The following is a 72,089-nucleotide window of genomic DNA, read 5'->3' as shown; positions in this document are numbered from 1 at the left end:
TTGGCAGTTTATTTCTTTGCTCTTTTTCACCCACAAAACTTCAAACATTTCTCATCTATAGAACTATTTTTATTCCCACTAGACTGAATTTCTCAGAAACAGGGACAAATGACTTACTCATCTTTGTGCCTCTGCCACCTGGCCCGGGGCTTGGCCTGTGGAGGAAATTCAACAAATGTTTTATAAGCAAATATTGAATAAATGTTTAAATGAACAACCTGAACTGAAAAATAGTCCTGACACTTTGTGTTATTTAACTATAATTTTTATTTCTTTTGAGAGAGAGAGTGTGTGTGAGGGAGTGGCAGAGGGTGAGAGAGAATCTTAAGCAGGCTTCACACCCAGAAAGAGCCCCATGGGTGGGCTCAGTCTCCCAACCATGAGATCATGACCTGAGCCAAAATCAAGAGTCAGATGCTTACCTGCTTAACCCACTGAGCCACCCAAGAGCCCCTACTTAATATGTAAACTAATATGTAAACTGAGATATAAAAAGATATTAACTTACCTGAGATCACATCATTACTTGCTACTGACACAATTTTGTCAGCAGTATAATATTTTCCTCCCCCTACTTTAACTCTGTCTAAAATTATACTTAGTTAAAAGCCATAGAAAAGAACCTCAGCCAATTTTAGCTTTAAAATCTCTACAAACAATGTATTGACATAAATAAATTTTCCAAATTCTGCATTAGCTCTCTGTAACACAAAGAATATACAAATTTATATTTAGAGACTGTTGTAGTCAGGTTGAGCTGCTGCAGCGGATATTCCATAGAGTGGGTTCTTTATAAACAAGAGAAATTTATATCTCATAGTTCTGGAGGCTGCAAGTTCAAGATCAGCATGCTAGCATAGTGGGGTTCTGGTGAGAGTCCTCTTTTGGATTGCAAACTGCCAACTTCTCCTCATAGCCTGACATAGCAGACAGGAAGCAAGCTACTCCTCTGGCCTGCTCTTTAAGGGCACCGATCCCATTCATGGGATCCACCCTCATGACCTAATTAGCTCCCAAAGGCCCCACCTCCAAATGCCATCACTTGGAGATTAAATTTCAACATATGCATTTTGAGGAGACACCAATATTCAGTTCATAATAGAGACCATTGTTGTTAACTTTGTTTAAATGATTCTTAACAACAGCAATGGCTTGGGGAGTGTTGCCCATCAGTGTCTCTTCCAGACAGAAATGTAAAGCCTAGAAGTACCTAGACAAATTACCTCCAGCCCCTAATGTGAGGTTCCCTAATTCTAATTCCAATGGTTTCTAATCCTTGTCTTGGAACTTCAAAAGCTGTCACATAAACACTGCTAATTTCCCTGAAAGCTCTCAGGGCTTTTTATTTTCCCAGAAATTGGGGTATTTGGGGATGGTCACATCATACCCACTCTTCCCCCATTGGTTACATGAAAGTTACAGTGTACTCCCCCTAGTTTCAGTTCTGAAAAGCCTAAAACGGTTTCAAACATTTATCTAGAGTATGTAGCGAACACTTACTCTGGTAATGGCTTAATTTGAGAATTGAGTATTTAACACAGAATAATAAGTAGAGACCATATAATGGAACAGTTAAGGCTATTGACTGTGGAGTCAATATGTAAAGCCAATAGTCTTAATTGCGATACTACACTGACACTAAACCAACGTCATGCTATATGATCAGTTTTACTGTGAGCCTGGCATGTGCATAAGAAGCATAGAAATAATGAACACAGAGGTGATAATGATGTTGAAAACAACAATGCCAAAGACAATCTTCTGCACAGAGAACTAAAATTCTATCACTAAAATTGCATATGCAGTGCTTTCTCCATGGTGGATATTTAATAAATTGTTGCTTTATTTGGACTTTCTTAGACACAGATTTAGGAAAAAAATAAAAACATTTGTGGAACCTCCTAGAAGATATTTTATTTTAATGTTTACTCATTTATTTTGAGAGAGAGAGAGAGAAAGAGCTTGAGCACAGGAAGGGCAGAGAGAGAGGAGGAGAGAGAGAATCCTAAGTAGGCTCCACACTGTCAGCACAGAGCCAGATGCAGGGCTGGAACTCATGAACTGTGAGATTATGATCTGAGCTGAAACTAAGAGTCAGACGCTTAACTGACTGAGCCACCCAGGTGCACCCAGAAGATATTTTATAGTAAAGACTTTGAAGGACAAAATAAACTTTTCTATTTTATTTCAAACTCCAAAAGGTCAATGACAATTCTGGACATACAGTCAATGCTCAAGGGTTAAGTGTATGAAATTTTGAGTAGTAAATACATGTCAAAATACTTTGCCCTAGACAGAGTGAGGGGAGTAGTACATCCTGTCTCACATTTTCTTATATATTAGTCTTTTATATTTGTGAAATTAATATTTTTTGGTTTTTTACAATTTGCTAACAACCATATCATAATTTGATTTTGGTTTTGGCACAAATTACAACTGAATATACCATGGGGGTTGGTTCACTAGAGGTAGCCTAACCTGCTAGCAAGCATCCACTTTTCAATGCATTTAATTATTTTTTCACTTTGTACATGGGGAAACTTCTGAAATCATGAAATTCATTTCTTGGAAAAATACCCTTGCAAGTAAAGTCAACCTTTTCTTGTTGTGATGGGAAGGAAGTCATTGCCCAAGGATGATATTGAGTAAAGCAACTGGATGTGAGAAAACATATCCCGGTAAGACAGGAAGGAGTTCAGGATAGTGCTAGCACGTTTTCTTCTGCACATGCACACTTCACTAGCTCCTTTTTGCTGCAGTATACTGTTAATGATTACATATGAAATATATGTTTTAGATAAATTATTAGGATAAATAGCAAATTTGCTGATGCCTCTATGATGAGAATGACTCTACCATGTTTTCTATTAGAAAAAAGAACAAATAATTTGTAAAATTATGTCAATAGGTGCTTAGCTTGTGTAAAATTATGAGTGAAAAAATAGTAAATATTGTAAAGATGTTAGATTATAAGAACATATCCCACAACTGTGTGGGACTCAACATCAATTTTATTTAGGAAAAGTCAAGAGGCTGTAGAAACATTATCTCTAAAGCTATAGTTGGTATATTACTAGTTCAGGTACAGAAATAATTTTTATCATGTGGCAATATTTTTTTTTAATTTGAAGGACCATATAACTTTATATAATGTGAAGTAAACTGGAAAGGCAGCATCTTTAGACCATAACCTCATACATATGTTATCCTCCCAAGCTAAAGAAACACATAAAGAAGGTTAAAATAACATTCAGCCCCAAATGAAACTAGTTTGAAGAAATTGCCTTAGTGAGAATACCTAGGGGAGAGAGAGCATAAGTTTTCAGGTGGCCCAAACCAAACTGACCTCAACTTTAGGGCCGTGCAGTTGACAGGGTATTTAAACCAGGCTTATTTACCATTCCACAAAATGCAGGGTACCAAGAGGCCATATTTCTTTGGCAGACATATATGAAAGCGTAGGTCATGGTAGATCTCTTTTGAGACTGCTTTAATAAATGTTTTAGCCAAAAGTATAAAAATATATTGCTTCCCATAACTGTGAATTTAAGGTTCTGCCAACAATACACCAAATATGTACAAGCTCTTCCATTTTTATGATAGAGTGTCAGTTAATATGGTTTTGCCTTCCCCTAGTATGACTCTCTCCTAGCCTTCCAAACCAAGGTACAATGACATAAACACTATGGAAAAAATCTAAGCACTGATGCCAATGTTTGGAAGAATGAAAACATTTTTCTATTACCACATTGCTAAATGATTGATGAGCATTAAGCCACTAGTGGGTGAGGTGAAATCTAAAAAGAGAATTTTTTAGAAAGCTATGTGGTTGGAGGTGGAGTTCCAGCCACAGATGATAGTGACACGCCCATTATGAGAGTTGCATGGAAAGAGAATCATGAAGATTCTGTGGACTCCAATGTAGGTCATGAAGAGCTAGTTAAAAGTGCAGAAAACCAAGGAACTGGTTTCAAAGTGGCAACAATTACAATAATAAAGGATTAGAACAAGCTGTTTTAGATCTTTGAAAATATACTGAGGTTTTTTGCTAACCCATAAATTTATTAGTCATTATTAATAGATATTCCAAGAAATGCAAAAATAATTGCAAAGGGCAAAATGATAACTGTCATTCATAACATTCCTCAATAACCAATTATTTCACAAGCCATCTCCTTCCTTCCATAAAGCTCTTTGCCATTTCATCCCTCCTATTCTCTACCTCCTTAGGTAGAAGGTCCACTTATGTTTTTGTTTGCTTTTTGTTTGTTTTTTGAGATCCCTCCTGACTATGGGTCACTGCACAGAAAGTGAAATTTTGGGCAAGAGTGTGTCTTTGCTCGACCTACCTGTCTCAGTGTGGTCCTTTGATCCTTCGTTGATCAAGTGTTCAGCCAGTTCTCAGGTTCCTTTCAGAGGGACTTGTTCCAGATGTAGCTGTATATTTGTTGGGTCCGTGGAAGGAGGTAAGGTAAAGATCTCCCTACACCGTCATCTTGAACCACCTCTCCTAGGAAGTATTTTAACAGCATGTGTCAATATGACTACATCACCCTTAACTAAAAGTTGCATTTATTTATAGCATATTTATTCCACATTCTGATTAATCAGCATTGAAATTAAGACATTCAAAAATGTAATTCTCATTTTGGAGCCATGATCTGCTCCCGTTTACATCCACAGTGGCTGTCAATCAGAATTGTATATATGAACTAAAGAACAGGTCATGGCCTCATGAGTTTCTACATACTTGGAAAATAAATTGTGTTGATGAAAAATCATTTAAAAAGTTTAAACTCCCAGTTTGATAAATATAAAATGTTAATTAAAAAAAATAGTAGCTATTTTTGAGAACTTATCTTGTGCCAGCCACAGATCTAAGTGATATATATATACTTTATCTTCATTTAACCCTCTCAACAACCCATTTTGATCCTATTTTACAGATGAGGAAATGGGTACATAGATGTGAAAAACCTCACCCAAAGTCACAGTAGGTAGGAACAGAGTCAGGAACTAAGGCAGCTTAACTGACTATTGAACCAGTACTGTCTTACATGAATGTTGATTTCTAAGAATTGTTTAGAATAAAATCTTCTGTATATGGATCTATGGTAACATGTTATTGTGTCCATGTCAAAAAGAATATTCGATATGGCTATGGGCAATATTAAAATATAATGTAATCATTTTTAAAAATTGAATACTGTGCCAGTTATTAATACCTCTCTACTCCAAATTCACTTTTTTCGCTTGCTCTGTGAAAGTGGATCTGAAACCTCTATTTTTTTTCCTTGCCAGCTGACACTGCAGGTCTCTCAGTAGAGGACACTGGAAAGACATAGCGGAAGGAAAAAAATCTGCTTCCGGGTTTACACTTTCTCACCAGGCAGGCTCCCACCCCACAGGCTTCTTCTCCAGCGCCAGGCTCCTACAGTGCGGAATGGCCAGCAGCTGCCAGCAGCCAATAGCTTTCCCGGGCACACCCCTCATGTGATACTTCAGAGTATTTCTGATGAGAAACCTCCCCGTGAACAGCTTCCCTCAGCACACCACAGGGTCGGTTTCTAGCACATTGCACAGTGTAGCAATCATGGTGACTTTTTTACCGTCCAGTGCCTATGCTCTCTCCAAGACCTGGATTGCAGTCTCAGGAGAATGGGGATTCCTCACTGAGTGTCTATCCCACGCTTAGGAACAGTGACTACTTACATCTTCTATTCATATATTCATTAGAGTTCTCTCCACTACTTACTAGCCAATCCCACACTTTACCAATCCCTGATATAGTTAATAATATGTTATTTTAATCTTCTCAAATGACTGTGTGGGGTTTTTTCTCTCCTAATTGAGTTCTGATAGCAAGAGATGCTTACCTCAACTGAGAAATTTTATTGACTGTACTCTTGTCAGAAGTAATTACCTACATGTATTTTATTAAACTAAAAAAAGTGAACTTACTAAGAAATACAATAAAACATTGTTTCCAAAGGTGCATTTTATTTATAATTATTAATTTACTTGAAAAGTTAAATGCAATAATCATCAATTCAAGTTAAAATCTGTAATATCTTTATTTTATGAAAAGGAAGTATTTTTGTTTACTGTTTTCTTATTATAATATTTAATGCGGAGTAAATAAGCAAAGCTAGGTAGCCTGTTGATCATGACTAAATATTATAAGGCATTTAAGTTAATAATTACTAATTATTTAAATTTATTCAAATAAAACCTAAATATACCAACTTTAGTAGGTATATGCTATAATCATTATCAGGCTCTCCAACTTAATATATATTTAAATGCTTTTTTAAAACCATTAACCATTAGACCATTAAACATAGCCTGAGCCCATATTTCACAAAGCCTTGGGAATGTTTCAAGCCAGAAAGAAAAAATATATATATTATTTGAGTTTAATTCTTTTCAGCCAGTTATGCCTAGGGAAATACATATTGGAATGTAGAAAGTCAGTTCTCATGTGTTTGAAGTGAAAAATTAATCAGCAAGTTTGTGGAACTTGTTAATACAGCTATTGGTAACTTCTTATATCCATAAAAGTCAAATCTAAGAGAAAGTTGGCAGAGAGCAACTGATTTTCAAACACAGTGAGTTTCATCACTGGTCTGACTTCTCAGTGACCATGACTGAAAGGCAAATGACCAGAAGTGCTTACTGAGGAGTTCACTGCCCATTGAAAACATATGACTCTTAAAACTTTTGTTTATGCATAGAAGTGTGACTTTAAGGATTGGAAAAATCTATTTTAACAAAAACTAAACTTTTCTGAAACTTAAGACCACCTTATGCTGTGACTTTCTCAGTTCTCATAAAACAAACTAGGCTTTACTTTGTCATTACTTAAAAGGAAGACCACCAAAGAAAATCCAAGGTGCGACTACATGCAGTGATTCAATAAATAGCCCTTTTTGTGGAATCAACATTTAATATTGCCTTCAAAATAGTGTTCAAAGCTGTCCAACCACACACATAGTCTACGTGGACTGCTCTGGTTCCCTGATTTCCAGTTCAGACATTGACTTCTTGGAAATTGTGAAGTCAAGGAGCAGAAGTGGAAATGTTCTAAGATTGATTCAACTGAAGGTGCTGGAAAAGTAGCAGGCTTTGGTATACAATAGCATATGTATTCAGATGAGAAATGTATTCAGATCATTTCTGGATGGAATCTAAGCTTCCTCCCTTAGCACTGTTACCCTCGGACAATTCACTTAACATTTATGATCCTTGGTTTCTTCATCTATAAAAGAGACATAATAATTCCAACCTCAGAGTTCCTGTATGGAATAAATGAAATAATCTATGTAAAGTTTCCTACACACAGTAACTGTTAGCTTCCTTTTATCCTCATTCCTGGTAACCTGCTTTTGTCAAACACCAGTTCAAGTGTTCTGACAAGACTTAGATAACGACGAAAAGGAGGTGGAAAGGAAGATTTTGGAAGTCACGAAAATTAGGACTAAAATATGGGGAGACAGGCTGAGGAAAGTAGAGGGCAATTTAGACAGTAAAATGAATTTGTTGCTGTTCTGCTCAGATTATTATTTTTCCTTTTTATACTCGAAACTTTCTGCCATTGCATTATTTGATATCCAATAACTTTCAAGGAAAAACAAATAGAATATACCTCACCACACAATCAAAGCACAGTTTACCCAAGAAACCACAGGCTCCAGGTGTGATTATTTATATAATATGGGCATCTTCTAGGTTAATAGGCAAAGAAATTCCTGTGTGACGTGAGAGATTCTAATTATTAGAATGCTTTTATTCTGTTTTAAATTATATGACAAAGACCAGTCACGCTGTTTGTCAACATACACACAAGCATAGTTTTCAACCTTAATATTATCATTTGTATTGTTTTGCTCATTCCTTTTTCATAAAGCATTTAACACCGAAAAGAATTCACTAGTCCACCATCAACAGATAATTTTAAGACAATACAAAAAAAGAACTTTTATTTTAAAGTGAAGTCTAATAATTAAGTAGACTCAGAGAACAACATGTAGTATATAGAAAATTTTAAAAAGAAAGAAGCCACTTGAACATGGAATTCTGAAAAGGGGTCATTTAGACACCAGAATTTTGTCTATAAAGCATGCTTCACCTAGTCCAAATATCGGTGTATAATATTTACATGGGCTTTTAAGTAGAAACTTTATGAGAATGACTTAAGGATTTATTCGTGATTAAACCCATCTTCTATAAGAGCTATGTTTCTATTTTGCACTTCCATCTAAACCAACTATATAGTAGTCAACATTCTGATATTTATCTTTAGCTTTTCCTCATGAGTCTAGAGATAGACCTTGTCGGGTCCAGATCATCTTTTGTAGGCCTTGTGCTCTTGTCCAACACAGTCTGGCCTTTTCTGATACTTTTCCTTTTTAGTTCTGAACTCTTAGCAGTGTTCACAAACAGACTTATTAACCTAGTCTGGTTTTTCTTTACCTCTCAAACAACTACCTGTTCTGAGATTGCATTCTCTCTGAGAGAGCAGCACTCTACGGCTCTGCTCCTTATGACTTCTTGGAGATCTTTTCTTCTTTTTTTAAGTTGTAAGACTTTGGCTGGAGAATTTTAAGCCCCTCTTGATAGGTAAAATAAAATTATGACCTTCCTAGAGTCATAATTGAAAATAGGTCCTTCCATTACTCAACCCCTTGACACTTCATGTGCAATCCATTCTACACAACATTCTTTGACAACAGTGTCAGTCCCTAAAGGTCTAATGTTGTAATGGATGATATATGTAAGATCTTAAGCCCAATATTTTGGTAAATGCCTATAAATTTTATTTTAGGCAAATTTTGATATAACACATTTTAACCATATTTATCAAAAATACATTTTTTTGTCTGTGATTCCTTCTGATATATATTTTTAATGGCCATTAACATTCTATAAGATGTTTTAATTTTTTTAATGTTTATTTTTGAGAGACAGAGCACAAGAAGGTAGGAGCAGAGAGAGAGGGAGGCACAGAATTGGAAGCAGGCTCCAGGCTCTGAGTTGTCAGCACAGAGCCTGACACAGGGCTGAAACTCACAAATGGTGAGATCATGACCTGAGCCAAAGTTGGATGCTTAACTAACTGAGCCACTCAGGCGCCCCTCTATTAGAAGTTTTAAACATAGGTTATCTATAAGTAAGCCATTTGAGAAATAAGGAAACCAAATGATGGTAAGTGGAAATTATTAAAATAATACATAGATCAGCTTTGCCCCGAAATTTTACTAAAATGGCTGAAATCAGTGTCTTAAACTAAATCTATATGATTTACTTTCTATCAACAGGAACTAACACTATCTCTTTAAATATATGTGTGATGAAAGCACGTTTGGAGCCAATTAAGAGACTACTTCAAAAACACTTGCTTTATGTGTACACAGAATTAAATCAATAAATATTTGAAAAAGGCAACCATGGGGCGCCTGGGTGGCGCAGTCGGTTAAGCGTCCGACTTCAGCCAGGTCACGATCTCGCGGTCCGGGAGTTCGAGCCCCGCGTTGGGCTCTGGGCTGATGGCTCGGAGCCTGGAGCCTGTTTCCGATTCTGTGTCTCCCTCTCTCTCTGCCCCTCCCCCGTTCATGCTCTGTCTCTCTCTGTCCCAAAAATAAATAAACGTTGAAAAAAAATTTTTTTAAAAAAGAAAAAGGCAACCATAAGAGTTAAAAGATGACAAGCACCAAAAAAGTAAGAACACATGAATATTTTTCAACTATTCACAAAATTATAGAGAAGATAAAGTTTAAGAAACATGGGAGAATAACATAGTGACATATAACACACAGATGCATTGTATTTTTATTAGCAAACAAGAAATCAAGGAATAAATTCAGAATGTTACACATGACTTGTTCTTTGGCTCATTGTTTTGAAATAATTTCAACCCTACAAAAATGTTTAAAGTTAATTAAAGAATATATCCTTTACCAGAGCATGAGTGGCTCAGTTGGTTCAGCGTCCGACTCTTGATTTGGGCTCAGGTCATGATCCCAGGGTCATGACAAGCCCCATGTCGGGGTCCATGCTGAGCGTGGAGCCTGCTTAAGATTCTCTCTCTCTCCCTCAGTCCCTCTCCCCTGCTCGTGTTCCCTCTCTCCCTCTCTCTCTCTCTCTCAAACAGGCAAAAACAACAAAAAAAACTATTTAGAAAAATATATCCTTTACCAAATTTTTAGTGTTTTACGAAATTTGTTTTATCATTCTCTGAGAAGGTATGTCCTAAGAACAAGAATATTTGCTTATATAACCATAGTACAATGATCAAATTCAGTTAAGTGTAACATTGATAAAATACTTTTATCTAATTTGACTTAATCTATAGTCTATATGCCAATTATTCCAACATACTTTGTAATATTTTTTCCCCCTCCAGTCCATGATCCTGTCTAGGATCAAGTATTACATTTAGAAGTCATGTTCCTTTAGACTCTTTTAATCTGGAAAAGTAGCTCTACTTTTTGTCGTCATTCATGACATTGACATTTTTGGAAAAGTTATATATTTTTTTCAAATATATGAGGTCATTCTGATACCACCAATTACAGTCCAGCCTCACAAGGGTCTTCCTTGACATCCCTGTTCTATATTTGTGCCTCCACAGTGAAAACCGTGGCTCCCACCATAAGCACACTTACCTATTTTCCTGATTCCATAATAAACAACAATTTTAGAATTCCTACATTTATACAACTAGAAAAAAGAAAACTAAAAGTTTAATCTTAGAGTCAAGTTACTGTATTCAAATTATTTGGATTAGTTCTTTTTATCCTTTCAATGTAGTTATGTCATTTATTTGAAATACAATTACAGTTGACCCTTGAAACAACACAAGGGTTAGGGGTATGAACCCCCCATACAATTGAAAATCTGCATATTATTTTTTAGTCCCCCCAAACTTAACTACTAGCTGCTTACTGTTGACCAGAAGCCCTACTGATACATAGTCCATTAACACATATTTCATGTGTTATATATGTTATATATTGTAATTTTACAATAAAACTAGAGAAACTGTTATTAAGAGAATCATAGAAAAATACATTTGTGACAGTGTGCTCTATTTATCCAAAAAAAACCTCATGTATAAATGAAGCTGTGCAGTTCAAACCCGTGCTGTTCAAGGGTCAACTATGCTTGACATACTGTTTGCAGTCAGTTTGGTTTGTTTGTTTTTTTTTACTCCGTTCTTGTTGATATAATTTTATTTTAAAATATGTAAAATATTAATATGCTTCAAAATGCCAACACTGTACATAAAGGTCTACTCAGAGACCTATCTTCCCTCCCACATCCTTTTCACCCCATTCCTTCCTTACAGGTAACCACTTTCAAAGTTTCCTGATTTATCCTTTTATGTTTCTTTTTGAAAAAGTAAATAGATACATATTTGTTTCCTTATTCCCCATATTTCTTATATAATAGGTAACTTAATATACAGATTCTTTTATATTTTGCTTTTTTCATGTAATAATGCATCCTAGAAATCACTTCCTATCAGTTCATAGAGCTTCTCCTCTTTTTTTTTTTAACAGCTGGGTAGTATTCCATTGTGCATCTACACATTTTTTAAATTAATCTCCTATACTTAAGCATATAATAATTTGAAATTACAAGTAATGCTATAATGAATAACTATATGCTACAGTTGGGTATAGTTGGAAGTGTACCTTCAGAGTAAATTCCTAGAAGATTAAGATTTTCTCGGGGCTCCTGGGTGGCTTGGTTGGTTAAGCATCCGACTTCGGCTCAGGTCATGGTCTCACGGTCGTGAGTTCGAGCCCCGCGTCGGGCTCTGTGTTGACAGCTCAGAGCCTGGAACCTGTTTCAGATTCTGTGTCTCCCTCTCTCTCTGCCCCTCCCCTGTTCATGCTCTGTCTCTCTCTGTCTCAAAAATAAATAAACGTTAAAAAAAATTAAAAAAAAAAAAGATTAAGATTTTCTCTCTCCTTCTGCCCCAGTGCCTCCTAGAAGTGGGATTTTTGGGCCAAAAGGTAAGAGTGTACAGTATATAGTTTTGATCAATTCTACTTTATCTAACATCAAGATCTAACCTTCTGATTTAAGTTCTCTTTATGTACCTGCTATATCTTCTCCTATACTTTTACTTCTAGCCTTTTTATATCTCTTGTATATTTGGCATTTCTCCTATAAATGTATCGAGTTGTATTGTATCAACCAATTTGAAAATCCTTCTCTTTTCATAGATGATTTAGAGCCAGTCACAATTCACAATAACTAATGTTTTGTGCCAGTTCTATCATATTATTTTATGTTATAATTACTTGGTCACTATGGTTTATTTGCCATTTTTCTTTCTCCTTATGATTCTTCGCTATCTTTAAAATTTTGTTTGGTCTGGGAAAATTTGTATCTTTGTCCTATACACCCAATTTTGGGTTTCAACACCCAATTTTCACAAAAAGTTAATGGATATAAATAAAAAGAATGTAATCTAAATAAAAATGTTTCCGAACACTAACAAGCACTTTTATCACACATTACAAACTTAGTTTTATTTATTTATTTTTGTAATGTTTATTTATTTTTGAGAGCCAGAGAGACAGAACATGAGTGGGGGAGGGGCAGAGAGAGAGGGAGACACAGAATCCCAAGCAGGTTCCAGGCTTCGAGCTGTCAGCACAGAGCCCTACATGAGGCTCGAACTCACAAACTGTGAGATCATGACCTGAGCTGAAGTTGGACGCTTAACAGACTGAGCCACCCAGGCACCCCATAAACTTAGTTTTCATAGGGCTTGGGAGTGTAGACCACTGTGGTAGAATATCTCAGCTGAGAAAGAATGAGGCTCAAGTCTGGCCCAGAAGATTTAAACCATGACACACATGGACCAAATTCTTCTTGAATCTTCTTGAGCTCAGTTTGCAAATAAATGACCTTGAAGGATAAGGGTTCAGGACACTTCGCATAACCTGTTTGTATAGGTAGGGTTATGATGGCTACACCTCCTTATTCCAACCTCTACTTTGCTCCCACACTGTTATTTTGATACAACTGAAAGTTCAACTCCCCAGCTAAGCCCCAGTTCCTCCTAATGAGGGAAGCGTAACACTATCCAGGCGTCTCCCAGCACAGTGATCCAAATGTCATTGCTCCACACAGTCTGATTTATATCAGCTTGGTTAAAAATCACCCACATGTTGGAAACCCCTGTGGAGAGGTGTGCACTGGCCCCAGGCCATAGCTCGCTTCTTATTTTCTTCTCTCTGCCCAAAATATGTGGTTGGAGGGACCTGCTGTGTATTTGTGAAATTATCCTCATAGGGGCTCAGAGAAGAACTTTGGCCTCCTTGAAATAATTTACACCTAATTTAGTTAAAGAAGCATAAATGATGGGCCTGCTTTCTACCATCAATAAGAAGCATCACTTGCAAGATTTTTCATGCAAGGTCTGAGCACATGCAGCAAACACTTTCTATCTTCTGGGGCTAGAAAAATCTCTCAGAGTAAGAGATTATTTTTGACAATATGGTTCTAAATCCTTGGGAGAAAAAAAAAAAAGTCGGGGCAGATGGCCGGGGGCCAGTCAGGAAACCCTTAATCACCCAGAAAAACAAGAAACGGGAGAGGTCATTACTCTTAGTGGGCCAGACTGTAAAACAATGTTTTTAAGTCTTCAGATTTATAGCAAAGCACCTTGAAATATCTCAGGCAATTATGAAGAACAAGACTGCTCCAAAAGGCATTGTGAAAAATTTTCCTGCTTATTTTCCTTAAACAAACAAAACTGCCTAACCATCTTCTAACCTCCCTCCAGAGCTTTCCCTATTGTATCTATCACTGAATTTTTTCACCATGGTAGATTTAGCACAGTGACTAAATTAACCCCAAACATCATAATTTAGCGGAAGGAGAAATTAACTGGGGACAAGATGCACACACTTATTCCTTTTCGAGCATATAATGTGCATGTAATATCTTCCACCTGCAAGTATAAAAAAAGACTATAAGAGATTGACAAGAAGGCCTTCTGGTGGGTGGGCTATACTGGACCAGTAGTCATAAATCCTGAAATTAAAGGCAGGAATAGAGATTAAGAAGAAAATGAAATTAATACCTGTTGAACCCTACCATGTGCCAAGCTTCCTCCTAAACTCTTTCATTATAATCATTATATCATATATGCAGTAAATAATTTAATACAACAAACTGCGGGGGGAAGGGAAGCTTATCATCAATCAGTGTTTTTATAAATAAAGAAATTGTGACACCAATTGGGTTAAGAGACACACCCAACCTCATACAGCTGGCACGTGGCAAAGTTAACACTCATTCCCAAAGTCTATGCTCATTCTAGAGTTCTAAACTAGCAGTGGCAGGACCTAAAACATGATATAACAAAATATGCAATAATAGTTTACCACAACAAAAATTAATAATAATAATAATGGCCTGTCCCCATGTCATTCTTGCTTCCAGTACATTTTCACCAACATACTCATAATGCTGTTTTATCTGTACATGTAAAGGAGGGAGGGTGAAAAGAAGAATATCTATAAACTTGAACTGTTAAGCCAGGGCTATTATGAATCTAACTCAGACTCTAAAGAAACTATGATCAGGAATGAAAGGAAGTCATTGTACAAGAACAGTCCATTATATAAATAGGAAGAGGCCAGGAAAAATTGTTAAAATCTCTAGAAACAGTTGACTACTATCGTAATGAAAATAAAATTTGATTCTGTTTGAGGTGATATTAACATTCAGTTTAGAATAATAACAGAGCACGAGAGGAAGAAACTCTGCACCTTATTTTTATTATCACGTACAAGATAAAAAAGAAAGATGGACGGGTTTTATAAAAGCAAACCACACACAGAGAACAGTCCTGCAGTAAAAAATTAATGCCTGAAACAAGAACTGAATATAGGAATTTTGCATCTAGCACAAAAATAGAGAATCCAAGTTCATAATATCTTAAAAATCTTAAAACCACATGAAAAAAAGCTGCCACTAGCTGTTAAACTAGCTATTAAATTAGCTGTTAAACACAAAAGCCTTACAGTGAGGACACCCAAGCTGTTAGAAAGCTTTGACGCTGAATAGGAATGTGGTAAGAAAAGACTCAGGTCATAGATCAATAGTTTATTATTCACATCTAAGTGGTCCAAGTAGTATTTCTGATTTTGAAATTTCTTTAGGGCTCTTTTCATATGAAAGGCATCACATTTTCTTGAAGAAATAACATGCACTTAGAAGTCAGGCAAACTGTTTTAGCCCAACCAAGTCACCTAGGTAGGACACTTAACCTACCTGGGCCACAGTTTCTTCATCTATAAAATAATAAAGAAATACTGGGGTGCCTGGGTGGCACAGTTGGTTGTGTCCAACTCTTGATTTCTGCTCAGGTCATGATCTCACAGCATGAGATCAAGCCCCATGTCAGGTTCCATGCTGAGCATGAAGCCTGCTTGGGATTCTCACTCCCTCTCCCTCTGCCTCTCCCCGCTCACATTCTTTCTCTCTCTCTCAGAGATAAAATTTTTAAAAATTAAAAAAAAAAAAGAAATACTAACAATATTGTTATCTATATTAGATTATTATTATTAAGTAAAAATTAGATTCAGGATCATCTAAGATCATTTTCAAGGGTAAAATTCTGATTTTGAGCTTCATTTTGTCAATAAAGAATTTTGTTTAAAAGACTGGCTCATAATCCTGAGTTTCTTAGACTCTTCTCCCTGAAATGAAATCAGGCTAAGGGTTTATGGGGACGTGGATAGGAGATCACACTCCAACAAATTATAGACATATATTCCTTTTGACCTTAATACTTACTAAGTTATATCCTGCTGCTATGACTTAAAAAAGAATGATATATACTGTTTCTAGTACATAATTCTTTTTTCACAACTAGCATACAAAGGTGAATATTATTGATGCTAAGATCAAGTTTCCTGGCTCTCAGCAAGAATCATTCCATTTGTGTTAATTAACCATTGGAAACCTGGTAAATGTTTGTCCAAATGAGTAAGTAGCTGCTATTAAGAAGAAATAGAAAATTAAATGTGTTAAGTAAAGTTATACATAAGAGCTAAAAACTATAATTTTTAAAACTATAAAGTGATATGGTAATTAAGATTACACGAGGAATTTAAATATGAAGCTGATAAATTATTAGAAGAAACATGCCAGTCAATATGAAATATTGATAAAATAGTGAAGATTTTTTATGGAAACAATAAAGATAGAAAGTAGAACCTAAATTATGCTGAAAGAATTAAGACCACATGTCTATAAAACAATAAATCAATACTTTGGGGTAAATTCATAGTTTAGAGGTAAGCCTCTCATTTTGGATCACAAAGTAAATTCCTACTACATGCTATTTATAATAAATATATATTTTAAAACTTGATTCAGAAAGTTTAATAAAAATAGTCATATATACAACATTAAAATGCCCATAAATGGAGTAGCATGGTAACCAGATTTCCAACGTAGTTCCCAAGATTTCCTGTGCCCTGATGTGCATGCTCTTAAGGTGGGAATATGATGAACTTCACTCCCATAATTAAATTATGTTATATGACAAAGTTGACCCTAAATAGGGAAATTATCTAGTCAGGCCTAAAATAATCACATGAGTCCTTTCAAAGCAGAGAGTTTTCTCCAGCTAGTAGAAGAGAAAGCCAGTGATATGAAGGACTGGAAAGATTTAATGTACCATTTCTGGCTTGAAAATGAAGGGGCCACTTGGCAGCCACTAGAAGCTGTGAGCAGTCCTGAGCTGATAGCTCAAAAGGAAACAAGGACCTCAGTCTTAGAAACACAAGGAACTGAATCATGCCAACACAAGTAAACTTGGAAGCAGCTTTTTCTCCAGAGCCTTCAGACAACAACTAAGTCTTAAACCTTGATTTCAGCCTTGAGAACCCAGCAACACTGTTCACATTATTGACATACAGACTGGTGAGTTAATCAATGGGTGGTAGTTTAAGCTGCTAAGCTTATGATATTTGTTATGCAGCAACAGAAAACTGATACACAGAGGAATGCATTTTAAGCTCTATTAAAGATTGAATTGAAGCCATTAGATATTAAACAAGACAAAAAAGGCATCTTGTTACAAAAACAATGCAATTCACAATAAATATATATAGCAAGTATGAACAGATAACCATAAAATAACTTGGCTCAACACACTGAGAAAACTACAGTAAACACAAAGATAAATATATATAAACACGTTAGTGGAAGCAAACTTTAATTCATTTATTTCAGTCTGTATTGGATCAAGTGAATAAAAATTACATAAGGATAATAGAAGATCTAATAATATAATTAGTGGAATAGTGCTAATAGAAATACTTGACCTTGGTTTCCTTAAAAAAGTTAATACTATTTGCTTTTAAGCCATTGAATGTGGTTTTCACTTTAATTTCTAGTTTTAATGATTTGTTACCAGAAAATGTGAACTGAGGTGAAATAACATATGGCCAACTTTTTGTCACAGTTCAGCAATATTACTCCTATTGTAGGTGTACAAATGTTAATTAAAGTCAATGGTAGAGATAGTCTACAGAGAATAGAAAATGAGAAAAGGAGCTAGAGAGGCCCATGGGGAGTCCCAGTATTTGAACAAAGGAAGAAATGAGTGGCTGAGAAGGAATTTCCAGAGAGAGAAGGAAAATTAAGAACTTAAATTTCTTACACATAGGAAAGTTTTCAGGAAGGAGACTGTATGGACAATGTTCAGTGCTGCTGAAAGTTCAAAAAGGATATGGAATAAAACAAGTTCTACTGGATTTGTTGACAGGGTTATTGATTACCTTAGAAGAGGACATTTCAGTGGAGAATGTGAGGAAATGGATAAAGCAACTTTTCCCCCCAGAAATGTGATAACTAAGATTGAGAGTTGCTAGAGGGAAAAGTGGTATTGAAGAATTCTTTTTAAATAGATGGAGAAGATTTGGGCATATTAAATGCCTATGAGAAGGATCTTGCAACCAGAGAGAGAGATGGACAGGGAGAGGGAGATTCATGAAAGGGAAGGGCTAATGGAAGGATTTCTGGAGGTGGAACATCATTTTCACTCAAAGGTCCCTCAGTATCTAGATGTGAAAGAAGTAAACAAGGTTGAAGACTAGAACTAGTACTTATGACCAATTTTTTTAAAGTCTTTGAAAGTGATAGAGTCAGTTTATTCCAGGGGCCATTTTGGAATGTATAAGCAGAGGGGTTTTTGTGGCATATTCTCCGGTGGCATACCTATCCTTACCATGGTATAGTTAGAAAACTGAATTTTAGAATTAGTTTGTATTCTCCTATACCATGTGCTAGATATTTAAGTTGGACAAATCTTTCTGAACCTCAAGTCTCTCATCTTTAAAATGGGAATGGTAGGGGTGCCTGACTGGTCTAGTCAGTGGAGCATGTGAACTCAATCTCGGGGTTGTAAGTTTGAGCCTCATGTTGGGTGTAGAGATTATTTAAACATAACATATTTAAACATTAATAAATAAAAATAAAATGTGGATGGTAATTTCTATCCACAATACTGCAATTAGGTAATTAAGGTGATGAACATGAGGTGTATAAGACAGTGGTTATCATATGAAAGATGTAGAACACTAGACACCACTAATCCCCTCCACTGCGCACACACACAAACTCATTAGCTATGTTCATACACACTAGTTTTGACCACTATGACTCACCCAAATTGTATTTCCAAGTATATACCCACATGGAACTGATACAACAATGAGGACCATGACACACACACACACACACACACACACACACACACACAACTGGCAAACAAACAGCTACACACCTAGCTAGCAAGATAGATACATTAATAGCTATAGGTAATATTACTACAAATTCTCCTTATCTAGGCAATTTTTATAAAGCCTTTAAAAGTAGTATGTCTGGGGCGCCTGGGTGGCGCAGTCGGTTAAGCGTCCGACTTCAGCCAGGTCACGATCTCGTGGTCCGTGAGTTCAAGCCCCGCGTCAGGCTCTGGGCTGATGGCTCAGAGCCTGGAGCCTGTTTCCGATTCTGTGTCTCCCTCTCTCTCTGCCCCTCCCCCGTTCATGCTCTGTCTCTCTCTGTCCCAAAAATAAATAAACGTTGAAAAAAAAATTTTTTTAATAAAAAAAAAATTAAAAAAAGTAGTATGTCAGAGTTTTCTATAATATTTTGCTATTGTTTTATGTCATAATTTTTTTAGCTGTTTCAGTTTCATAGACATAAGAGTAAATGAGGACTGATGAGTCAGATGGAATTATGATTATTATAACAGTGAAAATTAGAAAAATATCTTCCATGAAGCCAAAGTTATGGGGAAATCTAGGAAAATGTTTTCAATTGTAAGGATTTAAGGCATAAACCCTAGATTTTAGTGATAAAGTTAGCCAATCATAATATCACAGGGGGAAAATATTGCTATTATGCAATAATTAGTATGGTGAAGTGACTCTATCTTTACAAGATTAATAATAAGCTGAGGACAAGATTCATCATTCTCTTTTTGTTTTGTTTGTTTTGTCTTGTTTTGTTTTTCATCATTCTTTTTAAGGATTTCCATAGCAAAAGCCAAAACTTTGCAACTCATATAAACAAGGCCACATAGCAGACATTCAGTAACTAAATGTTGACACATATACAGGTGTATATGTGTGTGTATGAATATAAATGTGAACATATAGTAAAACATTGAATTATAAACTCAGTAAGCAGGAAAAGAAGTGCTTATATAAAATAAAATGAGATTTGTTGTAATGCTCTGAAAGTCAACAAACCTAAGTCTGAACCTTGGCTTCCACACTTAATCACTTTATTAGTTTGGGTTTTCTAGAAAAACAAAACCAATGGGATATGTGTATATACATAGAAAGAGACTTAAGGAGTTGTTTCAAATGACTGTGGAGGGTTGGTGAGTCCAAAATCCTATGGGGGAGACCCACAAGCTAGAGACTCAGGAAAGAGTTACAATTAGAGTACAAAGGCAATCTGCTCTTGAACCATGAAGAGCCAATGGTGCAGATGGAATCCAAAAGCAGTTCATCAGGAAAACTCCCTCTTGCTTGGAGAGGATCCGTATTTTGTTCTATTCAGGTCTTCAGCTGATTGGATGAGGCACCCACACTGTGGAGGACAATCTGCTTTACTATAATTCCCCCAATTTAAATGTAAATTCCTTCCAGGGGCACCTGGGTGGCTCAGTTGGTTAAACATCCAACTTCAGCTCAGATCATGATCTCGCGGTTCATGAGTTCAAATGCTGCATTGGGTTGTATGCTGACAGCTCAGAGCCTGGAGCCTGCTTCCGATTCTGTGTCTCCCTCTCTCTCTGCCCATCCCTCACTTGCACTCTGTCTCTCTCTCTCTCTTTCAAAAATAAACATTTAAAAAATGTAAATGTAAATCCTATCCAAAATCACCTTCACAGAAATAGACTAGTATTTGACCAAATTTCTGGATACCTTGGCCCAGCCAAGTTGATGCATAAAATTAACCATCACACTAGCTATTCAAGCTTAAGCAAATAAATAGCTGTATCTGAATCTCCGTCTGGGTAAAATTAGGTTAATAATATTTACCTCTTATGGCTGAAAGATTATGTACATATAGCTAGCAAATAGGAGGCAATTAATAAATATTAGTGTTCATCTACATATTTACATGTTCAACAACACTCAACTGTAATTGATATGTGATGATGAAACAAAACTAGAAATGGAAGGAAAAAACAAAAAAAAAAGTGTTTTGAATACATGTACTTCTCACAGAGTAATAAAGCATAATGCAAAGGAGAATAGTTTATTCATGTTTACTCTCTGTGCTTAGAGTGAAATATATTTTATGGTGTTTCTACAACTTGATTTAAGGCTCCATTTGGTGCAATGCCCCAAACCAAACCTAGGTATGTGTCTAATGATCACTGATATGCTCTTTGCCATTCTGGAGCAATCATCTACTGTCAAATTCTTGAAATATAAAACCAACAGAGCTTCACTATTTTAAAAAATGTTTCACTGTATTGCCCAACTAAAAACAAAGAAATATTAATGAACTTTTATTGGGAAGTTTGAAATAGAAATTTTTAAGGATGGCTGAATGCAGCCAGTTAAAATAGAAGCTGTTCATAATCCCTGACTTTTGCTCCAAATTTTACTAAAGCCTCTTTTTGAGGTTTGAGGAAGTTCAGCATTTTCCTCCAATTATTCTTCATTTTTGCCTCTCTCTGCAGTTTTGGGTTCCAGCTGGAATCAGACATACCCAAATGCCCCAGATGAGGCTGTTCTCATAAGATGTCCAACCCAGTTTTCAAGATTTGAGAGGTTCAGATAGTTCAGATAAGGTTTGGGATCAGTAGCCAAGCACTTGGATACTTCTCTAAACTGAATCTTCCAAGTTTTGCCCAATATTAGCTCCTATAACTTGAGATAAATATTACCTCTAATAATCTCTCCATATCTTAGACACATCTGGATCTTACAGAACGTTAAGATATTACACACTTAACGTTTTGCATGTTTTTTTGTGGAGATTTTTGTTTTGTAATATTTTAACAAATTAAATTACAGTCAACTGAGGAAAAAAGTGTTTGCTGAGTCACTTATATTTTTGCCAATTAAAAATAGTATTTTATACTTAAAGATGTACAAGTGTTAGGCTTAGAAATGGGGATCACCTAATTCTATGGCAGACGGGGCATATGGTACGCAACTACGACTCACTATTTTCCCCCCACATAACCAGCATAAATAATAGGTAAATATTTTGGAATCCAGATAAAAAGTCAAGCACAACCAATTCACTTTTATTTAAAAGAAAACAGAGCTCAAAATGGCAACAAAGCTGAACACAACTCTTCCCTCATGCTGGAGATCCCAATAAAATGATAATAGAGAATAAACCTTTGACAGTGAAGACAACAGGAAAGGGATAATAGCAAGTAGGAGATTGTAAGAAATTTATGCAAATCAGAAATAGGGGTGTTGATGTGGTTAAAACAGAGCAAGAAAGGGGCAGTCCAGAATGTACAGGAGGGAATTACAGTAGGAAGAAAGCCAACCTCCCACCCAAATGCAAAATGATTGGAAGCACAGGATCAGCTAAGGCAGTGGTAAGATTGAGAAGGGAGGCCAAAAATGTGGGCAATGTGAGTGTTGTGATCTGCAGCAATCATTGCTAACATTAACAGTGACCTCATTTCCTTTCAATGCAAGATAGACCCTGCATGATTGTAAGACTCTTTGAGGAATCTTGCTCAAAAGAAAAGTCCAGCAAAACTAAATGAGGGCTTAGAGAAAAAAAAATTCTACACAGGCATAAGTAACCAAAAAGTTTAAATATAATAATATTTATTAAGTACCCAGCATGTGCATGTATTTTGTTAATGCTGGGAATATAGTAAAAACAAGGTATATTCCCTACATTCCTGGGGCCTACTGATAAATGTTAAAGAAAGAAAAGAAAAGATGCACATGATATGTTATCTGGGCTATGATGGGTTAGTGTGGGGTGCTATGGAAGCATACAGGGAGAGTATCTAATCCAGGCTTAAAGTGTCAGGAGAGGCTTCCGAGAGAAAATTTTATAGAAGGTGAGACAGTAGGGCCTACCTCAGCAAATAGTAGAAAAGAATATTGGAAAAAAAGTTAAGAATGATTAAGTAATTTCTTGCATGCTATATCTCTGTATGACTGTCATCAAATGAACAGGTAGACATTTTAATGGACCATTACATGGATTTAACTCAAGACAAACTTACTGAAAAGTGACCCACGTTTACTTCACCTTTACTGCAGAGAAGTGTCATCCTGTAGCAATTCAAACTGCCTTACTGTGTACTAGAGACTGAATGTTTCCCCACAAAATTCATTTGTTGAAACTTAATCCACAACGTGAAGGTATTTGGAGGTGGGTCTTTCAGAGGCAATTAGGTCATGAGGGTACAGACCTCACAAATTAATGCCCTTATAAAAGGGTTCTCTTTCTCCTACCATGTGAAGATACAGTGAGTGAGGATACAGTGAGAAGAGGGCTATCTATTGAATCAGGAAGTGAGGCCTTGCCAGACATGGGATCTGCTAGCCTTGATCTTCCAGCCTCCAGAACTGTAAGAAATAAATTTCTCTTGCTTATAAGCCACTCAGCCTATAATACTTTGATATAGAAGCTCACATTGCCTAAGACACACTGTAATATTCTGGAGAATAAATTTTTCAAGGGAGGAAGATAATAATAGAGTGAAGAGGTAAAGGGTAGAGAGAGATTTGCCAGAAATTAAATTCTTCTGCTCTGTTAAAAATCAGATGAGAGAGTTTTCCAATGAGATAAAATATTTCATTACAAGAAATAGCAATACCCAAGAAGATCTGTTGAAGAAACGACAAACTAAATAAAAAAGGGCAAAATCTGAAAGCCAGAATTGCATTCTGTCAAGATATATATACAAGAAAACCCTGCTATTTATAAAGTAAAAATTGGTGGAATTAAAAGAAGAACAATATAAAAATACTTAAACCCTTGCAAAAAATTAAAAGGCCAGAGACCACACCTGATCTCTGCCACAGCCAGAAGCTTTGAAGGTTGAAGTTCCAAACACTAGACAGGAAAAAGCACAAAGGCTTCAAACAGACTTGCATGGGGGTTTATTAAACAGAGGAGAGAGATTGATGAAACAAAAGACACTGGTTAGGACTTAAAGATCTCTTTAACAGACATGGAAAAATTCTCAAAAGGGGTAAAATATATTAGAAAACTCAAGAGTTAATTCATGGATGGGGGAGAAATTAATACTGAGTTTAGAATAAATGCATATACAATATTTCCATAAATCTTTTCACTTCTTTGATGGTAAAAGAGGAATTGCCAATAAATGAACATAGGCAATATGTGAAAAAATACCAGTTTATAAATAAAATATTTTAGAAGATAAATTGAGTAATAAATGTGAAAACATTTTGCAGGGTATTAAGTATAACACAAATGTAGAACATTGTCATTAGAATACAGGATGTTTGACTCTTAGGTATTTACAATTTATAAGTAAAACTTATTATGTGCTGTGTGACAGTGCATGGTGGATATAAATGAAAAAGAAGGAAAGCAAAAAGGTTATAGCTTGTAAACATCAGCACAATGATCAATTATCAAATTAGTCAAACAACAGAGCACATCTGCAATCACTCAGAAGGCCAAGTTTCATCAGATTAACGGTTGTAAGATATTGCTGCTAGTGGTAAGACACTTAATTGTTTATTAAAATAAACCTTCGTTTCAAGAAATTTTTTCTGGTAGCATAAAATCATCTTCAAATTAAAGTCGAGCCAATAGAAACTTTCTTAGATAAAGCATAGTCATGGCATCTTTGTCTTTCTTCCCCATTCCACTCCTCCTAGCCTCTCTGTATCAGTCTATTTCCCTCCTATCCAAGAATAAAGACAGAAAGTAGGGAAAGGGGAGTCATGCCATTTGATTCATTCAACAATACCTATTAAGCTGCTAATTATGCCAAGCACTTGTCTAAGTGCAGGAGAAAGCAGTGAATAAGAAAGGCAAGTCCCTTTTGTAGAATATCCCACACGTTAGTGGGAGAAATAATAAATGAGGATGTAAAGATTGGTAGGTACTACATAGATAGATATAAATGAGAAAGACATTAGAGGTAAATACTATGCAAAGAAAATCAGCAGGTGACTACTGCAAACAGGATAATCAGGGAAAGTCTCTGTGAAAAAGGGCCAAATCAAACATGTAAGAAGGATCCAGCCATGTAAAAATTAGGGAGAAATCAATTCAGGCAGAAAGAAAAGAGTTCATTCAAAGGCCCTGAGGTGGGAGAAAATGTAGCACTTTTAGGAAGTGCACAGTAGGACTGAAATGCTTCTGGAAGAATAGTGGATGAGTGGGAAGATGGGATGCTTATAAGCATGTGGTCATGGAAAGATCATGTAGGCATTTGTAAGCCACAGAAAGGCGTTTGGATTTTATTCCAGGAATGATGGAAAGCATTGTTGGGTTTTTCTCAAGCAAACGGTAGGATCTGATTCAAGTTTGAAAAAAAAATTACCCAGGCTGTTCTGTGGGACAGAGGAGAAGGTCTGAAGACAAAGAAGGAGCTACTATCTGCATTCAGGTGAGAGATGGTAGACTAGGCAGTTAGTAAAGCAGGTAGAGAAAGGGGACAGATTGAATTCTAAAAAGGTATCTATTAGGAAATATATCATTTCGTGTAATATGTCAAACTGAAATACTCCAGAAAGGAAATAAATTCTAGAATATGTTCCCACATCATTTGCCCTTAGAGTTTTCAGACACAGAGCATCTTGTAGAATTTGGGTTTAACATGGAACTATTAAAACCAAAGAAACTATTCCTTGCCATCTAACTGACATATGCAACAATGGACCAAATTTCCAGTTTTCTCACAGTGGCAGGAATTATCTGATTTTGAATATGTAATGTTTTCGATTATCCTTCTGCATCCAATTTGGTTGCCCCAGGATCAGATACATTATCATCAAAATAAGTAAATATAATGGAAGGGAGGCTGATGCACATTCATGATTACTTGCCTCTGCCAGAGACTGTACTCTCTATTTTTCCATGTATTCCTAAGAATAACCTGGGGAGATATTATTACCCCCATTTAATAAGTGAGGCATAGGGAAGTTAAATAGCTTACCCAGACTCATCACTATTAACAGAACCAAGATTTTAAATTCTGTCTAAATCCAGAGACCAAGTCCTTTCCAACTGTGTTACCCCTTGTCTTCTTTAAGCAGAAAATTTCTAATTCCATTAAACATTGCTAATAGTTTATGCCCATGGTTTCAAAGTATTCAGTAAAAAAAAGGAATAATCTAGTATTTAAGTGTCAATGTCTTAATGATAAAACCATAACAATCTAGTGCATATTTTACCAAACTGTATTTTAATTACTATTTTTTCAGTCATTTTTTCAAAGGTTTCAGCCTTATTAGTTAGACAGTGCCTTAAGAGGTATCAGAACATACGTTGACCCAGCTATTTTCCCCTCTTTTTCAGCCATAATATCAATAACATATAAAACCCTGACCTTTTCTCCCAAATCCTCATCACCTTCTTCCTTCCCTCATGAGCTCCCAAGCTGTGAAGTTAAAGGAAGCAGGATTTACAGTCTCTTTAAGAGATAAGCCTATAGAAATGGCTTTCTATGAGACATACAGATGGCCAACAGACACATGAAAAGATGCTCAACATCACTCATCACCAGGGAAATACAAATCAAAAGTACAATGAGATATCACCTCATACCTGTCAGAGTGGCTAAAATCAACAACACAAGAAACAACAGGTGTTGGTGAGGATGTGGAGAAAAGGGAATCCTCTTGTACTGTCAGTGGGAATGCAAACTTGTACAGCCACTTTGGAAAACAGTATGAAGGCTCTTCAAAAAGTTAAAAATAGACTACCCTAACAATCCAGAAATTGCATTACAAGGTATTTACCCAAAGTATACAAAAATACTATTTCAAAAGGATACATGCATCCCAATGTTTATAGCACCATTATATGGAAAGAGCCCAAATGTCCATTGAATCATGAATGGATAAAGATGTGGTATATATATGGAGATACACACACACACACACACACACACACACACACACACATAATGGAATATTACTCAACTGCAAGAGAATGAACTCTCACCATTTGCTATGACATGGATGGAACGAGAGCATTATAGTAAGCAAAATAAGTCAGAGAAAGAAAAATACCATATGATTTTACTCATATATGGAATGTAAGAAATGAAACAAATGAAGAAAGGGAAAGAAAAGAGAAGGAGGCAAACCAAGAAACAGACTTTTAACTATAGAAAAAATACTGATAGTTATCAGAGGGGAGCCAGGTGGGGGGATGGGTGAAATAGGTGATAGGGATTAAGGAGTGTACTTGCTGTGATGAGCACTGGGTGTTGTATGGAAGTGTCTAATCACTATACTATACACCTGAACCTAATATTACACTGTATGTCAATAGAAATGTATATAAAAACTTAAAAAGAAAAAAAAAAGAAGTGGCCTTCTATGAACCTAAAGTATTTGATCTTCGAAATTGTTGCTCTGTTCCCCTTTAGCACGATGTCATGTCCACTTCAGCCAGGATTTCTAACCTTTGAGAAATGATGTAAAGAGTGAAGATTCTCACTTAGGGTAGTCATAGCTATGGCTCTTGTCTGCATAATGAACATAAAGTAATGAACATCAGATAGGGAAAGGTACCTGCCTTTTTTTTTCTTTTCATATTTGAAAGGGCCAACAGAGCTCCTGTGAGCAGAAATACTATGCAAATATTTATTTTAAGAAAAAGCTGAAGGAATCTTGTTAAAAATGTTTGTTCAGATTCAAATGTCTTGTTATGCTCCATTTTCTTAATCCATAAATATTTGAACCACATTTGTCTTTCCTACCTGACTCATTTCCAAAACTTTTGCCTCTAAATTTCTTTTTTACAAAACTTCTACCCAAACTGGGAGACCAAAGATTGAAGCTAACTATTTTTCAAAGAAAAGGGTTAAAAAATACACTTTTGATTTTATGCCCTCCCCATTTCCAAATAAAAAGAAACAAAGAAAGATGAACTTTGCTCTTGGATTTTAAAAAACTATAAAAGATATTTCGTAAGATTTGAATATGGAATGGATATTAGACAGATACAGGTGATTACTACTAATTTATCAGGTGTGATAATGGTATTAAATTAGGAAAGAAAATATCTTTATTCTTAGAAGTATGATAAAATATTGATAGTGAACATTTACCATGTACCCAGGTCACTTTTAAATAATTCAGAAAAAAAGTGTTACATACCAAAAGTTAACGGCAACATGGCAAAAATTTTTTAAATTGAATCTAGGGAGCCAGTATACAGGTTTTTTTTTTTAATGTTTATGTTTTTACTTATTGTGGGAAAGAGAGAGAGAGAGAGAGAGGAGGGTAAGGGGCAGAAAGAGAGAGAGAGACAGAGAGAGAGACAGAGAGAGAGAGAGACAGAGAGAGAGAGAGAGAATCCCAGGCAGGCTCTACAATGTCAACACACAGCCTGACACGGAGCCTGGTCTGACAAACCGTGAGATCATGACCTGAGCTGAACAAGAGTCAGACGCTTAACTGGCCAGGCTACCCATGCACCCAGTGGAGCCAGTGCACGGTCTTAACTGCAACTAGTGGCTGGCTAGAGCAAGAGGCAGTAGTGAGGTGACTGCACAGAACTGTCTATAACTCCCTAAAATCAGTAGCAATAGCGGTAAAATCAGCATACTATTGTACAATTGTTTAAACTTTTCTGTATGCTTCAAATTTTTATATTAAGCACTTGAAAAAATAAACTAAAATGCATAATCTGAAATAATCACCTTTGGGAAGAATGTCTAGAGTGAGTGGTCCATTTTGAAAGTGGAGAAGACAACATCTCCTAACGTTAAATATTTGTTTGACAACCTGGCCAATGTCTTGTCTATATGATAGAGAAGTAAAAAGAAAGTGAAAAATGATTTGGTCAAAAAAATACTGTTGAGTTAGAAAACTTTTGTTTCTTGTGGCCAGGTGGCAAATCAAAAGTCAGTAATACTTAAAACACACAAGAAAACTATTTTATCAAATCATAGTAAGGTTGGGGTACCTGGGTGGCTCAGTCAGTTACACGACTGACTCTTGATTTTGGCTCAGGTCATAATCTCATGGATCGTAAGTTCGAGCCCCACATCAGGCTCTGTGCTGACTGTATTTTACAAAAATTTTTGGAAACACCTATACAAACATCTATACGTTATCCCATCTACATGTTCTTTTTACAATGTGGCTACACTCCCCCCAGCAAAAGGTTATATCTATATTTTCTCCCTTTAAATCTGCATGTGGATCCTGAGAAACTTAACAGAAGACCATGGGGGAGGGGAAGGAAAAAAATGGTTAGAGAGGGAGGGAGCCAAAACACAAGAGACTCCTAAAAACTGAGAATAAACTGAGGGTTTATGGGGGGGGGTGGGGGGGGGAGGGAGGGTGATGGGTATTGAGGAGGGCACTTGTTGGGATGAGCACTGGGTGTTGTATGGAAACCAATTTGACAATATATTTCATAATAAAAAAAAATACCTAGAAGTAAAAAATATTTTTTTTTTTTAAAAATCTGCATGGGAGCTTATGACTGACCAGACCAATGTAATACAGCAGGAGTGACTTCCAAGGCTAAGCCTCTAAAATCCAACCACCATGTTGTAAAGAAGTAAAGGCTATGTGGAGATTAAAAAAAAAATGTGGGTGTTACAATAGCCCAGCTAGACTTCCAGCCAACATCAGCATCAACTACTAGCCATGCAAATAAACAAGTCTTCAGTACTTCTAACTTCCAACCTTTGAGTCTTCTTGCTGAGACCCTAAACATCATAGAGCAGAGAAAAACTATCCCCTCTGTGCCCTGCCTAAATTCCTAATCTATAGAATCTGTGTGAAATGATAAATGATTAATTTGTTTTAAACCACCAAGTTATTGGGTAATGTATTATACAGCAATAGATGATCAACATACATTTTGGTATCTGGAAGTGGGTGCTGCCATAACAAAAACCTAAAGTGCAGGAGTTTAGGAATTGCATGAAGAGCAAACACTGGATGAATTTTGAAAAACCTGTATGAAAATCTAAAGGGTTTGAATAGACTCTGAACAGAAGTCTTATAAGAACCTTGTAGTCTTCTACAAGATTGTTGGTAAAGGCAAAAAAGAAATAAGGGAAATACTATTGGAAAAAGAAAAGGGATCTTGGTTATGTTGCAGCAAAGAGTTTAGCAACGTTGTTGACTGTGATAAGGTGAAAATGTAAAAATTGCATCTAACGAATTGGGTGATAGGGTCAAGGAGATTTCTAGGCAATACTCAAAGTACCACATATGTGCTTCTTACAGTAAAATGCAACAGGAGAGAGAAGTAAAAGGCAGGACTGTTAAAAAGACAAGAATTGTGGTCTCTCCAGACTACAAACTATGCTAAAATTAAGAAGCTGCCTCTAAATAGACCAAATCCAAGGCCTAATTAGGGAACATGGTATAAAGACAAAACTAAAGGTATGACTGTAAAATTCTTTATTGAGACCTCAGGACGGGGTCCGGCAGTGCCTCAGAGAACTGTAGTCAGTTAAAAGGTCCTCCAGGAGCTTCAGTGCCTCAGGATCCTTGATCCAGTCGTTTAAATAATTGGGCTTCTAAGGTCCTGTCCCTCAGCCATTTCAGCAGAAGCCCACAATGGAGCAAGGCTAATCCTGAAGGATTTGTCTCTAGAGTGAACCCCAGTAATATTCAAGAAAGACTCACAAAGCTTTAAGAGAACTGTATCAGTATAAATGCCACCAGATTGGATTAAAATGGGCAGGGATAGTACAAAATGAAAAGAACCTTTAGAACCAAAAATATAAAGCAGTCCAAGAAAACTATGGAAACACAAACTACTTTTTCTGGCAGATGGGAGACAAGGATGACTCAGAGATTGGAACAAAGAGAGTAGACACAAGAGCTGTAGAGAATCAATTCCAGGAACCAGCAGGAATGAGAGCTTATCAGGGAAGTGCCAGCATGTGCCCCACTGGATTTCAGAACTGTTATGAACTAGTGATTCCCATGTGCCTCCCATTTCCTCCTTTTTTGAACCAAAAGCAGCTATCTTCTTCCCGTCTCACCATTACATGTTGGATGGAGGTGGGGGACAGATTGTTTTTTCTTTAGTTCACAGGCTTCAGGCTGGTAGGAATTAGAGGAGCTTCACTTCAGGAAGTCTATATAAAAAGCTTCATCTGTTCCTGGGCTTGATTTACATTTTAGGACCCTGGTCCTCAAGCTGAAGGTGTAATGAGAAGAAACTTTTGGGGTTCTTAGGAGGGAGTGAGTATATTTTTTTTATTCGGGAGAGATAGTCACCATTGGGCAACAGAGAGCAGGTTATGAAACCCACTGATCCTTACCTCCTGGTGTTCACGTCTTCGTATCATGCCCTCCTACCCTGAATGGAAACTGATCTGTGTGACTAAGAGAATACTTCAAAAGTAACTGTGTGTCATTTCCAAGGTTAAGTCATAAAATGCATTGCAGCTTCAGCCTTCACCTCTTGGACTGATCCAGGGGAACAGACACTCAAGCAGTCCTGTGGAAACACCCTTATGAGGAGAAGTGGAGAATTCCGGCCAACAGCTGCACCAGCTCACAAGTCATGTGAGGGAACCATGTTAGAAGTGGATCCTCCAGCATCAGTCAAGACTTTAGATTAACTCATTTCTTAGCTGACAGATGACTACAACCTCATGAGACACCACTGGGCCAGAACTGCCAAGCCATGCTACTCCCAAATTCCTGCCCCACAGAAACCATAAAAGATGAATCATGTTAAACCTTTTTTAGCCTCTAGGTTTGGGGCTGACTTGTTACACACCATTAGATAACTAATACAGAGGACTCATGGTTCCTTTATATAAAATAACAATATGTACCATTTTCTATACCAGTATTATAGTGCATGCGTTTATGGAGCAGTATGTTATTTTGAAATACCACCTAATTATTTTTCCTTTCTCATTTTCTAACATTCTTTCCCCCCTGATTCCCCACCATTAAAATTAGTCCAAGAGCCCAAGGCTCATTGCATCAGGGGAGGAGAGGACAGATATCGTGCAGAATTTAAAAATCATTCCTGACATTTCTTGGCTGGGTTTCAAACTAGGTTTAACTTAGGTCCATAACAAGTCAATGATCTGAAAGCAAGAATATTTGATTTGTAAAAGGAATAATTTGTCACTAGAGAAATGCATTATTTTTTCCTCAAAGTAAAAATCTCAAAACTGGAACTTACTTATTAAACACCAAGTCAGAACAGCTAGAGATTAGAGTTTTAGTCTAAATGGTAGGAGGATAGGGCGTAATAGTCATTTCTGCCAGATGGGTTCTGAGGAGGAAAGAGAGAGAGAAGGAATAAGATACAAATTGAAACATGTTATGACTTAACATCAAAGGCACTAAAGAGGGCCAATGATGTTTGCTTTCAATCCTAGCTACAGCTCTTCTCAGGAAAAAGGTATACACGATATTAGATAAAATCATTCACCCTTATTATTTTTTAATTTTTTCCATTATCTAAAATCAGTCTATTACACAGAGAATTCTGTACAAAAATATAATTGGATATATTGGTGGCTATTTAAGAAGTGGCCAACAAATCTATAGAAAAGGTTACATATAGAGAGAACAAATATAAACCATAAGTTTCTGTCAGTGATTCAGCATAACTGTGATAACTAGTCCTCAAAAATTTTCGTTTCTTAAAATATTTGATTATGATCACATGGGCATACCCCCAGATTTAGCCACTCTTCCCTATGCCAAGCTCACAGCTGCTAGGGCACTAGGAGGCAAACACAAAAGATGTTTAGAAAGGATATTCTTTATGTTTTGTGGATTTCAAATCCATCCTTGCTATGTATCCTTAGAAATGTGCAGTGTTGACGTGGCATTTTTTATGCCATCACTAGCACTTAATCATACCCATTCGACAGATCTCAAAGCTCCCTTAATCAAAGCATTCTTTAACCTAATGGGTGAGGGACACCAGCACCTTGAGGAATTCTGTGACAGCCATCTTCTCTATACTAAAGATGGTGGTGAAGGGTGCTGCATAAAGTTGGTGTCCCTGATCTCAGTAGGAATGATAAGGTCCCACTATTTGGCAATGAGAAAGAACGAAATCATGCCATTTGCAGCAACGTGGATGGAACTGGAAGGTATTATGCTAAGTGAAATAAGTCAGTCAGAGAAAGAAAGACATCATATGTTTTCACTCATATGTGGAACTTGAGAAACTTAACAGAAGACCATGGGGGAAGGGTAGGGGAAAAAAATAGTTACAAACAGAGAGGGAGGAAGGCAAACCATTAGAGACTCTTAAATACAGAGAACAAACTGAGGGTTGATGGGGGTGTGGGGGAGAGGGGGAAAATGGGTGATGAGCATTGAGGAGGGCACTTGTTGGGATGAGCACTGGGTGTTGTATGTAAGCGATCAATCACAGGAATCTACCCCCAAAACCAAGAGCACACTTTACACACTGTATGTTAGTCAATTTGACAATAAATTATATTTTTAAAAAATTTTAAAAAATACCATAAAGCAAAAAAAAATTTTTAATTTAAAAAAATAAAAAAGATTTAAAAATTTTAAAAGTTAAAATAAATAAATAAAATAAAAAGGAATGATGGGGTCCCAACATAAAAGAGACCAGGGATGGAGCTTTAATATCGGAGATAAGGTGGGAGGAATTCCCATAATAAATCAAAGTATTAGAATGGGAATGAAGGTGCTGCTTGCCATATATAGATGAAAACATTCTAGGTCTGCTGGGAAGAAATCTAATTTAAATTGCCCAACTAAACATTCATGGCTTTTCCTCATTCCCAGACCTAGGACAGTTGACAGACCTATAGTCCCCTGACAGAAATATAAGCTAAGTCAATTTGAGAAAGGACCTTGCAATGTGACTACAGGTATATATACCATAAGTTTTCTATAGAGCTTTCCTCACAGCCACCTGTGGCCATTTACCAGGATGACTTTGCACAGCCTTCAAAAGAGTATTTTTTTGACTGGTGAACAAGATTACACAAGTACTTTTTTTCATGACTTGCGGTTTTTTAGGAGTAATTGCATTCTTTTATTTACCATTGGCATTGTAAACAATCCCTCAACTTATTGTTAATTTTTTATTTTTAAAACCATTTTATCCCAGAGTAGTGTTCTCATTATGAAAACAGGCTATGTTACTTATGGTCTGGAAACTCACATTTGGTCTAGTCTTATATATTTTTCAGGATACGCTCAATAATGTTTATATGTTATTTTGGTCACATTTTTAAAAAATTTAATGTATTGCCATAACAATTACAGATAGAAACAGTTTTATCATTAATGTTAATATAAAAAGATAACTTTTATATTGCATATCTGAAACTGCACAGTCCCTTGTTTCCCCCATTAGAAAAAATATTATTTTTGTAAGATAATATCTGATAGTACAAATACTCTGAGGAACTCAACTATCATATGATAAATAATATACTAAAAAATTTCCCATATATTATACCAGATGAATTAGCAGCTATATTCTATACAACCAGGAATGTATGTAGCTATAAAATATAGCAATTTTATACCAATTTTAGAATTTTTTCATTTAATCAACGATATTGAAACTTTATAATTCCTATAGAGGTAGTTGATGACATGTAAACTTATTTCCATGCATTCTCATTTGGTCTCTGTGTTGAGTTGATCCCAGCTCCAACCATCACACACATAAATTACAATTGTACAGTCCTTGGGACCTTAGAACACAGAAAAACTTCAATTAATGTTAGTTTCTTTCTCTTTTCCCTATGTACTTAATAAATAAATGTTTGAAAGTGCATAAAGAAACTTAAAAGTTAGTATTATAATGTTTTCAGTACTCTGAAAAAGTTCAATAAATAAAGTCCTTCTAAATTCCTAAAGAGAGGCTTCTGAAACTACCTTCAGTCATTCATGTATCGCTAGATGATTCCTTTTTAAAAAAGCAAAAACAAAAACAAAAGTTTATTTATTTTGATAGAGAGAGAACATGAGCAGGGAAGGGGCAGAGAGAGAGGGAGAGAGAGAGAATCCCAAGCAGGCTCCGTGCTGTCAGCACACATGGCCCAGTGAGAGGCTCAAACCAACGAACTCTGAGATCATGACCTGAACCAAAATCAAGAGTTGGATGCCTAGACAACTGAGCCATCCAGGTACCCCTAGAAGTTCCTTTCTTAAAAATATTTTCTCTACGTACCCACAGTTATTTGTATGGTTTCTATTCACTAATTGTCTTTTTCATTTCTTTTCCTCTGTAAAGAGGGAAATCATTTTAGGATTGATTAAGCATTATGCCTATTTTAACCACAGCCACACCAGACAGGTGACTGTTAGCTATATTAGGAGCTGAGCATTTTAAATAAGTGGAAGTGCTGTGCAAAGGACAAAGGAAGAAAATGAGAACAAGCGTGGATACAGGCAGGGAGAAATGACTTCAGATTTTTTTCCTTGACCCAATCTGACTGCAGAAATTGGCATCTGGCCCCAAAAGCCAACATGAAATGGCAGAGGTACCTTGACTTTATCCAGGGAGTCATTTAGTTATTAAGGACAATCAAGCTTCATTCTGTAGTCATTTTTGGACAGGAAAAATAGATGTTTTATCAATTTAGTGAGTTTGTCATAATGGCTAAGGACTGGACATTAAGTTTAATGTAGCATAACCTTTTGAAATGAAATTTAAAAATACTGATATTTCACTGCTTTTTTAGAGATATCTGTGAATAGCCAGATATAGTCAAACATGCCTCAAACATGTGCAGTATAGAGACATATTTCTTCCCAATAGTTTTGGAAGGCTCTGTAGGGAATGGCTATGAAAGGCATTTTTGAAAAAAAAAAATGGGCTAAACGACGAAGATGGAAAAAGCCTTAAAACCGTAAAAATAAGGCTCCGTACATATGTATTGTATGCTGGCCTCATCCAAAACAAAACGATGTAGGTTATTACCTTTTCTTGTAAAATCTTTATGTGACCATTCAATGCTCTGTATATATCATGAGCCTTTTATTTTTAAGTTAAAGTTATTAGATATATCACTCTCTAAATTATATCTAAGTGATCGTTAAATAACCATGTTCTTTAAATGGTAGATACTTAACTTTTACACGCTCTCTCCCTTCCCTTGCTCATCACAACTTCTGGAAAATAGTTGTATGCTTGTATCTTCTGTCCCCACTCTCTTTCACTCCTCATTGTGGAGGGGGGTTCCTTTGCAGTTTTACCTCTGTCTACACTGTATGGAAATCATGCTCAGCAGGGCTCCTCCCAATTGCTGAATCCAGTGAACTTTCAGTCCTTATCTGATTTAGCATTTAACTCTGTTGCCTGTTCATCTGATTATATAATGATACGTACATATCATTTTACATATAATTTTTATTCAATGACAAAATACTATATGCTCATTGCAAAAAAATAATTGGAAACTACACTGAAGAGTAGAACCAAGTCCCCTCCTCACTATCCCATTTGTCAGGAGAACCAATGTCTACAGCTGAGGTTCATCAGACCGGACAATTTTCTGTGTACATTTAGTATATAACTTCAAATTTCAAATCCAAACTGAAAGAGAGGATTTGAGATGAAAAATAAACTATCCTTTACTCTCAATCCTCACTTTTGATAACCCATTATAAAAATGTGTATTTCTTTTGGCGGTTATATCCATTATGTTTATATTCATTCACTTATTTATCAGCTTACATTGTATCTAACTACTACCCCCATCATGAAGAATGAGGAATTTTGCTTACTTATACTGTTTTCTCACTTCCCTATTCCCACACGTGCCACACTTTGAACTCTAAAAGGCATGTTTTTAGGTATTAAGCTTTTCTATTTGCTAATCTACGTCTTCAAATAAAATACAACCCCTTATTTCTTGACATTTTAGGCATATGTCATACTATCTAATACTCTATTTTATGGCACTTCTCTTCTAGTAACTAAAAATAATTATTTCCTTTGTCTATGGTAATTTTAAAAATGACATTTGCAATAATTATTTAAATGTAGCTCCCTGCAGAATCAAGTGGTGTGATTAGACAATGAGTGGACATAGATCCCCTGCCATTAACTTTGTGCAGCTGGAAGGAACACATAGCTAACAAACAGGGAAGGGGGGAGAGCACGTTGTTTTTGTTTATATGTTTATTTTTTTATGTTTATTTACTTTTAAGAGAGACAGAAACAGAATGTGAGTGGGGGAGGGGCAGAGAGAGAGGGAGACACAGAATCCGAAGCAGGATCCAGGCTCTGAGCTGTCAGCACAGAGCCTGACGTGGGGCTGGAACTCACTAGCCATGAGATTTTGACCTGAACAAAAGTCGGATGCTTAACCAACTGAGCCACCAGGCACCCTTGTTTATTTTTACGATGCTATATTTTCTTCTTATCATTAAGGTCACTTAGCTTCTCAATCACATGTTTTATTACAGAAAATTCTTTCTTTTCTAGGAAACATTCTTCCCAGAACTGTCTTATTCCCTGTTCTAATTTGCACTCTGGACCTACTACCTAACCATCATCCTGGAATTATTTTTCTTTTTAAAAAACCTTCTGCTATTTAAGTATTTTATTATACTTTGTTCTAAAAAAAAATATGCAGCAAACCATCTTCCAGTCCTCTTAGGAGAGCAACCTAGCATTTAAAATTTTCTTCCCTTGGATTGACTTGCAGGAGACATCTCATTTTCAAGAAAATCCCAGGGGATGAAATCTCACAAGTAGTATTTGAGTAGGTTTCTTTTCATGTAGAAATTGTAGTGAAAATTGGTAATCTCAAATAACAGGCAATATTGAATAGACGCAATTTTAGTATTTGCAAAGGATTAATAATTTATGAAGACTGACATATTACTAGTGTTTGTAATAACAAGATTTTTAGTTCCTTGAACAAATATTTATCCAGAACTTGGTATGTTCTCAGCATTGTTTCATGCTCAGGGGATATAGCAGCTCCTCAGGAAGAGTTTATTCTAGTTGATGAGGCAGAGGCAAAAGATAAGAAACATGTAAACATTTAATATAGAATGAGAAGTCAATCCTTGATGATGCTGGAAAGGTGCAATAAGGAAGTGCTGGGGGATGGAGGGGGGCACACCTTGCAGGGGGGGGGTCTCTGAAAAGATGACATTGTTTTTGTTTTTATGTTTCATAGTTTCTTCTCTTCATTTTATTTTTAAAAATTGTTTTATTTCAAAATAATCAATGTTATGGAAAAGTTGAAGATGTAATACAAAACATTTTTTTTTCTGAACTGTTTGAGAGTACATTGCTGGCTTGTTCCATCATTTCTGAATACTGTCATATATACTTCCTAAAGACAGGGATATTCTATTACATAAACATGACACACAATAGATTAAGTATTTGGTTTTGTGGTCTCACTTTTTCCGTTTCTTGAGTTCCTCTGTTGTTTTATTGGATGAATAGGAAGCAAGTCTTTCAAAGAGGATTGTCTCTGAGTGGTAAAATTTTCTAAGTCTTATGTACCTAAAAATGCCTTTAGTTTTACCAGAACTCATGATTGGTAGTCTGGCTGGGCATTTAATTCTAGGTTCCCAATCATATTTTTTTCTGACCTCAGTCTTCAAGCATACAATGAGAAGGTAGACTCCCATTCATGAGAAGCAACAAGTAGAAGACCTGGAGATCCTCTCTACCTTTCATAAATCTCTGTCTAGATGAGGTCTTTTTTCTTTGTTCATGTGCTCCTTCTATTCATCTATGTGACCTTTGAAGCTGAGAATATATGCATTTATGTCTAAAAAATAAATTATCTTCTATTATTTCTCTGGTAATTTCTTTAGGATATTTTGTACTCTTTCTGAAACTTTTTGAAGGATCATAACTCCCCTGGATAGGTCCTCTAAGACTTTAAACTTTTCTTCTACATGTTCCTATATTTCTTGCAGCCTGATTTATGAGAGATTCCCTCAGGTTTATTTTCCAGAACTTCTTTTTATTTTTTTCTCAATATCAGACATTGTAATTTACAATGTATTCTCAATAAGTCTTTATTGTTCTTTAGTTTCTATGAAGATGTATAAAATTATATTCTGTGTTCAGAATTACCTGATTCTTTCAGAGTTGATTCATTGGTTCATGTTGACACTGTGTGTGTGTGTGTGTGTGTGTGTGTGATGATTATTTTTCTTCTAATATGATATTTGTCTATTTAACATCATGAACTGAAGTCTAGCTCACTTGGGACATTCTTGGCCTGGGTTCCTTCTGCCAGCATGTAATCTTGCTCCTCACCAGGAACACCTTCAACTGAATTCCCTTCAATGAGAGGTGAGGACTGTGTGCTCTGTGTGCTCTGAGCCCACAGAGTTAAAGTTTCCTTTAAACTGCATGAGTAGAGAGCAGAGAGCTTATTCTGGGATTCCCAAGCCATTTTGGGGGGGGGGGGGGCAAGAAGAGGTGGTAACTTGCAGAGCTGTTCAGACAACAAGCACCAACCCTGATCTCTAACTTCTGTCCATTCGTGAAACTGGAACTTTTATCTCCAGGTTAGGAGCATTTCAGGGGCACCACCATCACAGACCATGATTTCTATCTCCATGGCAGCCTTTGTGTGTGCACAACTGGGCTGTACCCCTGCTCCTGTATTTCTTAATATATCCCATATTTCCCATCTTTTCAGAAATTCATCAAGATTATAGCTTCCATTTGAAAACTGCTATAAATATATTATCTATGGTACTTTCATATTTTATTTCAATGGGATTTGTGGAAGGAGAAGAGTATATATGTCTAACCTGTCACTTTGAACCAGAAACCCCAGTTTTTCAACCTCAAAGCTTTCTCCCTCAGCCTACTCTCTGCCACTTCTTTGACTTTTATTTGTACCATTAGTGCTGACTTCTTTCCTTGTACCTTTCCACAAATGTTGGTATTCCATCCTTGTCTATCTCCTCTTTTTCTCCTACTTATTTCTGTGAATGATTTTCACTCACTCCCGTGGATTCAGCTTTCACTGTAAGCTAGTGAACTCATTATACACGACTAGCTCTCATCTCTATTCTGGGCTCCAGCTTTGTATTCTCTACTCACTATTGCCATTTCATGCATATTTAAGTTTCCATCCAATGTCAAGAAACAGTAGATACTCAATAACTTAATTAATTAACTAATTAATGCATAAATGATCTAGAATTAGTTCTAAGGTAATCTTTCTACTACACCAATACTATTTCCTAATTATTTTTCACAAATAACTGGGAAGAATTAATGAATATTAATGAATGATTGATAAATGAATGATTTGCTCAGTGTGAGCTCAACCGTGGGCCTCATCTTTACCAAAAATTTTACCTAACTTATTTGCTGATAACACAATGTATTCAAATTTCACTCATCTCTCCCTACAAAAAAAATGGAGACCAAAAAACTTGAGAGGAAAAAAGAACCACAACAGTTTCCAGTTTCCAACGACAACATAGCAATATACTTCTATTTCTAATTTCAGTTACTGTAATTAAACTTCTGTTATATCAAGTTTTTGAAGCTAAAACACTCAAAGCAGAAGTTTTCACTTACCTAATTGGCTACCAGTGCAAGTGTAGATTCAATCCATCTGTCTCTAAGTGGATATGTGTATCTCTGCCAGTCTTCCCTTTGTTTTGGCTTTAAATTACCCTTTTAAAGACTGATTTCCCATGGAAGAAAAGCTAACAAGAGTCACTCTTCTAGTCTGAACATTTCAAGTATAACTTTTGATACTGGACATAGATTCTATCCAATTCTGCCAGAATGAAGAAAAGTTTCAAATTAGCTAAGGTTTCCTACCACTATGGATTCTTTAGATACTTAAAAACAAAAGAAAACATAACAAGGTTCTTTGTCCACACAGTACGATTATCTGACACCTAATAAAGTGGTGTGGTACGGACAATAGTATCTTTCGTTCCAGTTCTAATCATTGACTGGTCCAGCCAATCTGCCTTCACATTCAAGGATTCCAAGAATGGTTACTCACATAATCTTCCAAAGAAACCATAAAACCTTTTTTAAATTTAAGAAACTGTAGGCAAATGAGATTTTCACAGGTTTGGAATCATAGGTCAACTTTTCTCTGGATATTCCAAATAAAAACACTTTATATGAATAATAACAGTAATAACAATAATAAAAGCTAACATGTATTAACTGCTAGGCAATACTCTAAACTCATTACATAGAACATTTCATTTAACTTTTGCAAAAACTTTTTGGGTAGGTCTTATTATTACCCCATAAAGAATTGAGGCTTAGAAAAGTTAAATGTCTTGGCCAAGTCATTTCTCCAGTTCATAAGTGGTAGAGCTGGGACTTGAACCCAAGCAATCTGATAACAGAGCACGTATTTTTAACCAGTAGGCAAGGTTATAAAACAGATTTCATCTTGTATGTCAGCTTTTATTGACAGTGACAATATGGAGAATGTTGAAAACATTCAGTCACTAGACTCAGTATGACAGAGTACCAACACTGATCAATGAGGTAAACCATGAGCACATTAGAGTTTATTTATTCTAGGTATGTGTGTATGTATGTATGCATGTATATATGTATGTATGTATGTATGTATGTATGTATTTATTTATTTATTCTAGGTATTTCCCCTCTTAAGGAAAGTGAAAGAAACAGGGAGGGAGGGGGAGAGAGAAGGAGACAGAGACGGAGACCGGCAGACAGCCAATTTGCCTGTGTATCTATAAACAACTCTCAGAAAATGCATAGTTTAGGTTAGACAAATTCACAGAATGTGTCAAACCCTGACAGCAATTTGTCTTTCTCTATGGTAGACTTGTAACAAAAAACTAGTGATTTGAATAATTGCTCTACTTTATTTTCCTTCCCCCACACACTGATGGAGTATTTTTTTAAGATGAAGGAAGTAATATGAAGAAGAAAGAAGAGACGTAAGATGCTTAGAAAACTATCACTTGGATGACTGAGTCAACTGTGTTCAATTTCAAGGAAATTTCAGAAAAAAATAAAGAAGACCTTAATTTTTATTTTCAGAGGGACCAGATAGTGGAAATTTGCACAGGTAATTAAGGAGGGATCATATTTCTGTGATATTCACCCATCTTCCTTTTTTCTCCTGGTATTTCTTGCTTTTCTTTCCCCTAATTTGAACAGGCTATCTTCCCTGTGTTCCTTGACTTGAGGTTTGATTTAAGGCAAATTTTTCCAAGTTTCTGCTAAAGACAAATTTAAAACTGAAGGTCACCTAATTTCTGTCCAGACTAGAAAAAGTTTTCCAGCAGGGGAGACAGAGAAAGAGGGGAAGGGAGGTGTAATGAGAGCCAAAATCTCCCTGGATCCCAAGGAGAGAGTCTTAACGCCCTGCTTTCCAGAGAAGAGCCCAAGGGAAACAGACCTGGGATATTTTTATGGAACACCAAAACAAAAGGTACTTGGTTCCCAGGAAAAGCCTCCAGGAAACACAAACTGTCTATGCTTCTTCTAAGAGTTATTTATGGATATATCAATAATCTCTCTCTCTCTCTCTCTCTCTCTCCCTCCCTCCCTCCCTCCCTCCCTCCCTCCCTCCCTCCCTTTCTTTCCTCTTCCCCCTGCCCCCCTCAAATTTCTCTTTGTAAAGAAGTACCCAGGAAAAGAAAGGCTCTATGACACCTCCAGTTTAAGAAACCATGAACAGCGTCACAGACATGCCAATGTCTCTGAATGGCAGAAGGAAACAGGAAGATTCCCTGATTCTAGGAGTGACACAGAAGCAGGAAAGAGAACCCTCAAAGCCAAAGCAGGGATGCCTAGGGAGCCAAGGACATCTCACAGCAAAAATGTGGAGTGATACCCTAAGGCCAATTAGGACAGTGCATATCTCATTTGCTATCTTCATGGAAATATAATAGAGATATTATATTGGGATGGATCTCCTCCCCCAATGTCTTGACACTTCATAGCCTCTACAAAATCTTAAACATATTTTTAGATATATACCCTAAAGAAATGTGAAGGTAGAGAAATCCCAAATTAATAGAAATAATTATTCTATCCCACTGTAACAGAAAGAGAGCTCAAAATAGATAGCTGGATTATATAAAAATTTAAAAGTTACATTCTTTACACTCAATTTGGTAGATAAAGATTCATTCCCACCACCACCCCCAAAAAGGGAGGGGGCACCTGGGTGGCTTAGTCAGTTAAGCATCGGACTTCAGCTCAGATCATGACCTCAAGGCTTGTGAGTTCGAGCCCCACTTTGGGCTCTATGCCTATAGCTCAGAGCCTGGAGCCTGCTTCAGATATGTGTATTCCTCTCTGACCTTTCCCCACATGCACTCTGTCTCTCTCTGTCTCTCAAAACTAAATAAACAAAAGATTCATCCCCACTACATCCATTTATACAATCTAAAAAATGATTAGGAAGAAGGGTGTTAATAGCACTAATCTATGGCAAAATAACTTCTTACTTCATAGATGCAAAGAAGAAAATGTAAAATTAAATTTGAATATTAATCAAGTAATATAAAAATGTAACATTAAATGAAAGAGTGTGAAATATATTCATGATGAAGAAGCAGAATCACTACCATTCAAGAACATTAACAGCAAGTGAAAGGTTTCAATGAGAAATCATCATAGAAGAGCCTTCAGTTTGTTAAATCTTGTCTTTGTGTTCTATATGCTATATCCTTTACCACGTCAAATACTTAAGAGCTAATGCAAACATTTTCTAAACCTAACCTAGCATGAGTGAAAGTTTATTTCCTGTATAACTGGTTAAGTCCATTTAGAGGAATCCTAACTCAGGTCACAAGTGTCTACTTAAGGAATCAAAGTAATAAATTATTGAATAAGACCCCTGTGACATGTGCAAATAAACATGCTCCGGGTGCCAACATGCTCACATAGAATAACTTAACAAGCTCTGTCTACAGTGCCAAAGCAGAGAGAAGAGGGAGTCAGCTGTCAAACATATTTGCAACCAACCAAATTCATGCAAATGATTCCAAATGATCAGGCCAAAAAAAACAGCCATCCTCGCCTAGTTGGAAGGCATTAGTTAGAGCTGGTAAAACTGTTAAATACTATTTGGTTGCCAGAAAAAGACCAGAAAGAAAGTGAATTTGTTAAGCTTTGAAAGCCGAGATTCTTTTTTTTTTTTTTTTAAACATCTGTTAGGCCCAGAGAGTACAAGAAGGCCAGGCTATGACAGTGATATACATTTGGTTTTAATTGGAATACAGTTGACACACAATGTCACATTAGATTCAGGTGTACAACATGTGAATCAACTAGTCTATATGTTATGCTATGCTCACCACAAGTTGTAGCTACCATCAGTCCCCATACAGCGCTATTACAGTACCACTGACTGTATTCCCTATGCTGTACTTTTTATCCCTGTGACTTATTCATTCCACAACTGGAAGCCTGTAATGAGGGACACTTGTCCATGTCTTGGCTATTGTAAATAATGCTGTGGTAAACGGGTGCATATATCTTTCCAAATTAGTGCTTTTACTTTCCTTGGGTAAATACTCAGTAGTGGAATTACTGGATCATATGGCATTTCTATTTCTAATTTTCTGAGGAACCCCGCAATACTGTTTTCCAGAATACAGGTCTTTCACCTCCTTGGTTAAGTTTATTCCTATGGCAGCGAGGATGTGGTTTGCTATTGGTGGGAATATAAGCTGGTGCAGGCACTCTGGAAAACAGTATTGAGGGGTTCATCAATAGATGAATGGATAAAGAAAATGTATATCTCTTTATCTCTAATATCTATATCTATCATATATCTATATAGATATATACAGATATATACAATGGAATATTACTCAGCCATAAAAGATATGAGATCGTGTCATTTGTGACAACATGGACAGACCCAGAGGGTATTATGCTAAGTGAAATAAGTCATAGAGAGAAAGACAAACACATGACTTTAGTGGAATCTGAAAAAACGAATCAAGTGAATAAACAAATAAAAAGCAGAATCAGACCTATAAGTACAGAGAACAAACTGATGGTCGCCTGGTGGTGGGGGTTAGGCAAAATGGGTGAAGGGGAGTGGGAGATTCAGGCTTCCAGTTGTGGAATGAGTAAGTCACAGGGATAAAAAGTACAGCATAGGGAATACAGTCAGTGGTACTGTAATAGCACTGTATGGGGACTGATGGTAGCTACACTTGTGGTGACCCATAACCTGGCCTTCTTGTACTCTCTGGGTCTAACAGATGTTTAAAACTAAAAAACAAAACAAAACAAAAAACAAAACAAAAAGTCATGCTACTGATCTGATTTTAAAAATATACATTGTTTAAAAAAAATTAAATATTGATATTCACCAAATATTACATTATTTATGTTAATATAAATGTAACACATCCAGTTATTAAGTAAAGCAAATGAACTGTCTGTTAATACTTTTGAAAAAAAAAAAAACAGGTGACACAGACTGTCCTTGACAATCTAGTACCTGCTTGATTCCCTTCCGGAAGTACTTGCTCTTATCTCATGATCTCTGCCCCTGGAATCTATTCTCAGTCAAGAGACAACCATCTTAATAAAACAAATCCTAGTAATCTTAACTGCTGATTTATATTACATTTCAAAATCACATTTATTATGTGCTTCTGGTTATGAGTTATTCATTTAAATTACTAAATTAAATAAATATAAAAATAGTAAATAAATTTCCACCTTACAGTGGAAATTTTGTAAAAATTTTGCTGTTTATTTTTCCAGGTAGATAAACATCTAGTATTTCACATTCTAGTTTGAAATTTCCTTAACCTGTGTTTTGAACTTCTAACTAGGGCACCCCAGAGTCAATGTTTTAAGCTAAGGACTCTAACAGGGCAAGTCAATGGATGACAGATTGGAGACAAGCACACCTTTTGGTTGTCCTCAAATTAGATGAGCTATCACCCCGTTAGCAATGTAGTGTGACTATATATGAAAGAGGTGCACTGAAAAATAAGATGGTGGTGCTAAATTCAGAAAAGTTAACATCTTTAGAGTCAACTAAATACACCTGTGATAATAGAAGAATTAAAGACAAAATGACAATGAAAGAAAAGGAATCTTATTTATTTATTTTTTTAATGTTTAATTTTGAGAGAGTGCCAGTGGGGGAGGGACAGAGAGAGGGGAACAGAGGATCTGAAGCATGCTTTGCACTGACAGCAGTGAGCTCGATGTGGGACTCAGACTCACGAAGTGTGAGATCATTACCTGAACTGAAGTCAGACGCTCAACTGACTAAGCCACCCAGGTTCCCCAAAGTAATTTTAATATCTACTTTGTCCTACAATATTTCTACCTCTACAATACTGTAGGCAAGGCTTTGTTGTCATCCCTATGGCTTAGTCTACATCATGACTTTCGTGGTCCATAGGCACTTTTTTCTTTGTGGTCCTCTTCCTCTATAAGAAAATATTAAAAATTATACATCATAATTGCATTGGAATAAAGACAAATATAATCCACTCTGGATTCCATTATTAGCATTCATCGTTATATTCATTTTTTTCTTATTTTAAAAGAAATTAAAATTAAAATCTTTTTTAGGTCCCTAAAAGTATTGTGGACATTAGGCACTGTAACTACCAGCCAACATTAAGTCAGTCCCATCTATGACAGATAGTGCTAGATAGTGTATTTATTCACCCCTTCTGGAATAACAAAACCCCAATTTTTAACCTGGAACAATGTACATCCAAAATAAAGACTACAGTTTCCAGGATCCCTTGCAGCTATATGTAGCCAATGGAATATGAGTAGAAGCAATGGGGATAACTTCCAGGTTGTGTTCCCTTTTCCTATGGGAAAATCCTAGTTTGGATTCAGTGTGGTAGGAATGAGTCATTCACACCATGTAAATGGGGACAACAGTCTATTTATACTAGAACGATAAAGTAGTAAGAACCTGGGTTTCTGACATCTCATGGAGCTTTGATGACTTCCCAGAATACAGTCACAATATAAGCCCAGGCTTTGTATGAATGAGAAAGAAATTACTATTTAGTTTAAGTCCCTATTGGGGGGGGGGGGGCGGTCTTGATTACATGCAGCCAAACCTATATCCCAAGTAACAGAATCAACTTTCACAGTAAGAAAACTGAGGCACAGATTGGATTTTCTCAATGTGGTTTAGTAGAAACTAAAACAAGACAAAGGTCAACCCTGATCTACCCATACTTAAAACCCTATGCTCTGTTCATTGCCTTCCCACATTGTCTTCTCCCTTCAGAGAAACAAAAACATGAAGAACAAAGCAATTATGAGAGAAAGAAGAGCATAAACTTTATGAAGCAATAAATGTCATCAAAAGAGAATCCAAACAAAAAACAAATGGAAAGAAAAAATGAAACAGATTCAGGGTGGATTTTTGCCAGCACCACATGACTTGACATTCTGAATTATGACTACTTACAGGAAGTATTAGAAACTTTCCAAGAAAGGGGGTAGTTCATATAAATGATGAATCCTACATTTTGCTTATTTGTTAACTTTGACTGTAAGTTTATATATTATTTTTCTGGCTCTGATAATTTCTGATTTCCACTGACACAAAGCATCATACTGAGGTGAGAATCCACAAAACATATCTGGTAAAAGTATAATAGTGAGAAATATTTCCAAATACAGATCCAGTTGTTTCCTTCTAACCCTTGGGATATAGGTTCATTCCTCCTGAGCAGTTTTCTGCCTTACCCAGTATGTCCCTCAGGGTGAACAAGGACCCCTGCCCAGTTACTTCTGTCCTTTAAATACACTAAACAATCTAGTTACTGAATGAATTGCACTTTTTAAAGATTAAGGTATTTTATATACACACTTGAATCTTGGATCTTTTAAAGTAGCCATATTTCTAAAAAGACATTTTATTTAAAAGGGAGTCTTTCAATGAGTCTGGAGGTTTTCCTCTATTCCTTGTACATTAGAGTAAACAAAATGAAAGGGCACAGATGTCACTTGCTCCCTGGGAATCTGTTAGCTATTTAGGAGAATACAGGTCATCTTAGAAGTCTTTTAAAAAAATCAAGCTTCTCCCTCACAAATATATTCATGGAATATGCAACATCCAGCTATATTTACTATATCCTCCAATAATAAATGTCTTAAAACATCCAACTTTTTAAAAATCATTTTGGATATAGCAATAGGCGTTATCACCAGAAGACTTAACCTTGTAATTATATACTTTTTTTATTTTTAATTTTTATTTAAATCCCAGTTAGTTAACATATAGTGTAATAATTTCAGGAGTAGAATTTAGTGATTCATCACTTACATATAACACCTAGTGCTCATCTCAACAAGTCCCCTCCTTAATGCCAGTCACCCATTTAGCCCATCCCCCCATCCAACCTCCCACCAACAACCCTCAGTTTGTTCTCTGTATTTAAGCTTCTCTTATGGTTTGCCTCCCTCTCTGCTTTTTTATTATTTTTCCTTTCCTTCCCCTATGTTCATCTGTTTTGTTCCTTAAATTCCACATATGAGTGAAGTCATAAGATATTTATCTTTCTCTGACTGATTTATTTTGCTTAGCATAATACATTCTAGTTCCATCCACGTTGTTGCAAATGGCAAGATTTAATTCTTTTTGATCTCTCGCTAATATTATATATCACGTCGTCTTTATCCATTGATCAGTCAATGGATATTTGGACTCTTTCCATAACTTGGCTATTGTTGATAGTGCTGCTCTAAACATTGGGGTGCATATGCCCCTTCAAATCAGCATTTTTTAATCATATGGAAAAATACCTAGTAGTGCAATTTCTGGGTAGTAGGGTAGTTCTATTTTCAATTTTTTGAGGAACCTCAATACTGTTTTCCAGAGTAGCTGTACCAGTTTGCTTTCCCACCAGCAGTGGGAAAGAGTACCCCTTTCTCTGCATCCTCACCAACATCTGTTGTTTTCTGAGTTGTTAATTTTAGCCATTCTGACAGGTGTGAGGTGATATCTCATTATGGTTTTGATTTGTATTTCCCTGATGGTGAGTGATATTGAGCATCTTTTCATGTGTCTGTCAGCCATCTGGATGTCTTCTTTCAAAAAGTGTCTCTTCGTGTCTTTTGCCCATTTCTTCACTGGATTGTTTGGTTTTTGGGTGTTGAATTTGATAAATTCTTTATAAATTTTGGATACTAAACCTTTATCCCATATGTCATTTGTAAATATCTTCTCCCACTCCATCACTTGCTTTTAGTTTTGTTGATTGTTTCCATCACTGTACAGATGCTTTTTATCTTGATGAGGTCCTAATAGTTCATTTTTGCTTTTGTTCCCTTGCCTCCAGAGACATGTCTAGTAAGAAGTTGCTGCGGCCAAGGTCAAAGAGGTTGTTGCCTGTTTTCTTCTCTAGAACTGTGATGGTTTCCTGTCTCACATTTAGGTCTTCCATCCATTTTGAGTTTATTTTTGTGTATGGTGTAAGAAAGAGGTCCAAGTTAATTCTTCTATATGTTACTGTCCAGTTTTCCCAGCACCACTTGCTGAAGAGACTGTCTTTATTCCATTGGATATTCTTTCCCGCTTTGTCAAAGATTAGTTGGCCATACATTTGTGGGTCCATTTCTGGGTTCTCTGTTCTGTTCCATTGATTTGAGTGTCTGTTTTTGTGCCAGTACCATACTGCTCTGATGATTACAGCTTTGTAATATAGCTTAAAGTCTGGAATTCTCATGCCTCCAACTTTGGTTTTCTTTTTCAGGATTGCTTTGGTTATTCACGGTCTTTTCTGGTTCTATACAAATTTTAGAATTGTTTGTTCTAGCTGTGTGAAGAATGCTGGTGTTATTTAGATAGGGATTGCATTGAATATGTATATTGCTTTCAGTAGTACTGACATGATTATGTACTTTTATCTTCTAAGATCAAAGCTGATCCAGAAAGACAGAAAGCCACTAAGTGAATTCACATCATTGCCCATCCTGTCACAAAGACTCTGGTAGCCAGAGTCAGAGTTAGATAAAAGAATGTAAGGCAAACATATTGTTCTTTTCCCTCTAGAAATTGCCCCCAAAGTGGCATTAGTGAAAGACAATTTGTCATAGTGCGGGGAAAAATATTAGAACTTTATATTTTATTTAGGCAATAAGAAAGTAATTAAGCTTTATTACACAGATCTATACCATTCCCCTCATTCAGTCTGTATGTCAGAGCCCTCTGCCACATGCAATGAGCAAGGTATGTGGAAAAGAGATGAGTCCTTTGAAAACACATCAGGAGTGACAGCAATATACTGTCTCATGTACTTGTTTCCAGTGTATTCTATTGTGTTGTAATTTTTGTGGATCTAGTTAAATGGACTAAGCAATTAATGGGTTTCAAATGAATCTACCCTCACAAAATGTCAAGTGGATTTAAAAGTTTCTGCAAATAATCCACAGATTGAAAATTTCTAATAATTTAAACACAAAGCAAACCACGAGAAAAAAATGGCAAAATTAATATTTTAGCTTCTGATATAAATTTTTTGTCAGTCATGTGTTTTTTTTGTTTTTAGTTTTTTGTTTTATTTTTAGATACAGAGTGTGAAAAGGGGAGGGGGCAAAGAGAGAGAAAGAGAGAATCTTAAGCAGGCTCCATGTTCAACACAGAGCCCGACATGGCTTGATCACATGACCATGAGATCATGACCTGAGCTGAAATCAAGAGTTGGATGTTCAACCAACTGAGTCACCTAGGTGCCCCTTTCAACCATGTTTTATAGTTAAAAAATCATCTACTCGTGTACAAAAAGATCTCAGTCTGAAACCTTCAAAATTATCAAGAATATTGCTTGAAATATGGATTTACTTTTACTATTTATGACAATAAATGGCCACAATTTTATCAATGAACCTCATGCTAAGGGTATATCATACCATAAGATATTAATTCATGACTATAAGAAGCAAGACAGTTTTAATATAAATATGTTAAATATAGCATAATCATTTTTTCAGTGGTATTTAAAACCAGACCACTCTCAAGCCAGCAACTTGTAACATTTTGCTAAATTGAATGAATGACAAATATTTAGGAGTCACTTCTGTGGTCCCTTAGTTAACAGTGAAAGACACATCCCATTGGAAAAACACTTTCTAGTAAAAATGCCTGATACAATTTATAGAAATGAATATACTGACAAATCACAAAGCATTCCTTTATCAACAAATAGATTTGGAAGGTACATATAAAACATTACTGAAGATTTGGCAAAATGAGCATCAGATCAAGTTATCAAGTATGAGAGGTTTGCTGTTAGTTGGATGAACATAGTGATGTTCCCACATGTCTCAGCTTATGCATCTGTCAGACTTTGCTTAGATGAAATACACAAAGAACTACTTTTGTCATCAGTCATCAAAGGAGAGATGAAACAAAGAAAGCAGGTTCTCAATAGTATAAAAATTCTTTAATAAAGCAATGCTTTATACAACTGTGTAACATAACCACTACTAGAGCCACTGCCTTGACAAGAATATAAAGATTTAAGGTTAAGCTGACAGAGACAGCACTGTACAATGGACCTCTTCCTGCATTGTTCAGAGACCAAGCTAGTAGCAAAGAAGACATAGTCTTCAAGCTATAGGATGTCAACAGTATGACAAGTTTTATAGAATTAAGACTTCCCAAAATAGTAGAATCTTTAGAATATTCTCAATCAGGTAGAAGAAGAGCAGGAAAATCTTTTGCAAAATCTCAAAGTTTTGCTGGTTAGCTCATGGCAAAGTTCTTTTTTGTTGTTGTTAATGCCTTTCTTAAAATGTTTATTTATTTTTGAGAGAGAGAGACAGAGACAGAGAGAGAGCAGGAGCAGGACTGAGACAGAGAGATAGAGACACAAAATCTGAAGCAGGCTCCAGGCTCCAAGCTATCAGCACAGAGCCTGATGTGGGACTCGAACCCACCAACAGTGAGATCATGATCTGAGCTGAAGTCAGATGCCCAACCAACTGAGCCATGCAGGTACCCCTTCAGGGCAAAGTTCTTAAAAAGAACTGTTGAGCTTAAAAGTAGATTACATTTCTTTCAAATATGTAAAATCTTCCAACCTTTTTAGTGCAATTATAATGACCTCCCATAGTATCCTCCCAAGAAGAATTTTTTAAAAAATATAAACACATATAATTTCTCTGTTGGATTTAAAGTTGGATATTTCAACAATGGGTATGAATGGCCACTTTTCCAAAGCAAATCTTGCAATGGAGAGAGCATTCTGAAAAAGATATTTGAAATTGTTTCTACTCTTATTTTGTTACTAAAAAAAAATAGAAATGTATCTATTTTTAAAACTTCCTTATATGTTTCCTTTATCCATATGTTTATCAGACTGAAAAATGAATTGTCCAATCTATTTAAAGTTCTTCCAAACAAAGAATTTTCAGTAGGTTCTAATTCCTGTTAAAAATGTTAAAATATAACACTTTTTTATTAGTCTGCAAGAATTTATTAATGTCAGAGAATACAGAAATACACCAAATTTCATTATGAGATTATATCATTGGATAATGCTATGTAAAACATGAGTATCCTATTTAGAAAGCACAGCCAAATTGTACTTCCTCCATTTGGAGCCACATATCTTCATGAAATATCTTTTTCTACTCTAACAGCCGTTAAATCTACCAGAGGATTTAGCAGGCATTAAAAGCCTCAGAAGTAACTTGAATTTGGAAGCAGACTACGGTAGAATCACTGCATTGCAAAGGGTTAAACCAAGATTTTCAAATGTTAATAAGAAAGTTGATAGTAACTACAGGAAATCCAAACCTGTGCAGTCTCTTTAACTGTCAGTGCCCACATGCCTGTGAAGCTCTGAGGGCTTGCTTTGGTTTATTGGAAATCATTAAAACGGTGCATTCTCCCCAGCTGATATTAATAAGGCCACACTATTCTTGCTGCCTGCAGCGCCGCTGTGTAATTCGCGGCTGCCCCCAATTATGTGTGGGCGATCTGCAGGCCTGTGGAGGGGGTTCCACACGGGCAGGCGCTTAATGAACAGACCGGCTTATAAACACAGGCTAATCTCTCCCACATGAGCACCTGAGGAGGATCACAAGTGACAGCTGTTTAAATTTTCAGGGAAATTAATGACCCCTAAAGAGGCAGCGCTTATCAGGCTTGGAGTAGGTTTGATAGAAGAGAGTCACCACGGGGCAAAATGTTTATAATCGTCCATAAGTGCCTCATTCAATGGCTTCATCTTGGGAACTTTTATTGACATGGTCCCCTCTATTAATGCTTGTGTTGGCAGAGCGACTTGATTCAATCTGTTCCTGATATTGGGCTCCTATGGCCGCTAATGAGCATCTCCCTATCCTCAGATCACAAGCCATTTAAAGTGATCAGGACTGTAGTTGGCATCCTGACCGCTAAGGGAAAATCCCATCAGACACATACATTATTTGGGTCCACCAGGCATTTGTAATGCATCAGCTCAGCCCTAGAGCTGGGCCTCACAGAGGGAATGGGAATAGACAGGCCACACGGCTGGCCGTCTGGGGTATAGAGCAGGAACAGGTAATTAAGTGCAGATTGGCCAAGGGGCCAGAAGTGACTTTAAAAAAAACAGATCTGGAGAGAAACAGCACATGGCAAAACTCACCACCCTCTTCTCCCACTGGTACCCCTTCTTCCACTCTGGTGTTTTATGTCTTTTATGTATCATTACAACAGGACACACTACCTTGTTCTCAGTTGTCTTTACATTCTACATACCCCCAGGACCACTTAACAGCAAGTGGTCTCATTTCCAAGGGGGCTTTGCAGAGTCTAGTGTCATGTGAAAGGAGATATAATAGAGACACAGAGAGAGAGACAGAGACAGATGAAAGATAGACATGCTCGTCTGCAAATAGTGTTACAAAGGGAAGACTTTTTAGCTAAACAAAAATAGAAGCTAGCACTGTAAGGTAACAAAACAGAAGAATATTCTAGGGTATCTTCTAGGGTATTAATTACAGGAGGTAGAATAGAATTGTATTAATATTAGAAATGAGATTAAGCTTCTCTTCAAAATCTATAAAACACTATTGTTTTTTTAAAACAATTTTTTATATGGTTAAATAGCCAAATATTCTTCAGAGATATGTAAATAGGTTCAAATTCAGGCTCCATGGCAGAGAGCCGAGATTATCCTGCTTGGGTGAGATGCTCATATACCTCTCTAGATGATTTCAGTGGGAGTCTCCTATGTTCAGCTGAGATTTAAGCAGGCCAGAATTCTGGAATACCAACGTATTGACAATTCCACTCAGAAAGGACAACCTTTCTCTACAGTGTATTTCTCTTCCCATGACTCTCCAAGGAAAATGGCACATTTGCCCGTTTTTGTTTTTTTCTTTTTTATGAAGTAACCACTGAAGCCCGGCTAAGCCCTTATTGCAGAACTGTTTTAGTTCTTTGTGAGTTTTTGCTAGTTATTATAGCATATACCTGAGGATGAATACTTAAATGTCTGTTGCACAGTTTGGTCCATTAAAAATATACATTTTCTGGCACAAAAACAGACACATAGACCAATGGAATAGAATAGAAACTCCAGAACTAGACCCACAAACGTATGGCCAACTCATCTTTGACAAAGCAGGAAAGAACATCCAATGGAAAAAAGACAGCCTCTTTAACAAATGGTGCTGGGAGAACTGGACAGCAACATGCAGAAGGTTGAAACTAGACCACTTTCTCACACCATTCACAAAAATAAACTCAAAATGGATAAAGGACCTAAATGTGAGACAGGAAACCATCAAAACCTTAGAGGAGAAAGCAGGAAAAGACCTCTCTGACCTCAGCCGTAGCAATCTCTTACTCGACACATCCCCAAAGGCAAGGGAATTAAAAGCAAAAATGAATTACTGGGACCTTATGAAGATAAAAAGCTTCTGCACAGCAAAGGAAACAACCAACAAAACTAAAAGGCAACCAACGGAATGGGAAAAGATATTCGCAAATGACATATCGGACAAAGGGCTAGTATCCAAAATCTATCAAGAGCTCACCAAACTCCACACCCGAAAAACAAATAACCCAGTGAAGAAATGGGCAGAAAACATGAATAGACACTTCTCTAAAGAAGACATCCGGATGGCCAACAGGCACATGAAAAGATGTTCAGCGTCGCTCCGTATCAGGGAAATACAAATCAAAACCACACTCAGGTATCACCTCACGCCAGTCAGAGTGGCCAAAATGAACAAATCAGGAGACTATAGATGCTGGAGAGGATGTGGAGAAACGGGAACCTTCTTGCACTGTTGGTGGGAATGCAAATTGGTGCAGCCGCTCTGGAAAGCAGTGTGGAGGTTCCTCAGAAAATTAAAAATAGACCTACCCTATGACCCAGCAATAGCACTGCTAGGAATTTATCCAAGGGATACAGGAGTACTGATGCATAGGGCCACTTGTACCCCAATGTTCATAGCAGCACTCTCAACAATAGCCAAATTATGGAAAGAGCCTAAATGTCCATCAACTGATGAATGGATAAAGAAATTGTGGTTTATATACACAATGGAATATTACGTGGCAATGAGAAAAAATGAAATATGGCCTTTTGTAGCAACGTGGATGGAACTGGAGAGTGTGATGCTAAGTGAAATAAGCCATACAGAGAAAGACAGATACCATATGGTTTCACTCTTATGTGGATCCTGAGAAACTTAACAGGAACCCATGGGGGAGGGGAAGGAAAAAAAAAAAAAAGAGGTTAGAATGGGAGAGAGCCAAAGCATAAGAGACTGTTAAAAACTGAGAACAAACTGAGGGTTGATGGGGGGTGGGAGGGAGGAGAGGGTGGGTGATGGGTATTGAGGAGGGCACCTTTTGGGATGAGCACTGGGTGTTGTATGGAAACCAATTTGTCAATAAATTTCAGAAAAAAAAATAAATAAAATAAAATAAAAAATATATATATATACATTTTCAAATTAGGAATTCATAACTAAAAAAGAAAAAGTATACTGGAAGCAAATAAAAAATTTCTTCAGTATTACTGTAAGTTATTGAGATTTACTTACTCTTTTTCTATCTCTGGTGAAAATATGTCCCAGATATTATTCAATTACTGTGATATTTGCATTCCTAGAATAGGCAACAAACTCAATCTGATAAACATTTCATGTAGGAGTGATTATAATTCATCTCTATTTGCTATCAAGGGAAGAAAAGTGAGAAAATTACTCTAATGTGAGCATAGAAGATGTTAGCAGATAATATGACTATTTTGGTGAAATATTAATGTTTATAAAATGTTCATTGACTGTATATCAACTCATATCCTTAAATAATTGAGATTGGAGTTAGCCAGATTTATAGAATTCTTTGCTTGAAATTCTATATTTTGAAAAAAGGTAGGGGCGCCTGGGTGGCGCAGTTGGTTAAGCGTCCGACTTCAGCCAGGTCACGATCTCGCGGTCCGTGAGTTCGAGCCCCGCGTCAGGCTCTGGGCTGATGGCTCGGAGCCTGGAGCCTGTTTCCAATTCTGTGTCTCCCTCTCTCTCTGCCCCTCCCCCGTTCATGCTCTGTCTGTCTCTGTCCCAAAAATAAATAAACGTTGAAAAAAAAATTTTTTTAAGAAAAAAGGTATTTTATGCTATTTGACAAAATAAATCCTAATAAGTAATGTCAAAATCACAAATTTATTTTTATATATTATTCAAAAGCCAGTACATGATTAATAAAAACACACTGAACTTTCCCACTCTTCTTCCTCTTATTCATGGTTAAAAATAACTAACTTTTTTGCTTTACTGTATTATATAAATGCTAGCTTTGGATATGATTTTCATAAAAGTCTAAATGAACTAAGAGCTTCAGAGATAATTATTCACCATGTTCTTAAACTTTTCCAACTATCCAAAGTGACATTAACCAAGGAAATATCTTTCTCATTGAAAAACAAAATGCATAAGAGACTCTTGGGAACCAATGGTGAGTACAATCAGAAAAACTTTTAATAAGATTAGCTCTGTTTAAAGTTTGTTTCAGGATAACATTTGGCTACACACAGGCTTGACAAAATCATTCTTTATCTACAGTGTTAATTGACAGAAGGGTGGGTAGAAATGGACTTTTTCAAAAAGAACAGAGACCAAGAGAGACTGCTGGTATATCATGACCATATATCTTACCATGGTATATTGTAATCTGGTCATGGTTTTCCTGGAAAAAAAAAAATGCTCCAATTCCACCATCTTCTAGGAGTAAAACTCTGGTTGGCACAGTAGTTGGCTTCACTCTCCTCCTTTGGGAGCAAAAGCAATGACAGAAGCATAGTTAACCCTTTGTTCCCAGAATGCCCATGATTCTTTAGGTCCCAATGTGGACAAAGAAGGATAACACAGAGCTCTAGGAGGGGCAGGGGAAGCCAAACTTCCCAGATTCAAACTCTGGCTCCTCTACTTTCAAATAAATTGCTTCTCTCTGTGCCTGTTTATTCATTTACAAAATGAGAATAATAAAAGTGGTAGGCCAGGGGCGCCTGGGTGGCTCAGTCGGTTAAGCACCTACTTGGTCTCAGGTCATGATCTCATGGTTTGTGAGTTTGAACCCCGCGACAGGCTCTGTGCTGACAGCTCAGAGCCTAGAGCCTGCTTCGGATTCTGTGTCTCCGTCTCTCTCTGCCCCTCCCCTGCTTGTGCTCTGTCTCTCTCTCTGCTTCAAAAATAAATAAAATGTAAAAAAAAAAATTTTTTTTTAAATAAATGTGGTAGGCCAGTATTTTATCCAATCACCAATATTCTGATTCTCCTTCCAGGCATCAGGTGTGACTGTACATCTCGCCTCTTGTCATTACACATGGCCAGGTGACTTGCTTTGCCTAGCTTGTCACTTCTGGTGATACAAGCTGATACATTATTCTCCATCATCTACATTCACGGATGCAATAATTGCAGAAGCATGTGGAAAGATGGGCATCTGACCTAGATAACTTATGACTGTAAGGTCTCCCACCAGCTAACCATAATTGTACATGAAGCATAAGCAAGAAATAAACCTTGGATGAGGTCATTGTAAGCCACTGGATTCAGGGGGTTATCTGTTACGTCAGTATTGCCTAGCTTATCCTAACTGACAGAATAGAATAATCCTATCTGGCTCTTAGTGTTTGTGTAAGAACAAACTGAGTATATCACTTAGAAGAGTAACAAGAACATTATAAATGCTTCATTTATTCATTATTCAACAAATATTTATTGAGCACCAACTACATACCAAACCCTATACCAGATGGAGAGAATTTAATGTGAGTAAAAACAAAAAGTACCTGTTCATGCAATACTGACCATGTAGCAGGAAAGGCAGTTATAAATCAAATGTTAACACAAATATAAAACTGCAACTCTGCAAACTGGGATCCCTAAAGGGCAGATGGCACAAGAAAGCATATGAGATAATTGGCCAAGGCAGGGAGATCAGTAAATGCCTCTTTGGGGATGTGTTAACTTACCTTAGATCTGGAGGTCACAGAGTGAAGTTAATTAGGGAAAGTTGGAAAAGCAAGATCTTCCTTGAGGAAGCTACTGTGTATGCAAAGGCCAACAGTAAGGCACATGGCACCTACAAGAGACTAGAAGCTTCTAGCTGAAGTGCTTACTAAAGGAAAAAAGAAGTATAAAATTTGAATAGAGAATTAGGTAGGGGAAAGACTTTACAGGCTAGTGAAGATTTTGGTGTTTATATAAAGAGCAATGGAGAATTATTGAATATTTTAAGTGGGAGAGGATTACATGTTTAAAAGATCATTCAGGCTGAGAAGTAGAGAGCAAGTTATAAGGAGACATGGTGGATGCAGAAGTTAACCAGCTAAGAGGCTATTTATTGCTAGAGTACTTGCTATACATAATGATAGCTTGTAATAGGACAGTCGTAATGGTGGTGATGGAGATGGAGAAAAAACGGTAGACTAAGTCAGCTTTTAAAAATATGCATCCATACACCTAATCTAGAGAGTGTGTTGGGGAAATATAAATATATATCTCAAGGTATTAGGTGACCTGTAGAAGGGTCAAATCACCAAAATGGAATATTCCATGGCCAGAAACACTACAACAAAGGGAAACAACCAGCCATACAACACTCCCTGTTCTAGTGGAAACCTCATGGCCTTAAAGATACTAAGAACCAGACAGTACTACAACTACTGTCATAGCTTCCCCAGGAGAACCAGTCATTTCCACAACATGCTTGCTAGATGGTCTGAACTCCTATCGTAGCTGCCTCCTTTCATTGCTCATGTCCATCTTATAAAATTCACATGAATGCATTTATCTCACAGAATCTAAGTCTCATGAGAAGCCTTAACTACAAAGAAAAATAGATGTTATCTTTAGCTTTTCAGCTTTGAACGTATAGGGAAGGCATATTTGATGGGGCAGAGTAGATATTCAGTGAATCAAACTAAAGTACTGCCACAAAGAAGTGAGATTAACTGGAATTTTTGATGTATTGGATGAAAGAAATAAAACTGAAAAAGGTAACAAAAACTCCTAGGTTTTTGGCTTCCCAACTTATGGGATGATAAATGATATTTACTGAACTTGGCTTAAAAGTAATGAACATGAGTTTGGTATTGAACACACTGAAATTGAAGTACATTTGAGACAGCCATGAGATGTCAAATAGACAATTGGATATGCAAGAGAAGGCCTTGCTGGAAATATAAATTTATGACTCATCCAGTGATAATTGAAGTCATGTTGTATTATTTTTCTATTGCTGCATCACAAATTACCACAATTTAGCAGCTTGAAACAACACCCATCTATTATGTCAGTCTCCATGAGTCAGGAGTCCAGCGGGGATAAACTGGGTCCTCTGCTCAGAATTTCACAAGGCTGCAATCAAAGTGTCAGCCAGGACTGCAATCTAATCTGAGGTTCAGGGTCCTCTTCCAAACTCACTGGCTGTTGGCAGAATTCAGTTCTTTGAAACCATAGGACTCAGGTCCTCAGCTCTTAGAGGACACCCACCATTCCCTACCATGTGACCCTCTCCAGAATATGGCAGTTCACTTCTACATGGTCAACAAGAGAGCTTCCAGTCTCTCCTGTTTCGATACTCTCTCAATTTGAATCTCTAGACCCTTTTTTAAAGGGCTCACTCAATTTTGTCAGACCCAACCAGGATAATAACCCTTTTGATTAACAAAAAGTTGTTAGGAACCTAAATTACACCTGAAAAATCCTTTCATTTTTGCCATGCAGCATAACTTAATCATAGAAGTGAAATCCTGTCCCGTTCACAAGTCCTACCTACACTAAGGGGTGAGGAATATACAGCATGCATGAGCCAGGGATGGGAATCTTGGGGGCCATCTTAGGCTTCTGCTTATCACCATGTCCAAAGTAGAAGACATCCTGTGGAGAAGACCAGTGTCCTAGAGAATGAAGATTTCCCATATTTAATGATAGAAGTATCTGAGATCAAGATAGAGAAGTAGAAGCTCTATTATTTTATTATCATGATTTTATAGTTCAATATACTCAACCATAATATACTCAACTATTTGAAATAATTATTCTATTTCAGATTTTGCAATTTAATAAAGAAGTTTGATGTGATCTTAGGAGTTTATCAATGTTTTAGACTCATAATGCCGTAAAGTTTCAAAATAGAGTAGACGTTAGAAATGATATAGTAAAACCTCCATATTTTACCAATGATGAGAGAGATAATAGTGACTTTGTCAAAGTCATTCAGCCAGTGAGTGGCTGACCCACAAATCTTCTGAGTCTGAAATCAGTTTTGGGCCTTTCCTTTACTATTAAGTCTGTTCCATGACATTAAGGCTGGTCATGATGCTTTATGCAGAAAATTATCGTCAACAAAATTAAAATTACTTGGGACACAATTCTATTCCTTCTTTTATCCATACCTTAGGATATACAGCAAGGAAGCCTTAGATGATCTGTTTTCTAGAGACAGTCCTCATAAAATCCCCTTATTCAACTGACCAATTATACTTTCAAATGGCATGCATGGAGTCATATAAATACACAATGTCAAACCACTCTGTAGAGTTGTTAACATACTTTAAATTGGAGATTTCAAAAGATTGAATATATTTTTCCTTACTGCTCCAGGAATTTTTCAATAATTTCTTTTATATAACCTATCCAAGAGGCCATAAACATTAGCTGATAAATTATTCAAATCTGCTGCAAGCATATTGTCTCTCTGCTGAAAACATTTGAGTTATGTTATAAATTCTTCCTATTGCAAGAATATTGTATCTATTTCTGGTCAAAACATTTGAATACTATTGTAAATTATCTATATTAGTCTTCCCCTACCAGTCCTTTATACATATGGGTGCTCAATATTTGTTGTTCATCTATGAAGAACCAGAATGTTTATTGGCCTGGGAACAAACAATAGATTTGAGTCCAGCCTCTATTAGATAACAACTGTGTGCTCTTGAGAAACTGATTTTCTGAATCAGTTTTATCTATTAAATACATATAAGAATACCTACCCTAATATTTTTATGATAACTTGATGAGATAACAAATATAATGTGCCTCATAGAGTTATCATAGATTCTCAATGCGTTGGCCACTTTCCTTCCATTGCTTCTTAGTTCTCACATGGGCAGTTACATCCTTTTATCATCCTTGCAGCCTATTTTGTAAGTGATGAAGCCATTGTGTTTTTGTTTGAATTATATATGCTTTGGTTTTCATATAAATCACTTCATTTTTTCATTAAATAAGAACACAGCTCTCTTACTGAGTCTGAATTTGTTATCAGCCTTTATTAAAAATCTGTATATCTAAGAAGCATTACACATTCCCATCAATAATTCTTGTTCCCTTATTGACATTCTCAACTGAGAGTGAGATTTGGCATGGGAAAATATGCCCCCTAGAAAAGCATATGAGAAGTTCCAAAATGGGACCAAAAGCAGCATGTGGAATTTGAAAAGTCCTCCTGGTGATTTGGAGATCTACCTCCAAGCATGGGTTGCTTCTTCTCCCTTCGCTCATCCCCACTGAGATCCCTAGATACTAATAGTAAATGTTCTGATGCATGTATTATTGAGAGTAAAATAAAACTTCTTTGTGGCAAATCATCACTCACCAACAATCCTTTATATCTATTAAAATTAGTCTAAGCTGCTTTTCTTTTTCTATATTCAATCTTACAATAGCCTGACCTCATTTACTTTTTGAGCCAGAAAGATTTATTTTTCTAATTCTTTAATCAGTGTCTTTAGTTTAAGCTTAATGTTCATTTTTATGTACTTTGTATTCAAAATGTTCATCTTCAGTCAAACTTGTTGTGACAATAACACTAATGATTACATTCTATTTTTCAGCCCTTTGGTATCACTTACTAATGTAATGCACTTGCTGGCAAACAAAGGCATGTTTCAGTTGTTCTTCATTAATTCTGATTATTTGCAAATTGAGTTTACACACACTGACTACAGCATAGCCATGAGATACAGCGGCCTCGGTGAGATACCACTTCACTTTACTGTTCTAAAGAAATGCATGTTTAATATTTAATAGGCCTCTGTTGATTATAACAATTTAACCACTAACACAAAGTGGTTTTACAAAAAGGAATTTAGTGGTCCATAAGAAGCCCAGAGATTTGAAAGAAGAGCCAAAGGGGATCAAGGCAACTCTGAAATCTTCAGTGACCAGAACTACTAACTCAGTGCCCCTCGCCCTGCTCCTTCCCTATCTTCCCATCTTTCATCTCTGCTTGTCTTTGAGTGGCTTTAGGTTCTTCTACCAGAATCAGTATCTTCTTGGTCTCTGAATGACCTCCTACCAGCTGCCTGGCTCAGATACAAAGAACCATATAGAACAATTCCCAGGAAGTCTCTGACTGGCTCAGCATGAGTCCCTTACTCTTCTTTGCACTAAATCATTTTACAATGGGGAAAGCAGCAATACAATTGGTCGTGTGTGCACCATCATGGAGACAATGCAAAGTACCAGAGAAAAAAAGCCCTACCAGAATCACTTGATTAGAAGTGGAGAGAATCAATTCTCGGAGGAAGGAGGAACTACATTGGACAGACAACATCAGCTACACCACAGATCTTACACATCATGGATGTGAAAGTTAACATTAAATTATATGGTATGAGGTTGCCAACTTTTCCTGCCAAGAAGAACTAGACAAGAATATCTGGCTAAAAGAGGCTGTTTTTACTTACATTTTATTTCCTTGAGGAAACAATTTCTATTTTGTTACACTCAAGAAACAAGTGTAGGTGTTTTCCAAACCAAAACAGAGTTTAATTCAAAGTTAGGCTAAATTAAGGTGAATTTCCCTCAAAGAAATGACTAGAGGTCAAATATTCTCTCATCAACAAAGTAACCAGAACCCTATTTATAAACACCAGTATGCTTTGAAGGAAGCCTGTGCTTTGGCATGGAGACCAGATCCAAGGGAGACCTGAAGAGTTACATTAAGTCTTGGGATCTCTGAACCAGCAATACTCAGCAAATAACCCACTGCAGATTAAAATTAGCTTCTCCACCACTGTTATGAGCAAAAATATGATATGTTTTGAGTATTAGATGACTAGTCACAGCTAAGCTTCATGTAATCCGTTTCATACTCTAACCTTACCAAATATTGAGAACAACATTAATAAAATTACTAAATAGTTCTTGTGCTATGAACTAAAGTGGAGCAAACTAATTGTGGCTACTCAAAGTGTGGTCCACAGACTGGCAGCATTGACATTACCTAGGAGTTTGCTAGAAATGCAGAATCTCAGGCCCCAAAGACAAGACAATTACATTTGAGAAGCACTGACCTAGAGTAAACCCTATGAACACCAACTCAAAGGAAAGCTAGGTTATAATGTCAAGCAATCTAGACTAAATGTAAATACTGGGAAACAGCTTTGGCCAGGCTGACAGGGAAATGATCAGAAGAATGGCATTTTCTAAGTTAGACTGCAAGTCTTAAAAGGCAGAGTTCTAAACAGAAACAAATCCCCTAAAGAATAACAGTGGTCATGATTACTTAAGGCCATTATTTTTATGGGGGCACACCTACAAACTGAAATGGGAAACCTGGTTAATCATGATATCTTTGAATGCAAAGGTTGAACCCTGCATGTATGTATGGACATGTTCTCACATGTGATACATGTTTGAATTTGTTGTCTGTATGTCTGTCTAGGGTTTCTGTCACATTCCTTGTGTGTCTCCCATCTCTATCTCCTAGATGTTCTCCATAACTGCCATCTCCTAGCACAACTTCCCCTTCAACCTCTCCTGACAGGAAGAAATAGAGACAAGAATAGTTGGCTAAATAATACTGCTTCAATTTAGACTTTATTACATTCAGGGAAAGAGATTAGGTGTTTTCTAAATTAAAACACAGTTCAATTGACTACAATTCAAACCAAAGTTATGATAAATGAAGGTAAATTTCCCTTAATGAGTAGCATACAATAATCTTTAAAATATAATGCTGTCTTATCTGAAATTTTTTAAAAATTGTTTTCTTTTTCATCCTTGGAGATCAAAAAAATGAAAAATGATGAAGTCTTTCTATTTGTCCCCTCTCTATACATGCACTTATTTCAGATTTGTGATATTTGTTCAAATCTAAACTGGGGTCCAAATACACTAACACTAAAATACATTGATAATTACAATTTCAAGATAGAGTTTTCATCATTCATGTAAAAATACATATATATTTGGTAAATGCATCTTCAGATGCCTGTAATTTAAAAAAAAAAAGGCTATGCAGACTGAACAGAAGGACAAAATGTCCCTAGTTATTTTACAACAAACATTAACAAATTTAGTTATCATAAAGATTCTAGCAAAAGACCAACAGGTTTGGGCAACTAGATCTGCCCAACTTGCTAACTAATCCCTGACTCAAACAGGTATTGCTATTGCTTTAGGCAAAAGCTATAATATATGATATCGTACATTAGTTAGTACATAGTACTCCATAACATTGGCAGAGGTTTCAGGTAGAAACAAAGTAACATAATTCACCTCCATCAGCACCCAAGAAAATGAAATTTGACCACCATGAGACAAGTATGGGCTCTTGCCAATCTGTCACATTAAACCATAACTGACCTATGAATCAAGATCTAATAGAAGGGAACACACACATGTAAGTACAGATAGGATGATTTTATAAGCTTTCAACCTCGTCACTGCCCTCTAAAGTGAGGTCCAGGGCTAAGTGAACTCTATCTATCAGGAAAGCCTGTGGTGACAGAAGAAATTGAAAGAACATAATGCTCACAGACCTTCTAGTATGTACAATCACTTCTCTCCTGCTATGGTTGGGAGAAAGAGCCATAGTCTAACAGCAGAGAGTAAGAATCTGGTCCGGAATTCTTTTATCAAACTGGCAAGCAACACGCCTCACAGATGGGGGTTTTGCCACTTCTCTTGCACCTTTATGCAGTAACAGCTGAGCTGATGCATCTTGCACCTGCCACGGTTTCTGGAGAAGTTTCAGAAGAAGGCCAGAGAACAGTAAATTATAGCTGACTAGCTAAAAGAAAATGAAGATGTTTATAATATCTTTATGGAAGTCAAATAATATCCCATTGAAACTTACTCTTTAACACATGCTTGTTTCTTCAATGCCTATTAGCTTATAAAGGAAAATAATAAAAAGTCATACTAGTTTTCTTGAGCACAGAGGCAAAGCTTAGCAATGGTCATTTTTTTCCTGCTTTTTTTTGTTATTTGTCTTGACTAATATTTTTGCTCTACAAATTCATTCTAGAAAAATTGGTACTACCAATATACTAAAACAAAACCATATTATCCTACCATCCAGAAATAACTACATTGTGTTGGACAACTTTGTAAGCTTTTTATCTATGCATAGATTTTTTAATGGGCTAATATATATATATATATGATGTATTATAATATGATTTTAATATTTAATAGTATACAATACATTAAGAGTATACACTAATTAATAGTATACAATATATTAATGGCTGACTGATATGCCATCGAGTAGCATATAATTTATTCATGTATAGACATTTAGATCACTTTCAATTATTCACTATCATAAATAATATTGTAATGAACTTGTTTGTACATATAGCTTTGCACCTTCTATCCTGGGGGTGGAATTACCAAATTAACCGGAATGCATATTTCAAGGTTTCTGAGATATACTAGTAGTGCAAGCTGGTTTTGAGGTAACCCTTTCCTTAACACCATGTATACATTTATTTTCAATGCCAAAAAAGATGGATTTCTCTTAATCAGTGATGACCAGGGTAGGCTGAAGTTGTAAAACAGACTTCTAGTACATTTGGAGGGTCTCAGATGAAAGTCTACACCTTCACTGGTATTTCTACTCACATTTTTTAAATCTTTCTTATACTCTTAAATGGTTAGAGAAAATCCAAGTAGTCTCCCCTAACTCTGAAGATGGTATGACAGGTAAGTCTCATGCAGTACCAGCTAGATAACTTGCAAGATACACTGCAAAATGAAAATGTGGAGTACTTTGTTCAAAAATTATTGAGAATGTCAAGACATCAACAGCAGAGCATTAAACAAAGCCTGAGGTACTTTTGAGTACAGTGCCCCATGCAAGTGCAAAGACTCAGGTGCAGAATGTGGCCCTGGTTTCATACTCACCCAGAAGCTATCTGCCACGATCACTTGGTCATATACCACCACTTTTCAGATCTACGGGTTTATTTCTCAGACATCCATATTTTTGGTGAAGGGTAGGCAAAATCCTTTATGCCACTGCTGATATAACCATTTGTTACTTTTTATTAATTATGTCCGACCATACTATCCTTATACTTTGTATAGGGGGAACAATCACCCTAATTCTACAAGCAAATAATGTTCTCATCTGTCAGTGAAAGTTTAACTTCACAGAAAATACATTTAACCTAGTAAAGAGGAAACTTCCATAAAAATAACTGAAACACAAACTTCATTCACTAATGCTATTTTTCCACACCCTGCAAGTTTGCGTATGTTCATAAGTACGTGTTTTAAATCAACAAACACAGTATACTTTAATTTTTTTTTTCATTTAAAAAGCACTGATCTGTGTTCACATTGAATTAAAGAAATCAACACAAAACTAAAGGAAATCAGGCAATGGTCTGAAATTTGGCAACCAAGAGACATTTCTATTCAATGCCTCCTTTTTCTATTGCCTTTGGCTTGGTTTCCATGGAAATGTATATTTGCTGCAAGCCAAGGTTTTTTTGTGGTCTAAGCTACAGGAAAAATGTGTAAATAAATGCAGATAGGTCGTCAGAAGAAATGTTGATTTAAAATATGGGGGAGGCACATGTAAGCTTTAGGAAGTGAATGAATTCTGTGGGGTCATCAAGTCCTAAAGACTCTGCAAATAAAGCAATTTTTGAATATGCATATAATAAACCTAAGAAGGACAGAAAGTATGTTTGTTCTAGTAACAATATGTCTAAACATGCTTTAGGTGTAATCTTGGTCTTTGATTATTTATTCATTAAACAGACCTTTATTGAGCACCTACTCCATACCAGACACCATGTTATGCACCAGGCTTATACATTTTAGGTTAGTTCAGTTCTGTGGCTGGCAAAAAGATTAAACAATGGTAACTTATTTAGCACTCAGCTAACATGTGTAGGGCATCTTCTTCATGTTGGACTTGACTGAATACACAGACAAATATAAAAAAAAACAAATAAGGCTCTTCCTATGGGATATAAAATAGAATGGTGGAGGGGGATGTACAGCCTCCATAATAATTATAATTTAATGCAATATGATTAAGCTCCATTAAATGGGCTATAAGTTAGTTTCCACAGGTATATTCCACAGAGTCCAATACAGAATATAAAAGTACTCTAAACTGTATTTTAATTATGGGGAGAAAAAAAAAGAATAACTGAATCATGTAAATAAGGAATATAAGAGAAAATGACAGAATGAAAGGGATACACAAATAATTCAGAGGAAAAAGAAAAGTAAAAAGAGAATATAAAGAAAAAATTCTACAGAAAGAAAAGGAATAAGGAGAAAGGGACTGCGATATAAACTGTCATGAAGAACCAAAGAGATACAGGGGCCAAATGCCTCATGAAAGTAAGAAACAGAGAAAGATAGAGGTCTGTGAAATATCATTTGAATGAAAACAGGACAGCAGGCTTAGTCTATAATTTCCTGGGTCCATTGTGTAATTGGTAGAATTAGGCCCAATCCACAGGAAAGGACATCTGTGGAAATGCTCTCCAATTCTTGGAAGGCAATGGTCCCATATGGAGTATGCACGATGACGGCACATAGAACAGGCAGCATGCAGGATATACAATCTAAAGACTGCATTCCTTTTAACTGCCAACTTTTACACCTTTGTTTTATCTAAGGAAAGTAATTTGTCCAGAGTAGCTTAGAATAAAATCTATGTCAAATTTTTCCTATTAGCGTTTTTGAAACATAACTTTCATTATTTAAAATCAATGGCCAATATTCAACACTTTTATGATAAGTGCTGTCATAGCTGTCCCAGATATAGAGAAGCACTTGTCTATGGACCAAGTAGTTACCAAGGAGATTGAATCAATAAATATATCATTTGTTAAAGATGCCAAGTTTTCTTATGGAATAGGATATTGGCAGGCAGCTCATTTTGGATTGTTACTTGGGTTTGCATCTAAAACCATGTTAGCAGACAGATCTCCACAGTCTCTGTCTAAACACTCTCTGATTTCAATGTTTCAAGAATATGTGTTCACATCATTATCTTAAAACCATTGCTTCACTGGAGAGAACTACTACTTGTCAGAAAAATCAGGACAAGCCAATGATGAGTCAGTCTCTACTAATAGATGTTAGACCAGGTTGAAGATTTAAACACAGAAAAGTAACATTTTATCACTAAATATTGCTTAGCAGTGAACGCATAACTAGGTATAAACTCCACAGACTAAAATATGGTGGTAAGATTTTTAAAGTTTCTGACATTATATTTTAAAATAACTTAACACTGCTCTTCTCTGGATGAAAAGAAGGTAAACATTAAGGCCAGAGAATATTATGGTAATTACAGCCTAGCACACAATGTGGTTACCTTTCCAACTTCTACCAACCACACACACACTCACTCTGCTGCCACACCATCACCATTACTACCCTTTGCTAGTTTTAGTTTCTCTTTGGTTTACTGCAGATTATCTTCCCATAATACATATCCATGTGGTCACTGTTTTCACTGAAATAAAGTTTTGTTCTGTGACAAACTAAATTCTGTAATTTATAACACAGTCCAAGAGAGCTGGAGGGGTCTAGCACATTTGGACTCTGAGAGCAACTTCAAATTGTTCCAACTTGGGAGAGCAGAAAATGCGAACATTGGGGTGTGTATCTGATCTTTGACCAAAGCAAACATGATCTTTTGGGACATTCAAAAAGCAGCCTGCAGAGCCACAGTCCTACGAGTTGCAAAAAAGAATCTCTCAAAGCATCTTTTATCTAAAAATACAACTGAAATGTAATGTTTGTCACCCTACACATACACAAGGATATTTCTACCACAGTGGTTTTCCTATATAGCAGGTGCTCATGACATCAGGTGATTGTGACAGCATATGTGAAGAGCTCAAACTTCAAGTCCTTTGTTGGCTTTGGTGCTCACATCTGTTATAGAAACATCTCTCTGTTAAGCCATTTTTGTTCCCAGCTGCACACCGATTATTTAATAGATGTCCAGTTGTGTGAACATGCTATAGAAAGCCAGCCTTTGTTTCTCCTCCTAGAACTCAAAGTACTTTAGTTAAAGTCCTACTAATATTATTGTCATTGGATCCCAAAACACAAACCTTTTAAACATGAGGATGAAGGAGTGAGCTGGAGGGTGGAGGTCAGGGAGAGAATCCTTTCCTGGTACTTTCAACTATACACGTCAAGATTCTTGGAGGTTGTGGCACTTAGATTTTGGAAGGAAATGCTGTTGTGTTATTCTCCTTCACGATGATGATTTGAAGCATTAACTGTAGGGATTTTTCACCCTGGAAAATATCCCTAAGGGTTTCTCAAAGAAAAATGGCTTAGAAAAGCCAGGAGTTACTTTTTACCATCTCTCTACCCATAATGCAGAAAGTTCTCACGTTGGTTTGCAAATTGCATTTGCTGAATTTCTGTGGCAGCCTGTCAGACAAAGAAAGAAGGGGTTTTGTAAACTGAGATTACCTAAATAGTGTGGTCTAATCCTGCCTAGTTTGTGTTTATGCATGCTTCACTGTGGGATTTACAGCGTTAGCTCATGGAGAGAGAATAAACGTAGTGAACACAAAGAATCCAGGCTTTGTGTTACTGAAATTAGAATCAGGTTCAGGTGGAAATCTATTGGCATATTTATCTGAAAACAAGATACAGAAATAGAGAACAGTAGAAAAAAAATTGAACTTTCTCTTAGCTTTCATGAAGACTCATTAAAAATTATCTCCAAAAAAAAGAACATCTTTGCATATATGCTCATCATAAAAATGGAGACACTGACAAATTTCTTTTGATAGAAAACACTCTCAGCCTTATTCTTTCCCTGCAATGGTTTCCTCCCCTTCCGACCCTAAGTTCCACTCCTGTGTTATAGGTCTATTGTTTTTTGTGCCACGCATCTGGAAGATTCTTGTACTTATAACCCATTAGGCTTGTCAATGAAGAGATGGCAGTAATTGACAGAGGGCAGCGACTGTGTCCTGAAAGGTTAAGAGTAGAATGTAAGCTATGTCTAAAATGTTCCCACCAAGTCTATTCTGCCTTATTAAGCTGTTTCAAAGACTGCATTCATTCTTCTCCACTCCAGATCAAGTTGACTGATAAGGAGCTTTTATTATTTCTTCTCACCTGGATGAGAAAGGGTCTACTTGTTAAGAGAGGCCCTTTTGTTAGACTGGTATATGTCCTTTGTGTTCATGTTTTCTTTGGTCCTTCATTGCCTCCTGGATTTTATGAGCTTTCACCTTGGGAGAGCTGAGGGCAGCTGGGGAGCAGGATCATGATACTTCTAATCACACAAAGTGATAGGATATGACACTCATAGGAAAGAAGTCCAAATACAAAAACCTAAGTACCTGTGGCCTTATCACATTCCAATCTTATAAATGATCTTGTCAGTGATATAATAAGGGTGATTTATATGGAAGAAGAACAGAAGCAGGTGTGTTTTCTTTAATATAGTGAAAATACTAGATAAAAAAAAATCTGAGGAGCATACATAAATCTTATGGATTGGGCCAGCCATCAGAAATTGCACTATTAACCTTCCATAATGTGAAATATTATGCAGCCTTTAAAATGTGTGGTGGACAAGGACATTTAACACTATGGAAAAGCGTTCCTACTCTATGATTAAGTAAAAATATATAAATTAGAAAACAGTTTGCCAACTCTGAATAAAACATGGCAGACTGAACAATTCATTTATCTTTGTTCCAACTGGGAATCTCATTCAAATTACAACAAAACTTTTTTCTAATCCAAAAGACAAAGCAAAAGGGAAAAGAAATAACAACTAAGTAGAGATGTCAACAAATTCTAGAAGCTGGAAAGTGGACAGGGGAGCAATAACTGGCCAGGTAGAGCAGTGGAGGTAGAAATTCAAGTGACTACAGAGAAGGGTGGCCAGAACCATCCAATTCGAAGGTGTATAAAGTAAATACATGTAATGTTAACAGAGATAGATAGATTGATGTATGTTTTGGGAATCAAGAAAACTCAATTAAAAATAGTTTATACAGTAAGCTTCAAGATTTTTGCCTAGTTCAGCCCATAAAACAATTTGAAAAATTATGTATCCTCTCACATTTTAAGTTGATATTTAAAATTTTTATAAGTTTGTTAACAAAGTAGACAATAGAATATTATAAATATTTATATATTTTTTAATTTTGTCCCAATTTTGAATGTATTCAATGGAATTGTAGTACCATTTTATTACATACATATATAATATTTAAAAATATAAAATTTCATACTTTAATATATATTTTAATATATAAAATTTTATAGCCAGTGTCATCCATTTTAAATTTTTTTCTCCCTTGAATTTCTATTTCCATTATGCCTCCCACACAGCTATTGTAATGAATGTAATACCTTCATGCTTGAAATCTTTTACTGTTCTTCTATATTTCTTTGCAGCAAAAATATATTAAATACTTTAAATTTAAAAATTAGTTTTCTGGGGGCGCCTGGGTGGCTCAGTCGGTTAAGCGTCCGACTTCGGCTCAGGTCATGATCTCGCGGTGCGTGAGTTCAAGTCCCGCGTCGGGCTCTGTGCTGATGGCTCAGAGCCTGGAGCCTGTTTCGGATTCTGTGTCTCCCTCTCTCTCTGACCCTCCCGCATTCATGCTCTGTCTCTCTCTCTGTCTCAAAAAGAAATAAACGTTAAAAAAAAAATTTTTTAAAAAATTAGTTTTCTGGTACTTACC

Source organism: Prionailurus bengalensis, chromosome B2 (assembly GCF_016509475.1).
Source record: "Prionailurus bengalensis isolate Pbe53 chromosome B2, Fcat_Pben_1.1_paternal_pri, whole genome shotgun sequence".
Taxonomy (NCBI): Eukaryota; Metazoa; Chordata; class Mammalia; order Carnivora; family Felidae; genus Prionailurus; species Prionailurus bengalensis.
The sequence above is the reverse complement of the archived record's forward strand: the minus strand, read 5'-3'. Positions refer to the sequence as shown.